Raw genomic sequence first — 60948 nt, forward strand, 5'->3', positions numbered from 1 at the left:
ACTCTCAATTTATAATTGATACAAATTGTTCTTTTCGAATGAAGAACACTTTAGATGATTACAAGATCACTCTAGCTTTTACACAGAATAGAAAGGTTGGTGTAAGATCTCTTTTGTTTTGATGTGCTTTTTGCTTGTATTTTTCTCACTTGTATTTTCTGTAAATCGACAATGATCCAAGAGGTTTACTTGTCTCTTTATAGTTGCAATCTGAAGATCAAATCATTTGAATTTTGATTTGCCCGTTGAATCCAAAATGGCTCTTTTGGGAGACAAGGCTCTGGTCAGCTTCAGGTTTGCAGGCCAGTCCTGTCGTCTGATTTCCTCAAGTGCTAGGCTTGTCCTTTTCTTGCAGTTTTGTCTTCTTGTACAGGTTTCGTCTTTTAGCTAATGGACGTTTGACCCATGCATCTCGAAATCATATTTGTGCGTAATTTCGAGGTTCCTATTATTGGTTCAGACAGTTGTCGGACTTGTCTTTTAGCTAACGGATGTTTGGTGCTGTCCTGAAGATCACTCGGCATGACTTTGTTATTCATTGTCTTTTGATTGTTGTTAATCCAGATACTGAGTTCTCTTTTACTCAGCTTCCATGGTTAGCTTCGTTCTGCAAGACTTAGTTCGAAGACTCTTCTATTCTTGATACTGAGTTTCGCTCCACTCAGCTTTTTGATCTCTAAGCTTCTGTTCCGAAGATGACTTATCTTCTGTTATGCTGAGTTCCACTCTACTCAGCTTGTGTTGTAATCTTATGCTGGCTTTGTCCTGTTTTACTATTTATATTTATATTTATACTCAACATTGAACAAACATATTAGTACAATTAAATCAAAGCACTTAAATTTAATTGTCCCTTAATCATGGATTAACTTAAATGATTTTGTCAAATCAAAATCATGTGGAAAGGTGTTTCAACAGGATCCTTTCAAAGTAAATAGGCAAAGATTGAAACCCTATCTAGAGAATGATCACACAAGGAAGATCGACACAGTCCACTTCTAAGATCCCCCACACCAATAGAAGCACAAACAGGGTGTTCGCTACAAACACCAATTGTAGCACAAGTAACATTGCACTTAAATTAGTTTACATTTTTCAGTTTTGTCAAATAATGTTAAGGGTAGTTAAGATCAATTTTATGTCATGCGATGGTCCGTGAGTTTGTTAAGTTCTGCGTAAGCAAAGATGTAAAACTTATACCCTTCCATATGGGTCAAGTTTTACATTTTTACTTGTTCAAAGTAGGTAGGTGAAATAAACTTCCGTTGAAGAGTTATCCTTGGGAAAAGGGAGGCGAACTGTGAACTGAAAAAGCAAACATCTAATCGTCTGTCACGGGTACTTATTACATTTTACTTATTCTCCTTTCTCGGTAAAACCAAATGGAAAGGAGACTAGTAAATTCAAATTTAGAAAAGTGACCGTTCGCCACCCAGGAGTCTCTTCAACTGAACGCGCCTTTTGCCAACCACTCGTCCAGGTGGCGTTCATTTGAGTGCTCTCATAATGACGGGTTGGCAACAGGCCGTTTCATTCTTCTCCCTACTTAAGGAGACCGACCAAATTACGGACACTTGTTCGACTTGCTTTCTTTTTCACACATTTTTTTCACTGTTCACCACATGTTCTGTGATCTTTATCGTTTGGAAACCCTATTTAGACTTGAGCACAGGATGAGAACTCGAGGATCTGGCAAGCAAGTTAAAATCGAGCACGCCAAAGATTTGGGCTTTTACCAGAAGTATGCCAAGCTCACCAACGAAGACATTCTTACCAAGTTCCATGCCCTGTTCGCTCAAAACCAGGCCAACAGAGAAATGATATTTGCTCTTAAGGAGAAGTATGCTGCCCAGCAGGAAGAGATTGACATGTTGAAAAATCTTTGTATTGAGGAGCATGGAAAGGAAAGCCCTTCTGGTTTTTCGATCAAAAGTCCGGTAAGAACTAAACTTGACACACCTGCCAACGCCGCTGCCTCCTCGAAAGGGGATGGCGCTACTACCGCTGCGGATCGAGAGGTTGAGTCCTCTCGTTCTCCTCTTGTCTAAACCTTCACACTTGTCGCTATCCAAGCATCTAGTAACACTTATAACCCTTCTTTTCATTTATTGTTACACTCCAATGCGATCATCTTATGATTTTTGTTTTTCTCCTGTTTTTAGTGTAACATTGGGGACAATGTTGATTTTTATTTGGGGGTGGGATGCATGCGTTTAAACTGCAAATTTTTGTGCATAACATGATAAAAGATGAAACATGTTGCTGTATTAGACTGATATGTTTAGCAAATTACCCTCTGATAAATCTCGACGTCCGCTTTAAGCAATTTGTCTGTTATTTGTTTTCTTGTAACTATCTCATTCTCTTGTCTTATTCCTAGCTGTTTTTGCTTTTGTGATTGCGATTTGAGGTAATAGCTTTGTGTAATTATTTAAACTCCCAAATCAAGAAGTTCTAAAATTTTTTAAGTTTTAACTCAATCTTCACTTAAAGAATCTCCTGCTCCAATGCAAAAGCCCCAAAATGTGAGAACTTGAGCCTATATTAGCATGAAAATGCATTGTTTCTTCATGAGAGGGCTAGTGCATATTGTCCTTAGGTAGATATTGCTTTGGCTGCCTAGTCAAAATGGTAAAATTGTGGAAGAACATAGGAGGAAAAAGGCATTTAGATCCCAATTTCACTCCACAAAAAGCCTACCCGTGCTTTGCACCCACATTTTTAGGATATCCAACTTGAGCTTTAGCCTATTCTTTCTTAAACACTACGTAATGAAACCAATTCCCTTCACTGAAATCCCAAAATACCTTGAATTTGTCTCATGCCTCAGTACAAGCTGCTCTAGTTAAAGAAAAATACAATTTTAAGAAATTCTGAGTGTATAAAAATAAAATTGGGAAATGGTGACATCTGAGGAATGATGATCGAGTGAAGTCTTGTTTCATGCTCAGAACGTATGTTCATATCTTGAGCTTGAAATGAAATGTTTGAATTGGTTATCTCTTGTGTGTTTGAAGTTTAGTTTGGCCAATGTTGTAAAACAAATTGTGCAGAGTAATAAAGTGAAACAAGTTCACTAAGTGTGTAAAATGTAATTAAGTTGAGTCGCTTGGCATGTGGACATAATTCTTACACTAAATAGCCATTCTTTTCCATACCTTGGCCTTAGCTTAACATTACAACCTATGTGTAAGACCTTTAGACTATGTTTGGAAAACTTTTGATCTATCGAGATAGGGCCGATAAGCAATGTCATAACCTAGCGATGAGTGTACTAAGCTGAGGAGTGATGATCCCTTCCCTTATGGCAACAAAGGCCATTTGAGAGTGAGTGAATCCTCCTGAACTTAGTGAGGCTTGGAGCAATACAGGTGGTTTAAATGATGATTGAGGTTCAATTTGAAGCTTTGAGGGAAATCATAAGAAAGGGATACAAATTTTAACTCTAGCGAAAAAAACCTCATTAGCAATCATGATCTGCTCAAAAAGTCTTCTGTCGTAAATTCGTTCTATTTCTGTTCATCTTTGTGCTGTAAATATTCTTCCATTATTCATACCTAATCCCTTGTTATGTTCTTATCTTTTTGTTTACTTGAGGACCAGTAAGGATTTTATTTAGGGGTATTTGTTAGGCATGAATTGACTACAATTAAATAGCATGTTAATAACAATTTGTGAATGTTTTAGGCGAAATATTCCTAAATAAAGAGAACTTATAAGTGTTTTATGCAGATTTGTATTGATTAAGTCAAAGGGCTACCACATAGCCTGTTTTGCAACGAACCTTGAGGAGAAGAGCAACTTTTGATCCAGCGGATCTCCGCTGCGTACTTGATAACGGATAACGACTGGACAAGTGGCAGGAGCGGCGTGGTAGTGGCAGCAGGCGAAAGAAAGGCAAAAAGCAACATGATGAAAAGATGGATCACCCCTTTGAGTGTTCAAGGGTCAAACTAGAATTAATCATTTCCTAGTATCTTAGCTATAGAAAACAATCTTTTGTAATGTTTTGGTGGTATGGCTCGGATTTCTTCCTCTATATAGACGTAGTAGAGGGAAGGAGAGCGGTACACCTTTTGACTTTGGATAATTGTTTAACTAGAGTTTTTGGCTTCTTTGAGAGAGAGGAAGCTCTCTAAGGAAGATGACTCCATCAATGGAGGTTTGTGGAACTAACTCAGGCTGTTCACTCTATACCATGAGTGAGTAGTCATTTTGAATGGGTTTGGCCAGTTAGGGGCCGGTTATGTAAGTCTTCTATTATCTTATTTATGAATGAATGGTGATATATTATGTTGTGCTTGATAAATCTTTAACTCCATTGCTTAAGGCATGTATGTTAGTGTTAGATGCATGATAGGAAACTGCTTTCATCTTCACGGAACTATTTATCAAGCATTCAACCCCGAAACAGAGATGTCAGGAGGTTGTATCAAGGGTTTTCTTAATAGAAATGATGTTTCGATCGTAATGCAAGAAAGAACCAACTTTAGGGACGCTTAAGGTTGTAGTACGTCTTAGAATCTTAAGAACACACGAGAGTTGACTTAAGTGAGCATTAAAGCAGAGACCTTGACTTCACTTTACGTCATTCATGAATAAATAGGGTGTTTAGAGACTGAAAGTAACCTGTTCCGCTGTGCTTGACCTGTTCTGCCTTTTACCATCATTAAGTACTTCTTTTAATCAACCAAAATCATTGACTCTGTTACTGTTTGAACAACATCTCTCAATTTACAGAATACACACACCACGAACACCCTGTTCTACAAAGTATTTCTCATAAACTTTGGTCCTCAATCCCTGTGGATACAATACTTGACTTATCACTTTATTACTTGTATCTAGTACACTTGCTAGAGTCCATTCAGGAGACAACACTGAGAGTAGGAGGTGATTCTCTTCTCATTTTGCCCATGGATACCCGATTTTGTATGAACTGTGTGATTGGCTTGATACATGACATCTTCAATCAACATGTTAGAAGAATGCATCCTTCATACTTTGTCTCAGTTCTGTTTGTTCTGAGCTTTTGGTTAGCTTTCTCTCCGATTATAATTCAATTTGAAAATCTGATTGCAAATTTTGCCCCCTCATACTGGGATACAATGCCCCCCAATGTGTTCGACAAACTTCAAATTTTTCTTGTGAACAAAGGAATAACTTAAACTGCATTCTTCCATTCACTTTTCACGCATTCTCTAGTTATCTCACTATTTTTCGTACCCCAAAGATTATGTTGCTTTTATGCTTTCAAAGCTTGAGAAAAGCGTCTGGTGAATTCTTCCAGCTTCAACTACAGGTTCAATCCAACTGCAGGAATCATCTTGAAATTATCTCTTTGGGATCTTTTTTTTGAAAATTAGATCAAAAGTTTGCTAGCGCCAAATGATCAAGAGGCTGTAACACATCATTAAGTGGTTCTTTGGGCAAGATGGTCCACTCAGATTCTGGCAAGTTGCACTTGTGAAGGGTGACTAGAGACCCAACATAACTGAGTAAGATCAGTTGTTTCTCTCTGACAACTTCCACAATTTCGGCTTTTCTGCGTTGTCTTTTAACCCTCTTCCTCATGTCTGAGCATTAGCATCATTTCTCATCTATTTCTGATTCGAATCCCTTTCCTCTAAAGGTGTGGGATTGAGCATTTGTTGATTTTATGGGATTTACCACTGAAGTTTTCATAGTCAAGGCTTGGGATGACTCTCTTCCTGTCTGTTCGTCATTCAACAAATCTACCAACTGAGTAGTCTGTTTATTCAAGCCTTCGAGATCCGTTCTTTGAGTTCTATCTGTCATTCTCGATTTCCCATGCCTGATCATATATGGTTTCAGACCTCTCTCGGATTGTCTTTTGAATAAGCCAAATAGATGGACCTTTGTTTGAAAATGCTTTATTATTTTTATCATGTTTTTTATTTTTTTTATTTTTTCAGAAAGACACAAAAATATGTAAATGTATGAGATGTAAGAAAAAAACATCTTTTTTTTTGTTCCTCAAGGTTTTATTTTCATTAAAACAAAGAATGAAATATTTTTTGTGAAATGCATGAGTATGCTATATGTAATGTCATGTGTAACACGATGTAGAAATATGAAAGTGGAATGACAATGCATGGAAAGCATAAGTGACACGTGGATGTTTATGTGCCTATGGTAATACGCAACATAATATGCGATGTTATGAAATATTGCTATAATGATATGAGAGGTGACACAGAAGGTTTCTATCTTGAATATTGTGGAATCGTGAGACCTAATAGTGGAGAGTTGAACACAAAGGTTTCTAATTAAAATAGGAAAATGAAAATTTATGAAAAATATGTCTAAAGGAACCTAAGAAGAGTGCAACTATACGCAATGTGAATGTATGATATGAAAAATCGTATGAACGAAGAGTCATAATGACATGCGATGATATGATATGAAGATGCATTGAGAGAAAACACGACGAATAATGCGAATTGTAACATGATGATTTATAATATGGATGAATACCTAAACGGAGCTAGGTTACTGAAAACATTTTATGAGATGAAATGTTAATTATGTACCTAAACTAATGAAGCACATGTACATGAATTTTTTGTTTTTTTTTAAAGATAGAATTAAATTCTGAGAGATTGTGGAGAATTGTCGTGTTAACAGTGAAAGTATTTGATAAGCACATGATACTCACGTCATATATCAATAATCAGAATAATATGAATGGATGATGCAGCCCTAAAGGTTAAACCTGTACAAAACGGGATGGTAACTATAGGGTAGCTCTTGGTTCTAATTCTATTGAGTGGTTACCAAATCTTTAACCCTTTAGTGTTGACAGGGAAGTCCAATTTCGTTTGAGAACGTTTCAGGACCCGTTCCCGGTTTCCCGAGTGGTATCCGTACTTTGCATCACCTAAACTTAATAAAGGTAAGATCATAACATGACCTTTTGAGTGTAAGAGTGATATTGTGGTTTATACAGTATGTAATATTTAAAAACAATAATTGAGTACAACACTTAATCAAAGCAACAACAAATAGCATATTGAACAATGATTAAACACATTATACCACTTACATAGCTTGGAAATCCCCAGCAGAGTCGCCAGCTGTCACACCCTGGCTTTCGGTTTTTACGCAGGTCGGGGTGCGTGGCCGGCTCAATCCGCCTTTTCGCGTTTTAGGTTTCGAGTCGCCACCAATCATCACTTGGAAATACGTGTGCGGACGTGATTGGTCGCCCTATCTGTTTGGATTGACTCTGTATGATTCGGTTTTGATAAGGGTGGTCGTCGGAGAGATTCAAAGTTCGTTTTTCCGGTTACGTGTAGGGAAGAGATGTGATCTCACCTTACCCCGCCCGACGTATCGATACTATCGTGATATCATGTGTTTGCTATTTGTGTTGCTTTGAATTGTCGATATAAACCAGGCACTCGTGGATTTTGGGTATTGGGTTTAGTATTGAATTCTAATGACGTTTTCACATCGATTAGAATTACTTTGGTTATATATTCGATGACGTTTTCACATCGATTCAAATTGATTTGGGTTTATAAATTCGAACGACGTTTTCACATCTATCCGAATTGATTTAGTTATGAATTTGAATGACGTTTTCACATCGATTCGAATTAATTTAGTTATGAATTCGGATGATCCTTTCACATCAATCCGAATTAGTTTAGTTATGAATTCAAATGACATTTTCACATCGATTCGAATTAATTTGGTTATGAATTCGAATCATGTTTTCACATCAATCCGAACTAATTTAGTTATGAATTCAGATGACATTTTCACATCAATCCGAATTCATTTGGTTTACAATTTTCGAATGACGTTTTCACATCGATCCGAATTAATTTAATTATGAATTTGAATAACGTTTTCACATCGATCCGAATTAATTTGGTTTATGGATTCGAATGACGTTTTCACATCGATCCGAATTAATTAGGTTTACGAATCCGCACGACGTTTTCACATCGATTCGAATTAACTTGGTTTATGGATTCGAATGACGTTTTCACATCGATCCGAATTAATTAGGTTTACGAATCCGCACGACGTTTTCACATCGATTCGAATTAACTTGGTTTATGGATTCGAATGACGTTTTCACATCGATTCGAATTAATTTGGTTTATTTTATTGATTCGAGATAACATCTCGAATTGGTGTAATTTAATTTGAAACTACGCATACAACATACGCGTAATTGCATTCGAGGAATTAGAATTACTTTTACATATATCACATATATGCTAAAAATATTGTGAATATGTGCATGTAATATTTAGTAAAATAAAACACATAACAAAAATTAAATTAAAAGTCATAATAAAATAAGTGATGTAGTTAAACGTGGAATTAAACTAACTATAGTGAAGAAAACTATGTTTTATTAATTTCACGAGATTAAACTAACCACTAAGCTATTGAACCATAGACTAATTAAATAACGGATGTCCCCGTTGGAACGTGCTCGAAACCATAAACTAACCATTAAAACAATTGTGACCAAAATATAAGCTAAGCATTTAACTAGGGATTAATTGAGTTAATTAAGTTAAACTAATAATGATTTAATTGAGCCATTTAACCAATATCAATTATTTATGGGAAATGAGTGAAAAAAAGCAAGTGGAGTGATGGCCCTTCCTAATATTTATTCTGGAACCATCTTTAATCATTCAATCAATTCAATATTCAATCAAACGGCTCAAATTCGATCTATTATCAAGATCTCCATATACATTCATTTTTTTACTTTCTTAACCTTACCATCTTCATCTTTCCCTTTTATTCTCAAGACCAAAATTCCATTTCCAGATGCATGGCCAGACTCTTCGCCAAACAACCCACTTAGTATCGCCGTCTGTCTCTCATACACTGCCGGCAGCCTCCCGTTCAGCGACGGCAACCTCCTACAAAGGACGGGGAACCCACGGCGACCACCTCCGATGCGTTAGACCGGACGGCCAGAGGCGATGTTGACGATCCAAACAGAAGATTAAATCAAAGTGAGTAGATCCGTATCATTTGCTTTTGATTTCTCGAGATCTAACTTTTCTGCTTGTGATTTTTGTAGTGCTTCTTGTGTTTGGGGTATGAAGTTTAAATGATAGTGAAAGTAGAAATTACATGTGAATGGTGTTTGAAATATTAAGAATCTCAATCTTTGCAGGATACGAACAATGATGCAAATGAAGAAATCACAACAATGGAATAAATGACTCAACTGTATAGATGAAGAAAGGAATTTGTATTGATATTTTTGCTGGGTTACATTGGACCTTTCGGTCTGCTCTCTGTATCTACCTCCCGAGCTCTCCCTTACATTGATTTTGCTCTCTATTACAGTGTTATTTTGCTCTTCTTTTTCCCCCTTTTCCAGTGATGAAGCTCTCCTATAAATAGTAAAAATTTGATGTGAATTATTGAGTTTCATCATTTTTCCCATTTCCCTACTGTAACCCTATGTCTATTTGCCTATGCATCTCTTCACTGTCGAGAACCCTCTGGCAAATCGGCTGAATTATTGAGCTTTTTGGCAAAAATTCCATTTGGTCCCCGTAATTGTGATTTTTTCCGGACTCACGCTGCTGGACTGAATTCTGACCCGAATTTAACGTGGACCTGGATTGAATTATTTATGACCCGAACTTTGATGTGTACTCGGATTGAATTTGAACTATTTCTGGTTCGAGCAGACTCCGTTGGACTTGTACGGACAAAATCCCGAGCTTTGGAATTTATTGGACTTGAACTGATAATTATCCGTGCTTTGGAATTGGACTTGAACTGACAATTACCTTTGCTTTGGATTTTGTTGGACTCGTACGAATAATTCTTCGAACTTCCGATTTGTTGAGACTTGCACCGCAATGAGATAACTCAGTCACTTGAATAGAATTTCATCAATTTTTAGAATATTCTTGAATCGATTGTGCATTCTGATCTTGTTTTTCGGGGACATAAAAATTGCCTTCAATTTTGAAGTGAGCATTTTCGGATATCTTTGACATTGACGAGCGACCTTCGGATCTGCCAAAATTATCAGAAAATTGACATAATTAGAAAGATAATAATAATACTGTAACAAAAATTCCATTTTTATGGGTTCAATTACCATTAATTTATTGACTTTTCAATTTTTGAATCCATTTGTCATAATTCGTTATTTAGAAATCAACTATATTCTAAACGTTTAATTATAATATAAATCGTAACCAAAGTCAATATTAATTTTAACTTTAATATACGATATTACATCATAATTCGCAATTCAGACTATAGGCATTTCCAAATATAGTTTACGACAAATAGATAAGCATTGAAATGTTAATTCGATTGATTGACATCTGAACCTTAATCTATATATAATATAAAACAGTAACGATGGAGCTGAGGTGTCACTTCCTCATTTTTTACTGATAAAATATACAGAATTTAAATTAATCCCTAAAATCTCTCTAATTCTCTCTATATCTATATCTAAAAGTTTTACATAATTTAAATTAATCCCTAAAATCTCTCTAATTCTCTGCATATCTATCTTCTATCTATATATATAATATAAAACAGTAACGATAGAGCTGATGTGTCACTTCCTCATTTGTTACTGATAAAAATATAATATATTAACTTTAGTTATATTATTATATTTATTTATAAAAAGATTATATAAAATATAATATATTAACTTTAGTTATATTATTATATTTATTTATAAAAAGATTATTTTATCCGTACTATATTTAAGAGTTCTACAGAATTTAAATTAATCCCTAAAATCTCTCTAATTCTCTCCATATCTATATCTAAAAGTTTTACAGAATTTAAATTAATCCCTAAAATCTCTCTAATTCTCTGCATATCTATCTATATATAATATAAAACAGTAACGATGGAGCTGAGGTGTCACTTCCTCTTTTTTTACTGATAAAAAATATAATATAAAATATAATATATTAACTTTAGTTATATTATTTATAAAAAAGATTATTTTATCCGTACTATATCTAAGACTTCTACAGAATTTAAATTGATCCCTAAAATCTCTCTAATTCTCTGCATATCTATATCTAAAAGTTCTACATAATTGAAATTAATTCCTAAAATCTCTCTAATTCTCTACATATCTATATATAATATAAAACAGTAACGATGGAGCTGAGGTGTCACTTCCTCATTTTTTACTGATAAAATATACAGAATTTAAATTAATCTCTAAAATCTCTCTAATTCTCTCCATATCTATCTTCTATCTATATATAATATAAAACAGTAACGATGGAGCTGATGTGTCACTTCCTCATTTGTTACTGATAAAAATATAATATAAAATATAATATATTAACTTTAGTTATATTATTATATTTATTTATAAAAAGATTATATAAAATATAATATATTAACTTTAGTTATATTATTATATTTATTTATAAAAAGATTATTTTATCCGTACTATATCTAAGAGTTCTACAGAATTTAAATTAATCCCTAAAATCTCTCTAATTCTCTCCATATCTATACTTAAAAGTTTTACAGAATTTAAATTAATCCCTAAAACCTCTCTAATTCTCTGCATATCTATCTATATATAATATAAAACAGTAACGATTGAGCTGATGTGTCACTTCCTCTTTTTTTACTGATAAAAAATATAATATAAAATATAATATATTAACTTTAGTTATATTATTATATTTATTTATAAAAATATTATTTTATTCGTACTATATCTAAGAGTTCTATATAATTTAAATTAATCCCTAAAATCTCTCTAATTCTCCGCATATCTATATCTAAAAGTTCTACATAATTTAAATTAACCCCTAAAATCTCTCTAATTCTCTGCATATCTATATTCTATCTATATATTATATTATATAATGTAAAACAGTAACGATGGAGCTGAGGTGTCACTTCCTCTTTTTTTACTGATAAAAAATATAATATAAAATATAATATATTAACTTTAGTTATATTATTATATTTATTTATAAAAAAGATTATTTTATCCGTACTATATCTAAGACTTCTACATAATTTAAATTGATCCCTAAAATCTCTCTAATTCTCTGGATATCTATATCTAAAAGTTCTACATAATTGAAATTAATTCCTAAAATCTCTCTAATTCTCTACATATCTATATATAATATAAAACAGTAACGATGGAGCTGATGTGTCACTTCCTCATTTTTTACTGATAAAATATATAGAATTTAAATTAATCCCTAAAATCTCTCTAATTCTCTCCATATCTATATCTAAAAGTTCTACATAATTTAAATTAATCCCTAAAATCTCTCTAATTCTCTGCATATCTATCTATATATAACATAAAACAGTAACGATGGAGCTGAGGTGTCACTTACTCCTTTTTTACTGATAAAAAATATAATATATTAACTTTAGTTATATTATTATATTTATTTATAAAAATATTATTTTATCCCTACTATATCCAAGACTTCTACAGAATTTAAATTGATTCCTAAAATCTCTCTAATTCTCTGCATATCTATATCTAAAAGTTCTACATAATTGAAATTAATTTCTAAAATCTCTCTAATTCTCTACATATCTATATATAATATAAAACAGTAACGATAGAGCTGAGGTGTCAATTCCTCATTTTTTACTGATAAAAAATATAATATAAAATATAATATATTAACTTTAGTTATATTATTATATTTATTTATAAAAAGATTATTTTATCCGTACTATATATAAGAGTTCTACAGAATTTAAATTAATCCCTAAAATCTCTCTAATTCTCTGCATATCTATATTTAAAAGTTCTACATAATTTAAATTAATCCCTAAAATCTCTCTAATTCTCTGCATATCTATATCTATATATAATATAAAACAGTAACGATGGAGCTGAGGTGTCACTTCCTCCTTTTTTACTGATAAAAAATATAATATATTAACTTTAGTTATATTATTATATTTATTTGTAAAAGGATTATTTTATTCGTACTATATCTAAGCGTTCTACAAAATTTAAATTAATTCATAAAATCTCTCTAATTCTATGTATATCTATATCTAAAAGTTCTACATAATTTAAATTAATCCCTAAAATCTCTCTAATTCTCTGCATATCTATCTTCTATCTATATATAATATAAAACAGTAACGATGGAGCTGAGGTGTAACTTCCTCCTTTTTTACTGATAAAAATATAATATAAAATATAATATGTTAACTTTAGTTATATTATTATATTTATTTATAAAAAGATTATATAAAATATAATATATTAACTTTAGTTATATTATTATATTTATTTATAAAAGATTATTTTATCCGTACTATATCTAAGAGTTCTACAGAATTTAAATTAATCCCTAAAATCTCTCTAATTCTCTCCATATCTATATCTTAAAGTTTTACAGAATTTAAATTAATCCCTAAAATCTCTCTAATTCTCTGCATATCTATATATAATATAAAATAGTAAGTATGGAGCTAAGGTGTCACTTCCTCCTTTTTTACTGATAAAAAACATAATATAATATATAATATATTAATTTTAATTATAGTATTATATTTATCTATAAAAAGATTATTTAAGGTAAATGTGAAAATAAAATAATAATATTTAATTTATATAGCACCTTTGTATCATTAATTGTAATTATTAGATTATATTTTTGTTAAAATTTATATGTTAAGATGAATCCGTGCATCGCACGGGTCAAAAACTAGTTAATAAATTATAATTCGAATTCAAGCAAATTCGATTTTATTCAAAATACAAGGAATATATCTCGAATAAAATTTATAATAGGTTAAAATTGTACTTTAATTCTATTAAGTCATATTTTGAATATACTTCGGAATTTTTACCTATTTATACCGACATATGACAAATTAGCCTTAATACTACAATTTTCCCTAATAAATTATTTTCAAGATAATACCATATATTCTGGATAATTTATGAATTGTTCAAATTTTGAGTGAAATTTATTAAAAACATAAAAATTGGTCCGGACAAAAATGGGTATCTACAGCTGCCCCCCTTTGTATATCTCCATTAAAAATGGAGTATACAAAATACACATAGATAGCCATTTTTGCATTTTATTGAGCGAAAAAGTAAAAACTTAAAAACAAAGAAAGGTTTAGTAAAACTCCCTGAATGTTTGGATCAATCTGTATTGATCTGACTTGATTTGTGCTGATTTGATTATGATATGCGAGCTTTTACAGCGACTCCCCGCAACTGATATGTGAGTGTTTAGAGCGGCTCCCCGCAACTGATATGTGGGTGTTTAGAGCGGCTCCCCGCAACTGTTATGTGAGTGTTTAGAGCGGCTCCCCGCAACTGTTATGTGAGTGTTTAGAGCGGCTCCCCGCAACTGATATGTGAGTGTTTAGAGCGGCTCCCCACAACTGATATGTGGGTGTTTAGAGCGGCTTGTTAGGCATGAAATTGACTAAGATTAAACAGTTAATTTATAAGGAAATTCGGGTATTTTTATATCATTTTGCAAGGAATAAGGGCTGATTAATGTCCTTGTGCAGATAAGCAAAGAAAAATGCTAAACTCGCTGGAAACAACTTGTTTCGCTAATGCCAATGAGGAGTGGAGCCTTACTTGTGTCCAGCGGTTAAACGCCGGATTATCCAATGACGGACAGCGACAGATCGTTGGTGGCAGTGAAAGGAAAGCGGCAGGAGGAGCAGGTGAAAGTGTGTGACGACGGGATTGCCCAAAGTAGCATGATGATTTGAAGTCTCACCCCCTTGAGTGTTCAAGGGTTAATCTAAAAGTTAATCATTTCGTTAGTTTGTTAATTGTAGTAAGTGGTTGACTTTCTGTGTAAGAAGGGTACGAAGTTGTACCAGATTTTGGACAGTCTCGGTCTTTTCCCCTTTAAATAGGAAAAGCAGAGAAGGTTTAGGAATCGGATTTTATTTTCTTTTCTAGCTTTAGTTCTTTGTATCAAATAGAATAGAAGGAGAAGAGAGCTCTCATGGAGTCTCAAGCGGTAACAACAATATTCCTCTGCTCACTGCTCGATATGAGTGAGTAGACCTTTTGAACGGGCTCGGCATGGCCGACCCGGTGATGTAAGTTTTACAACGCTTATATGAATATCTAGTATTTTGCCAATGTTGTGATCAATGAGGATTTAACTTTCTTGCGTAAGCATGTATGTATGTGTTAGATGAATGTTAGGACACTGCTTTCATCTTCACCGATATCTCTATTGATCTCCCATCTTCGAAGCTGACAAGTTAGAAGGTTGTGTCGAGGGTTTTCTCATCTAGAAATGCAGTTTTATTCTTAATGCTAGAAAGAACGTATCTTTAGGACGCTAAAGATGTTAGTAAATCTTAGGAGTTTGAGAACACACGACAGTTGACTCAAACTCACTTGAAAACTGATACTTTGGCTTCGTTGGCATTATCTTTTATTCATCGAATGTTGTAAGATGTAGCACACCGTGTCCGGTCATGTAAAGCCTGTTCTCTTCCTTTAATCGTTGAAAAGTAACCCTATTTCCCTGATTGAGTAATTTGCTAGTCACTAATCAACCAATATCAAACAAACAACCATAAAGGAAGGCATTTTTATAACACACACTGTTTAGCAACAATTTCTCTTATTTATTTGTATCACAATCCTTGTGGAGACGATACTCACTTATCACTTTATTACTTGTATCTAGTACACTTGCTAGAGTCTGTTTATAGGACAACAAGTTTTTGGCGCCGTTGCCGGGGACTGAGAGCAACAAGTTTATAGCTGAAATTTCTGTAAAATAGGGTGTTTTTAATCTGTGTGTTAAGGCGTGCAGGAACAAAAAGGGTCATTTTTCGTTTATGCGTAGAGCTGCACCTCCTGTTTTTCCTATCGATCTCGAATTAGAGAGAACGTGTACACGAAACAGAGCGAGAGCTCGACGTGCTAGACAAAGAGAAAGGCAAAGAGAGAGAAGAATGGCTGGAAGGGAAGGACCAGAACAACAAGTTCCACCAAACCAAGAAGAGGAGGGAGAAAATAATAACCCTCCTGTGATGAGAATCAGAGACTACTCTAGGCCAACTACCGAGGGACACTCATCGTGTATCGTATTGCCCAACGAGGGAAACAACATGTTCGAAGTAAAAGGGTCCATGATACAAATGATTCAAGCCTCGGTGCAATTTAATGGGTTTCAATCTGAAGATCCTAATGGGCATCTTCAAGAATTCATTACCTTGTGCAACACATTCAGGTCGAACAGAGGTGTCTCTGATGATGTGATCATATTAAAGCTGTTCCCTTTTTCACTAAGGGATAAAGCAAAAACATGGCTGCGGAATTTACAGCCTGTAACGATCACGAGTTGGGAAGAAATGGCACGAGCTTTTCTGATGAAGTATTTTCCGCCTCGACAAGCCATTAAGCTACGAAATAAAGTGTCACGCTTCATACAGGATGAAGATGAGTCGTTGGCAGAAGCATGGGAAAGATACAAGGAGCTGCTCAGAAGGGTGCCAAATCATGGTATCCCCATGTGGATGCAAATGCAAAATTTTTACAATGGAGCGACCAACGTTTACAAAATCCAGATCGAATCTATCGCAAATGGTAACCCGGAAGATGTAGAGCCACAAGCTTTATATGACCTAATAGAGAAAGTGGTCAGCACGAGTTACAACTGGCATTCGTCACGAAGTGAAGGAAAAAGGACAGGAAATGAGGATGTCGTTTCAAAACTAACAAGCCAAGTAGAACAGCTTACCCGACAGCTGGGAAAGATAAATGTCTCATCCATTCACAATGAACCGCCATTTAGTGAACCACCATTCACCGAAAGTTGTGGTTTTTGCGGAGGAGCTCATTTCAATATCAATTGTCCTGGAGTAAAGCAAGGAAAAGGCACACGGGCTGAATGCGACTACGCAGGGTACAATCAGAGGAATCAGCCCAACCGTTACTCCAACACTTACAACTCGGAAACGAGGAACCATCCAAATTTTGGATGGACAGGCCAACCGGACCAGCAAGGACAGTATCAGGAGCAGCCAAGGTATCAACAACAGCAAGGAGGACATTACCAAAGACAACCTCAGCAGCATTATAAGCAACATGTGCCACACAAGGAAGAAGTCGAACCAGATATGAAAACAATGATGATGCAGTTCATGAAACAGACGCAGGCATCGATCAAGAATCTGGAAACACAAGTCCACCAGATTGCCGCGTCAACATCAAAAGGAAAAGGAATAATGCCGAGCAATACTGAGCCAAATCCTAAAGGCGACGTCATGGCAATCACCTTGAGGTCTGGTAAGGAAACTCAACCAGTTGTTTTATCTAACAAAGACGTTGAGCCTGCAGAAACATCCAAAGAGGCTGAAGGGGAACTAGAACAAGCTGTTCCTGGTGATCAAGAGGAGGAAAGGGTTTGTAAACCACCACAGCCGTATGTCCCACCAGTGCCATATCCAACACGGCTGATCAACAAGAAGTTGGAGGAGCAGAATTCTAAAGTGTTGGACACTTTGAGGAAATTGCACATCAATGTACCTTTTGTGGAAGCACTAGCACAGATGCCGACATACGCAAAATTCCTCAAAGATATCTTATCGAACAAAAAGAAACTGGAGAACATTTCCATGATACAACTCAACAGAGACTGTTCGTCCATACTCCAAAACAAGCAGCAGCTTCCAAAGAAGCTAAAAGATCCAGGGAGTTTTTCGATTCCTTGTTCAATTGGGAAGCTGACTATTGAAAATGCACTTTGTAACCTAGGAGCTAGCATAAACCTAATGCCTTATTCTGTGTATGCACAACTCGGGTTAGGAGAACCACAACCCACTCGTATGTCTATTCAATTAGCTGATCGTTCTGTATGCTATCCTAGGGGAATAGTAGAAGACATGTTAGTCCAAGTAGGAAAATTCATTTTGCCTGTTGATTTCATTATAATGGACATTGACGAAGATTTGCATGTCCCTATTATCCTAGGAAGACCATTTCTAGCAACAGGAAAAGCATTGATAGATGTAGGAGAGGGAAAGTTATTCTTAAGGATAAATGGTGAGGAAGTGATATTTAAAATGAATGAAGCAATGAGGCGCGCGAATAATAATGATGACACTTGTTGTTTCTTAGATGATTTTCAGAGTCTTACTACTTTGCAGGAACAGGACACATTAGAAACCTTATTGGGGAGTGAGGTGAACATATGCGAAGGAACAGGGTGTTCCATTGAAAGCACCTTTCCGACACCTCCGTTAGACCCTGCTATTCCAACTCATCAAGAACCACCAGAGGTACCCACTGTGCCTATGTCTAAGCCAGAATTGAAGCCGTTGCCTGAACATCTCGAGTATGCTTTCCTGGAACCACCAAGCGGAAGTCCTGTCATAATATCATCAAAATTAACTCCTGATCAGAAGGCGCAACTGATGGCGGTCTTGCGAAGATACAAGGCGGCAATAGCATGGAAAATTGATGACATAAAAGGAATAAGCCCGGCAGTCTGTGTTCATAGAATCTTGATGGAAAAAGACCACCGACCAACTGTTCAGCCGCAACGTAGGCTAAATCACCACATGAAGGAGGTTGTGAGAAAGGAGGTGATCAAACTTCTCGATGCTGGCATTATCTACCCAATATCTGATAGTGTGTGGACAAGCCCTGTCCACGTTGTGCCTAAGAAAGGCGGAACAACCGTAGTCCTAAATGAAAAGGACGAGCTAGTTCCCACAAGAACAATAACAGGGTGGAGAGTTTGCGTCGACTACAGGAAGCTTAATGAAGCCACAAGGAAGGACCATTTCCCCTTACCCTTCATTGACCAGATGTTAGAACGACTAGCGGGGTATGCATTCTATTGTTTTCTTGATGGGTATTCAGGATACAACCAAATCGCAATTCATTGCGATGACCAAGAGAAAACCACGTTCACATGTCCATATGGGACTTATGCTTACAAAAGGATGCCGTTCGGACTGTGCAACGCTCCTGCCACTTTTCAGAGATGTATGATGTCAATTTTTCATGACATGGTGGAGCGGACTGTGGAAATTTTTATGGATGACTTCTCGGTCTATGGAAGTTCATTCGATAGCTGTCTAAGCAATCTTGAAGCGGTGCTCGCGCGGTGCAAGGAGACTAATTTAGTCTTGAACTGGGAAAAGTGCCACTTCATGGTGAATGGCGGAATTTTCCTAGGACATAAAATTTCTGAAAAAGGGATGGAAGTGGACAAGGCAAAAGTGGAAGTAATCGAGAAGCTGGCTGTGCCTGCAAACGTCAAAGATGTGAGAAGTTTTTTGGGGCACGCAGGGTTTTATCGCCGGTTTATAAAAGATTTTTCAAAGATAGCACTCCCATTGTCCGCCCTACACCATAAGGAGGCCGAGTTCTCTTTCAATGCAGACTGTTTGAAGGCCTTTGAGCTCTTAAAGACTAAGCTGATCAACTCACCTATACTAGCAGGACCAGATTGGGAGCAACCTTTTGAAATACTGTGCGACGCAAGCGATACTTGTGTGGGAGCTGTTCTTGGACAGAGGATTGAGAAGAGGTTTCGACCTATCTACTATGCCAGCAAAACATTGAACGTGGCCCAGCAAAACTATACTACTACCGAGAAGGAACTTCTGGCGGTTGTGTATGCTTTCGATAAGTTCAGGCCCTACTTGGTTTTATCCAGGGTGATTGTTCACACAGATCACGCAGCGTTGCGTTACTTGTTCGCGAAACAAGATGCTAAGCCAAGGTTGATCCGATGGTTGCTATTACTTCAGGAGTTCGATTTGGAAATTAAGGATAAAAAGGGAACGGAGAATGTTGCTGCAGATCATTTGTCAAGGATTGATCACACGGGCAGAGTTGAACAAATAGAAATCGTGGAAAGGTTTCCTGACGAGCATCTGTATGCGGCGCAGTCTGCGCCATGGTTCGCCGATATAGCCAATTACCTTGCAACTTCGCTCAAACCACACAACCTATCCACAAATCAGAAAAGGAAGTTTTTCTCTGAAATCAAGTATTATTTTTGGGATGACCCTTACCTTTTCAGGTTATGCGCGGACCAAATCATTCGAAGATGCATATCGCAAGAAGAGGGACAGGATGTTCTCAGCCACTGTCATAACCGCGAAGCAGGAGGGCACCATAGTGCAAGCCGTACCGCGGCAAAGGTTCTCCAATCAGGTTTTTTCTGGCCCACTCTTTTTAAGGATGCTAATACATTCGTTGGAACTTGCAATGAGTGCCAACGAACGGGAAACATTTCCGCTCGAAATGCTATGCCTCTAAACAACATAGTTGTGTGCAAAATTGTTGACATATGGGGCATAGATTTTATGGGACCATTCCCAACTTCCCAAGGGAATAAATACATCCTAGTGGCTGTAGATTATGTGAGCAAATGGGTCGAAGCACTCGCAAGTCCCACTAATGACGCCCGCGTGGTAGTCAAATTTCTGAAAAGACTGTTCGCCAGATTCGGGGTCCCGCGAGCGATCATTAGTGATCAAGGGACCCACTTCTGTAATGCGAAATTTGAAAAATTAATGGGAAAACTTGGAGTCTCACACAGGGTTGCCACACCTTACCATCCACAAACCAGTGGACAGGTGGAGATCTCCAATAGGGAGATAAAACGAATCTTAGAGAAAACCGTTGGCAACTCTCGAAAGGATTGGGCAAACAAGCTTGATGATGCTCTTTGGGCATATCGTACCGCTTATAAAACACCGATTGGAATGTCTCCTTTTCGGTTGCTATACGGGAAATCTTGTCACTTGCCGGTGGAAATGGAGCACCGCGCATTTTGGGCATTAACATTTTTAAATTTTGAGACACAGGCTGTTGGTGAACAGAGAAGTTTACAGCTGAGCGAAATGGAGGAATTCAGGCTGTCCTCATACGAAAATGCCGTGAATTACAAAGCCAGGACCAAGCAGTGGCACGACAAAAAGCTCATGAACAAGGTGTTCCAAGAAGGACAACACGTCCTTATTTTCAACTCACGATTGAGGCTCTTTCCGGGAAAGCTCAAGTCAAGATGGTCAGGACCATTCATTGTAAACCGTGTATTTACACATGAGCTGTTGAAATTTTCAAAGATGGGGGTGATCCTTTTAAGGTGAACGGACAAAGATTAAAACCATATTTAGAGAACGATCACACGAGGAAGATCGATACTGTTCATTTCCAGGATCCCCGAGGACAGTAAAAGCAAGAGAACAGGGTGTCCGCTACAAACACCAATTGTAGCACAAGTAACTTTGCATTTTATTGATTTTTATCTTTACTTTTTTATTTTAGTTGTTTCCGTTGTGTAAAGTGTGTTTGAAGTGACTTCATCTTGAGTAAATTCTGCCTAGGCACAATTGCAAAACCTAAAAATCCTTCCAAGGGTGAGGTAGTACAATTGTACCTGTGTTGTAGGGAAAGGAAAAATCGAAGAAATTTGGGCAGTAGGATTTTGTTATTAAAGCTAGGGAAAGTGGAACGTCCACTCCTATTGCCAAATAGGCAATCATACCGCCTGTTTTTCTCCTCGATAAGATTGAACGGTTGGGGGGGGTATAAATGCTAAAATTAAATCTTGACCGTTCATCTACCCTCTTTCTGATTCAAAAACACGCGCCTTTCTGCCGATTTGTCCAGGTGGCCAACTTTGATTCGGCCTCAAACTGACAGATTGGCGGAAAGACGCCTCGTTTCCCTACTTAAAGAAGATGTATCTCAGTTCAGACCTTCTATCACCAAATTTCTTTCTTTTCTTTGAGACTTCTTTTCACAAAGGCAGTTCATGATCTGTGCCCTATACCACTGGAAAACCCTACTTAAACTTGACAGCGAAATGAGAACCCGAGGCTCGGGCAAAAACGTGAAAATTGAGGGTTCTTCCAAGAAAGAAAAAGCAAAGGCAAAAATGGCGGAACCGTGCACTGTGGCGTTTGTCCCTGATGAGAAGCTGGTCAAGAAGCTTTCCCAGTTCAAAGACGTCTCTGTTCAGGCGTACTATGATGAGCTCGCGAAACTTCAGTTCGGACCCATCCGAACAGTTTGCTGGGAAACCCTAAAAAGGCTTAAGCTCGAGGATCGTGTACGCACCCTCATGAAGTCTGGCCATTTTGAATGTTTCTTTGAAATGACGGAACCGGCCTATCGGGAACTAACACTCGAGTTCTTGGCAACTTTTAAGCATAATGCGGAGATTACCGATCCTGATGAAGAGGGAAAGTTTTGCTTTAGGCTAATGGGTCACTCCCAAAGGCCTTCGCTTAACTTGTTCAACCAGATGTTAGATGCTACCAATGATGACGACCTAGAATCCGAGAGCTATAAAGAGGCATTCACCACAACGCCTGATGTTTTCGACCCTGTGGCCTTCTGGGAATCACTTTCAGGGCAGAAACATTATGACGGCAGTTCGTCCAAGGCGTCCAATATCGATGATTATGCTGTTCGGTATTTGCACAAGTTGATCTCTGGTACAATCTTCGCCCGGGAAAACCAAGCCACCATGCCACATGCAGATCTCACCGCGTTGTGGAGTATGGCAGTTGGACCAAGAATGAATTTGGGATTCTGGTTTGGGGAATACATCAGCGCTTTTTCCAAGAAAAGCTCGTCGGTTATCTATTGTGGCAGCATTGTCACCAGAATTGCGGAGTCAATCAGGGTGTTTAAACCTGAAGACCACTCTCGTCTCACGATTGTGAATCACCCTGACCTCATTGATCTCAAGAGCCTCCAAAAGATGTTATTTGGAAAGATTGTGAATGGGAAATGGGTCTGGATGTCTGATTTTGTTACATCTCGGCAGACTGAGAGCCGAAAAAGGAAAAGCGAGCCTACCCTATCAGTGTCGTCAGATTTCGAGCAAGTCGAGAAGCCCAAAGACTTGGCCTTTTATAAGAAATGTGCAAAGATGACCTACGAGGATGTGATGGATAAATTCAATGCCCTGTTTGCCCAGAATCTGGCAAACCGCGAAATGATATTCGCCATGGAGCAAAAGTACGCATCACAACAGGGTGAGATCGATATGCTTAAAAGCATGTGCATTGAGGAGCATGCCAAAGAAAGTCCTTCTGGTTTCTCTGTGAAAAGTCCGGTAAGACAAGTGCCTGAAACACCTGCCAGTGCCAATGTTAAGGTTAACACTGCCGCCTCCTCAAAGGAGGAGGGTATTCCTGCCCCTGGGGATAGAGAGGTTAACTCCACTCTTTCCCATCACGCCTGATCTGACCAAATATTCGCTGTCCTAGCATCTGGTAACCTCTAACACCCTTACTCTTTCATGTTTTGTTCCGCCTATCTTGTACAATCTGCTGCCGTGATTATTAACATTGAGGACAATGTTTTGTTTTCTTTTGGGGGTGGGGATTGTGCTGTGTGCATTACAATTTATAATTTATGCGGAAATAACATGATAAATGCTGCAAATCTGTTGGTTTAATTTAGTAATTTGATGTAGAACAAATATCCCTTGAGAATCCTTGTGCATATCCTTGGTAATTATTGTCTGCTTCCATTATTTTCTTTCCGCCTGTTTGTTCCATCTAGAGAATTGCTTGGTGTTATGTAGGAATCATAGAGCAGACTGTGCTTGCTTTGGTGTTAGGTTGTGTTAATTGCTTGTTTGTATTTCATGTTCCCTAATGAAGGAAGTTCCAAAAATTTTGAAATCTTTAATTCCTCTTTCAAAATTAGTAATCATGGCCTTACTGCATTTTTTCCCCCGAAAATAGTGAGAAATTGAGCCTCATAATGCATCCATGGTATGCATTGTTTTTTTCGAGTGGGCCGGCACTCACTATCTTTAGGGAGAATTTGCCTTGGTACCCTGATGAAACGGTGATTAGTTCTGAATTTCATAGGAGGAAAAAGGCATTTAGTTATTCCCTCCGCTACACAAAAGGCACCTGTGCTATGCACCCCAATTATTAGGATAACCAAGTCGAGCCATAACCTGCTCTTTCTGAATAACCACAAATAATAGCCCTCTCCCTCCACTTAACTCTAAAATACCTTGAGTTCTGTCTTATGCCTCGAATTGCCAATTGTTTAAAATAAAAATCATGTGCTTAAGTTATGCAAATATAAGCAATTGAGAAAAAGGAAAAGATTGAATGAACTAGGGAACATAATGTGGGGAGGAAGGAACCTTTATATTCAAAAGAGTACTGGGTTATGTGTGAACAGGTTGTGTAGAAGAAGTGTGTGTAAACTGCAATCATTATAGGCTGCATATGATAAAAAAAAGTGCAAAAAGACAGAATTCATACACTGAAATAGCTTTTCACTGTCAAACCAGAGCCCTAGCCTAACATTTCAACCTTTACAAAGTCCTTTGGACTATGTCAGGAGGAACTTTGACCCTTAGACTCAGGATCAATAGGCAAACTCACGCCCTAAGGGTGTGGTGTCTGAGCTGAGGAGTGAAATCGCATTCGTTTTCCTATGGCAAAAAGATGCCATGTGAGAGTGAGTGAATTATTCCATCCCTTAGTGAGGCATGTCTGGCTGTTGGTAACTCTTTGTGAAAAAGGAAGTCTAAATTTTAAGATTTGAGGAATTTCTTGAGCAAAAAGGACACAACTTTTAAAACAAGCTTTTACTCTTCGATAAAACATTAGCATGCATCTGTTCATCTCCTAGTAATACCAAGCGTTCTATGTTTCTCTACTCGTCGTTCTCAGTCATTAAACTAATTTCATTCCTAACCCTTTTGTTTACTCTCTTCTTACAATTTGTTGCTTGAGGACAAGCAAAGGTTCAATTTGGGGCTATTTGTTAGGCATGAAATTGACTAAGATTAAACAGTTAATTTATAAGGAAATTCGGGTATTTTTATATCATTTTGCAAGGAATAAGGGCTGATTAATGTCCTTGTGCAGATAAGCAAAGAAAAATACTAAACTCGCTGGAAACAGCTTGTTTCGCTAATGCCAATGAGGAGTGGAGCCTTACTTGTGTCCAGCGGTTAAACTCCGGATTATCCAATGACGGACAACGGCAGGAGGAGCAGGTGAAAGTGTGTGGCGACGGGATTGCCAAAAGTAGCATGATGATTTGAAGTCTCACCCCCTTGAGTGTTCAAAGGTTAATCTAAAAGTTAATCATTTCGTTAGTTTGTTAATTGTAGTAAGTGGTTGACTTTCTGTGTAAGAAGGGTACGAAGTTGTACCAGATTTTGGACAGTCTCGGTCTTTTCCCTTTTAAATAGGAAAAGCAGAGAAGGTTTAGGAATCGGATTTTATTTTCTTTTCTAGCTTTAGTTCTTTGTATCAAATAGAATAGAAGGAGAAGAGAGCTCTCATGGAGTCTCAAGCGGTAACAACAATATTCCTCTGCTCACTGCTCGATATGAGTGAGTAGACCTTTTGAACGGGCTCGGCATGGCCGACCTGGTGATGTAAGTTTTACAACGCTTATATGAATATCTAGTATTTTGCCAATGTTGTGATCAATGAGGATTTAACTTTCTTGCGTAAGCATGTATGTATGTGTTAGATGAATGTTAGGACACTGCTTTCATCTTCACCGATATCTCTATTGATCTCCCATCTTCGAAGCTGACAAGTTAGAAGGTTGTGTCGAGGGTTTTCTCATCTAGAAATGCAGTTTTGTTCTTAATGCTAGAAAGAACGTATCTTTAGGATGCTAAAGATGTTAGTAAATCTTAGGAGTTTGAGAACACACGACAGTTGACTCAAACTCACTTGAAAACTGATACTTTGGCTTCGTTGGCATTATCTTTTATTCATCGAATGTTGTAAGATGTAGCACACCGTGTTCGGTCATGTAAAGCCTGTTCTCTTCCTTTAATCGTTGAAAAGTAACCCTATTTCCCTGATTGAGTAATTTGCTAGTCACTAATCAACCAATATCAAACAAACAACCATAAAGGAAGGCATTTTTATAACACACACTGTTTAGCAACAATTTCTCTTATTTATTTGTATCACAATCCTTGTGGAGACGATACTCACTTATCACTTTATTACTTGTATCTAGTACACTTGCTATAGTCTGTTTATAGGACAACACGGCTCCCCGCAACTGTTATGTGAGTGTTTAGAGCGGCTCCCCGCAACTGATATGTGAGTGTTCAGAGCGGCTCCCGCAACTGATATGTGAGTGTTTAGAGCGACTCCCCATAACTGTTATATGAGTGTTTAGAGCGGCTCCCCGCAACTGATATGTGAGTGTTTAGAGCGGCTCCCCGCAACTGATATGTGAGTGTTTAGAGCGGCTCCCCGCAACTGGAATGAGCTTTTATAGCGGCTCCCCGCAACTGATATGAGCTTTTATAGCGGCTCCCCGCAACTAGAATGAGCTTTTATAGCGGCTCCCCGCAACTGATATGAGCTTTTATAGCGGCTCCCTGCAACTGGAATGAGCTTTTATAGCGGCTCCCTGCAACTGGAATGAGCTTTTATAGCGGCTCCCCGCAATTGGAATGAGCTTTTATAGCGGCTCCCTGCAACCGATATGAGCTTTTATAGCGGCTCCCCGCAACTGAGATGAGCTTTTATAACGGCTCCCCGCAACTGGAATGAGCTTTTATAGCGGCTCCCCGCAACTGATATGAGTTTTTATAACGGCTCCCCGCAACTGGAATGAGCTTTTATAGCGGCTCCACGCAACTGATATGAGCTTTTATAGCGGCTCCCCGCAACTGGATATGAGCTTTTATAGCGGCTTCCCGCAACTGGAATGAGCTTTTAAAGCGGCTCCCCGCAACTGGAATGAGATTTTATAGCGGCTCCCCGTAACTGATATGAGCTTTTATAGCGGCTCCCAAGCAGCTGATATGAGCTTTTATAGCGGCTCCCCGCAACTGGAATGAGCTTTTATAGCGGCTCCCCGCAATTGATATGAGCTTTTATAGCGGCTCCCCGCAACTGGAATGAGCTTTTATAGCGACTCCCCGCAACTGATATGAGCTTTTATAGCGGCTCCCCGCAACTGGAATGAGCTTTTATAGTGGCTCCCCGCAACTGATATGAGATTTTATAGCGGCTCCCCGCAACTGGAATGAGTTTTTATAGCGGCTCCCCGCAACTGAGATGAGCTTTTATAGCGGCTCCCCACAACTGGAATGAGCTTTTATAGCGGCTCCCCGCAACTGGAATGAGCTTTTATAGCGGCTCCCCGCAACTGGATATGAGCTTTTATAGCGGCTCCCCGCAACTGGAATGAGCTTTTATAGCGGCTCCTCGCAGCTGATATGAGCTTTTATAGCGGCTCCCCGCAACTGGAATGAGCTTTTATAGCGGCTCCCCGCAACTGATATGAGCTTTTATAGCGGCTCCCCGCAACTGATATGAGCTTTTATAGCGGCTCCCCGCAGCTGGAATGAGCTTTTATAGCGGCTCCCCGCAACTGATATGAGCTTTTATAGCGGCTCCCCGCAGCTGGAATGAGCTTTTATAGCGGCTCCCCGCAACTGGAATTAGCTTTTATAGCGGCTCCCCGCAACTAGAATGAGCTTTTATAGCGGCTCCCCGCAACTGGAATAAGCTTTTATAGCGGCTCCCCGCAACTGATATATTTGTGTTTCGAGCGGCTCCCCGCGACTGATATGAGATTTGACATCCTTCAATTTTGAATGATTTGAGACTGTTCATCCTACAGTTTTGAAAGACTCTGAGACTGGGCCTTCCGCTAGTTTTTTTTTTTGAGTGACAACGGCTCCCCGATTGATTTGATTGAGTGATGACGGCTCCCCATATCCTTTTGAAGATGAGTTGTACTTGTGATTACCTGTCAAGGCTTCTCGTGTTCCTGCAAAAACTCAACAGCTGTGCACGATAAAATCGGTGAATGCATACATAATGTGTTTTTTTGGATAATTTTTTTTTCTTTATTTGAAAAGAAGTTTTTGAGGTTTTCTTCGTTCTTTTTTGGTTTTTTTTTTCTTTTGGAATTTTATGATTTTTTTTTCTTTTCATGCATGATTGACTGCTCATGCGATGCAAATTTGAATATCTGAAATGTTTACGATGAATGAATGAATGAATGAATGAGCTCACTCGACAAGCGGAGCAATTTTCTGAAAATTTCCGACCTTAAAGGTTTGATTTTTTTTTGAAACATTTAAATGGACACTGGAATGATCATTGTAAAGGAATGGGCACGAAAAATGATGCATTTGAAATGACATGCAATATGAATGTTTGTGATGAAAGGGGTAGATCAAAGCATGACATGCTTGCAATCTTGCGATTAATGAGAAAATTTCTTTAAGGAATATTTGAGGAAAAATGCAATTTAGTGTAGAATGATTTTTTTTGTGATTTTCTGTTTGAAAATTGTTTATTTATGAAAATATCAACGAGAGATATGAAATCATCAATGAGAGTTTTTTTTTTGAAATTTTCGTGATATGATTTGATGATTTTTTTTAAATGCTCGTGAAAACATTGAGATGATATGATGTTTTTTTTTAATTATGAGGAAAAAAAATGATGTTGAAAACATTAATGCGATATAATGTTTTTTTTTTTTGAAAACGTGAATGCAGTATGCTGGCAATATGCTGGAGAATTTTGTAAAATCACCATAAAAGATGTTATGAAAAATAATGATAAGAAAATGAACAGTTTTTTTTTAATTTTCATTTTTTGTTCATTTTTTTTATCCATTTGGCTCATTTGTAATGCGTAACCCAAGAGAGATCGGTGCTTCGTCTCGAAAAAATTGGCTTCATTTGATCAGAATTCTGTGGTTTTAGACATGCATCATAGCTTGACAAATGGTCTTGTAGTCAATCATCATGACCTTACTTCGGCTCATTTTCGCAAAGACTGATCAATCTTTCTGAATCTTCGGTATTCTTGGGAATATTTGGCGCATGTGCAATCTAAGAGAGATCCAACTGCTTCTCAGGATCTTGACTTCTTCTGTTTAAGATTTAGTGATCCTGCCTTTGTCTCTCAGCCAACCATCCGATTTTTGGCATTTTCGCAAAGACTAATCAGTTTTTCTGAACTCTGGCTATCTCTAGGGATATTTGAAGCCCGAGGCTTTTGAAGATTGTGGTTCTTTATAATCATTTCACGTGAAGGTACCATGCCCCCAATGTCTTCATTCTCGGTTTCAACATTACCGATGTCTCTGTCTGATGGATTTGGGTGCTGAGGAAGCCAATCTGGTTGCCCCCCTAGCAAAATTCTGAGTGAATATGCTCAAAGATCGGAGCAGTATCTTGGTATCTCATTGTTCAGACATTGGTTGACACCTCTGAGGATGTTTCGCTCTCAAGGCTTGCGAAGATTATGGTTCTTTACAACCATTTTATGTGAAGGTCCCATGCCCCCCAATGTTTTCCATTCTCAGTTTTGGTATTACTGATGTCTCCGGATGATAAATTTAGTGCCGAGAAAGCCAATCTGGTTGCCCCCCTAGCAAAATTCTGAGTGAATATGCTCAAAGATCAGAGCAGTATCTTGGTATCTCATTATTCAGACATTGGTTGACACCTCCGAAGATGTTTCGCTCTTAAGGCTCGCGAAGATTATGGTTCTTTACAACCATTTTATGTGAAGGTCCCATGCCCCCCCAATGTTTTCCATTCTCAGTTTTGGTATTACTGATGTCTCCGGATGATAAATTTAGTGCCGAGGAAGCCAATCTGGTTGCCCCCTAGCAAAATTCTGAGTGAATATGCTCAAAGATCGGAGCAGTATCTTGGTATCTCATTGTTCAGACATTGGTTGACACCTCTGAAGATGTTTCGCTCTTAAGGCTCGCGAAGATTATGGTTCTTTACAACCATTTTATGTGAAGGTCCCATGCCCCCAATGTTTTCCATTCTCAGTTTTGGTATTACTGATGTCTCCAAATGATAAATTTGGTGCCGAGGAAGCCAATTTGGTTGCCCCCCAGAAACTCCGCGTGAACATGCTCAAACAATGGAGCGGTATCTTAGTATCTCATTGTTCAGACATTGATTGACACCTCTAAGGATGTTTGGCTCTTGAGGCTTGCGAAGACTATGGTTCTTTATAACCATCTGACATGAAGGTACCATGCCCCCCAATGTCTTCCATTATCAGTTTCAACGCTGCCGATGTCTCCATCTGATGGATTTGGTGCCGAGGAAGGCAATCTGGTTGCTCCCTAGCAAAATTTTGTATGAACACACTCAAACATTTGAGCGGTATGATGGCACCCCAAGAAGATTTCACTGCTCAACATGTCTTTTCGTGATGTTTTCACTTCTGATTCTCAAATTTTCTTTCGTAACAACACATTGGTTTCCCCCAATTTGTGTTCTACATCTTCGTTTTCTTGGCAATGAGGTCAGTGATCTTCATTCGTGGACCTCATAATTGCCCCCCCGGATTCATCTATCCATGCTTAGACTGATGATATGAGGATTTTCTGTTGGTGGAATTTCCACAATTGCCCCCAAATTCGTCTGTTTGTGCTTAGATTGACAACATGGAAATTTTCTCTTGGCAGTGTTTCCACAATTGCCCCCCAGATTTGTTCATGTTCAGATATGACTGAATGTGTGATGCTAAGGAAATCGATCTTGATGCCCCCTGATTTGCTCATATTCCGATGTGACTGACTTGGTGATGCTAAGGAGATGGATCTGATGCCCCTCAAACTTTTTGATATTTTTGCTGTTGATATATTCCCTTAAATTACAACCATGTTCAAGACCTTAGCCTAAGCCTAACATCACAACCATGTTCAAGACCTTTTGACTATGCTTGGAAAATTGTTGATCCATTGACATGGGGCCAAAAAGCAAACTCACACCCTAAGGGTGTATTTGCTGAGCTGAGGAGTGAAGTTGCATTATTTCCCCTATGGCAAACAAAGGCCATACGAGAGTGAGTGAAAAATTTCATTCCTTGGTGAGGAAAACTAGCAAACAGGTTGTTCTTTGTGAAATTTGAGGTCTAATTTTAAGCTTTAAGGAATTTCTCGAGAAGGGTACACAATCCTGCACTGGTATAACTTCATCAAAAGGTCATAACTTGTACTTATTATTATCTCCTCAGAACAAAGCAATTACTATCACCCTCTCAGTTCCCTGTAACATTCAAACTCCTGTTTCTGTATTCTTTCATTCTTAACTCTTTGTCCTTGAGGACAAGCAAAGATTCAATTTGCGGGTGTTTGTTAGGCATGAAATTGACTACATTTAAAGGTGTTAATTATAATGAATTAAGGGTGTTTGTAGTGTTTTATTACATGAAAGAAGGTCTTATAGGTGTTTTTATGCAAATAAGGAAAGACTTAGCCGAATAGACTGGAAGCAGCCTGTTCGCACAACCAAGAGGAGATTATGCCATTCTTTGATCCAGCGGTCAAACACCGGAACCCCTGGTGATGGATAGCGACTAAACGGGAAGCAGGTACGACAGTAGCTGCTGGCAGAGAGGCGGATAAGTGCAGGCGTAAAGTAACATGATGAAAAGAAAGCTCAACCCTTGAGTGTTCAAGGGTCAAAATGATCTTCACCACTTTTAGCAATTTTTAGATTTCTGAACATTTAACTTTGTTTTGTAATATATTTTGTGCGGATACTCTTCTAGTACCGTTTTAGACCCTGACCTTTCCTTTAAATAGAGGTAGTAAGGAAGGAAAGGGAGAGCACTTTTTGGGAGAACAAAAAGATAGACTTTGTAAAAGGGAGAGAGCTCCATCGATGGAGTTTCAGAGCTTCGAACTATCAGATTGCTCACTCGCCTGTATGAGTGAGTAATCCTTTTGGATGGGCTCGGCCAGTCGGGGCCGGTAATGTAAGTTTTTCCAAGTCTAGCAATGAATGAATGATGTTAATGCATGAAGTGTTTGTTGAGGCTTTACATTTAAATGCTTGAGCATGTATTTTTGTGTTAGATGAATGACAGGAAACTGCTTTCATCTTCACCGAACTCTATATCAAACATCCAACCCCGAAGCAGAAATGTTAGGTGGTTTTATCAAGGGTTTTCTCATAAGAAATGTTGTTTCAATCTTAATGCAAGAAAGAACAAACCTTTAGGACGCTACGAGTTTTAGTAAATTTTAGAATCTTAAGAACACACGAGAGTTGACTTAAGTGAGAGTTAAAACAGAAACCTTGGCTTCAGTTGCATCATTCATGATTTGTTAGGTTGTTTTGAAGCTTACAGTAACCTGTTCCGCTGTGCTTAGCCTGTTCTCCTTATATTATCATTATCAAGCAATCATTTTTCACACATAAAGCAACTTGTTTAGTCATTAGTCTTCACAACCACCAACATCTATCATCATAAAATAATCACACACATCGAACACCATGTTCTGCAAAGTATTCCTTGTAAACTTTGGTCCTCAATCCCTGTGGATACGATACTCGACTTATCACTTTATTACTTGTATCTAGTGAACTTGCTAGAGTCTGTTCGGAAGACAACAATAAACTCTGCACTAATGTTACAAATCTAACTCTATCCTTCAACTCTGAATCAACTCTTTATTTATAGATGTTGAAGAGTCGTGTTTGAAGTGCCGTGTCCGCTGTGAAGGGTCGTATCCGCTGCGAAGAGACGTTTCTATCCACCTGAACGAACGCGTTTCTTGGAATTTAAACATATGAATTTTGTGCTACAAAGGCTGCTGATCTTACCGAGAATGAGGGAGCAGTTTTTGGTCTTCGAAGCGAAGGAGAGAGGCGCTGGACTTTAGCGTGTCACAACCGAGAATTTGGGATTCTCGGTCGTGACCCATAATTCTCTACCGAGAATAGGAATTATTCTCCCGTTTCTGACTTCGTTCTCGTCTTCCTCGTATCGGTGTGCTGATTTCTTCGTCTTTTGGCTCCTAACTTAGGGTATTTCCTTTGTTTTTGACCTCTTTTCGTTCCTATTTGGATTTTACCAAATATTTAGGTACCTTGCATGAAAGAAACATATTCGGAAGTAAAAGTACTCTAAATAGATATAAACAACACGATTTTATAGCAAAACTGATGTAAATATTAATGATATTTTAGGTATATTTTGGGCTTAACATTTATCTATTTCCCTTTTCCACGATCTGTTAATTGTTATTTCATACAAGGAGGGATAGAAAGTAATACCTTTAGTGAAGAACTATCTACGGTTGCAAACGAAGTGCCCACAACTTCTTATAATCAACTCGTGAGCAACGAACGTTTTTGTTCAACACAGGAAAAACAAAACTAATCAGTAATCAACCTTTAAAGTATAGCAATCGCAATGATTGCCTCTAACAGAAATCGATACGAGATCAAAGAGGGAGTAAGAAATAAAGTAAATTAGCCGAGACGAAAGACGAAACGGTTCCTCTTCTCCTTCTAATTGAGTGTATCGAAATTTAGGGGTTAGGGTGTCTATTTATAGACTTCTCAAAACCCTAATCCCAGTTGTGTTAGGTAATTAAATAATTAGAATCTTATTCGGAATAGGATTACTAATTAGATAATTAAATAAACACTTTAATATTATCTAAATAATAACTAATTATATCTAGATAACTATTATTAATCAAATTAATAATTTAATTATTGTTAGGGATAATTAATTAGAGTTTCAATCACATAAAAAAAACTTCCAATTAATATTATCAGATAATCCTTTAGTTTAATTTATAACCATAATCTAATTATAATTATTAAATCAAACTAATATCCATATTTAATATATAAATTTCGGCCCATGCATTATGTCTCACTAATTTACATTTTCGTCCTCCAATTCCAAGTCCCATATGCGACCCATTAGGTTCTTTATTGCCATTAGTCGTATATATAACGGAATACCTTCGCGAGCTGTTACTAGTAGAACCTATGATATTCCCCCGGAGCAATTAAGAAGTCAGGTTGATAACTGACGTTAACCTTTCTACATTAGGCACAGTATAATACGATCCTTCATCAACTATATCATGTCGGTCAATTCCTTATAACCATGGAACGTGTCGAGGTTACATATAACGAAGAGTCCGGTTTTGCTTATACAGGTTGAATTCACTCTGAAAAGATAAGTTAAGTGAAATGTTAATTTCTACTCTTAACTCTATCACCTTGCAAGAATTTCAGTCAATTCACCACAAGCGGCCATTTGGATATATCTCCCACTTATCGGGAGTGACGAATGCTCAATCTTACATTAACTATTCTGCAATTACTTTGTGTGATACCCAACCCTGCTCTCACACACCCCAGGCTCTCACATGTTGGATCATGCTCGCACAGAATCAAAGTATCAGACTCCATAATCCAGAATCACTAATTAACGAATGTTTGAGTCTGAGGATTAGTTATACCTACTAATACCAATGAGATGAACAGTTGACACATTAGATAAATCAATCCATACTGTTATTTCAAGTCGGGTCCCAATTTTAATGAACTCCTTCACCAGATCCATGTAACTGTCTAGATATTTGAATATCTAAAGCTTGTGAGATCAGCTTTCTGTCTCGACAGAAAACACTGTTACATGCAAGTCTCAACAGTAATATGCCAACCCCTATAACATATTACTTGACTTGGGTTTACTTTAAGTCTATTGGTCTATTATAAAGTATAGTCTCACTTCATGCTTGTATGAACACTTTATAACTACTTAAATAAACTTAGGATTACTTTCTTTATGAAAGATTTGTACCTTTATATATAGTTACATTTTAATGTTATATATCTGATTAAACAAATGATCAAATAAACAATTTATTCATTAATATTAATATCCTAAAACAATTGTCTTTAGGAAACTAAACTCCAACACTATATTGCATTGATATTTCTATGGATTTATTAGGCAGTGGGTGGATGATAATGTTTTGAACTATATTAATGGTGAGGCAAATGCACATGAGTTGTGGGAAAAGTTTAAGTAGTTGTATGCTTGAAAAACATGGAATAACAAGTTATTTTTAATAAAGTAGATGATGAATTTGAAGTGCCAAGATGGCGATCCTTTGTCAAATCACTTGAATGCCTTCTAGAAAATCATAAGTCAGCTTACTAGAATGAGGATCAACTTTAAAAAGTAGGTACATGCTTTATGGGTCCTTAGTACATTATCAAACTCTTAGGAGACATTTAAAACATCATTATCTAACTTCACGCCATATGAGGTTATTTACATGGAATTGTCTAAGGGTAGTGTTTTTAATGAAGATATTAGAAGAAAGACACAAGGTTCCTCTTTAGAATTAGAAGTCTTAGTCACAGAAAGACGAGGGAGAAATCATAGCAGAGGTCCGAGTAATATAGGGAAACAATGAATAAGTTCAAGGGATAAGTTTGCCAATGTTGAGTGCTACCACTATGGAAGAAATGGGCATACTAAAAGGTACTGCAGACAGCTGAAGAAAAAGAATAAGAAAGGTGCTGAAAACAATCAGAAAAAATATGATAGTGATTATGAAAATGCTGAGGTAAATACTACTATTGATAATTTTTTGATTTGTGGTTAGTATGATGTTATCAATCTTGCACATGATTATTCGAGTTGGGTGGTTGATAGTGGTGCTTCATGTCATGTTACATCATAGAGAGATTTTTTAAGTATCATACATACTAGATGCGTTTGGTGATGTTCAGATGGGTAATAATGGGCTATCAAAGGTTGTGGGTGTCAAAGAGGTCCGTTAAAGTTTGACACTAGGATAAAGTTGGTTTTGCATAATGTGAAACATGTTCCATATACAAGATCGAACTTGATTTTTACAAGCTTCCTTGATAATGATGGTTACCACAACAACTTTAGTAATGGTCAATGGAAGATCACTCGAGGTTCTTTAGTTGTGGCAAGAGGGAATAATGACTCTAAGTTGTGCATGGCACATCCAAAGATCTGCAAGAGCATTGTTAATGTAGTAGAGAATTATGATATGATTGAATTGTGGCATAAAAGACTTGCCCATATAAGTGAAAAGGACATCTCTATATATGTCTCTTCCAGTGAACCTCCCACATCTTCTAACACCCAACATCTTTCTCCAAATCTTTAACAATGTCCTTTGGTCGATACACTCTATCCTCGAGATCAAACTTATCCGCAAGTAGTACTTCGACAACTCATTTCCCCGCTTTCCTGTGATGTGATAACATTTGATCTTTGGGCACACGTGTGTTTCTTCATTTCATCCGTTCTTCGGAGCCTGAACATATCGGAATTGGGTATCCCAATACCTCTAGTCCGCCATTTACATTTCTCATCATGCTGACATCTAACTTAAAACATGGACTTGTTAGACCTATACACTCTCCATTTGAACCTATTCTTAACTGCGTATTTTCCAAGTGCATATTGCAATTCTCGTTTGTTTGAGAATATATCATGCACCTTTAAATCGACAACCCATTTTGATGCACTAGATTCAATAGGAAGAACATGTGCACCATGGACCTCTGGAAGCCATCGAAATGGACAAGTCCTCTTTCTTCTTCTTTATTCATCATCCGCCTCATAAATACTTAATGATATATGGTCAGCTCGTGCATTGGTTTCGAGAACACCTTCGCAACGAGATTGTTTCTGATGGATAGGTTGTTCATCATATACCGTTTCTTCGGAGTCAAAATGACTACAAATATCTTCTTCATATACGGTTTCTTTGGGGTAAAAAAATGATTCGAGCTAATATCATCTAAACCAGGGTTGGCTGCGAAATTGAAATATGTGATCTTTTCTTTGCTTGGCTTACGGGTGTCAACTTCAATGATGACATCACAACTTGATTGAATAACATTCTCTTTCTTCCTAGCTTGTCGTAGTTGCACCTCCATTGATCGTGGTTCAAAATTAACATATAGTGGAATAATATCGCTTGGATTCATCCGGTACTCTATGAAGCACTCAACATCACTTGAATCAACAATCAAAACTACTACCCTAGAAACTTTGTTTGGACCTATGTAGTTTGCATAGTTACACGTACACCAAATGATGTTGAATCAACACGTGTAGAAGTGTAGATTCTCTCTTGAATCATTTCGAAATTGATTTTTGTTGAAAGCTGAAGCAACTTTGATTCACCCCCTCGTATGTCATGGCTTTTCTCATGGTTGTCCATTGGTTGTTCCACATAATCACACACAAGAGATGGTCGATTGACATACTGCTGTTGTTAAAAAACAAAGAAATTGTCAAACAATATAAATGACAAGAGCTCAAAAGAAATATTCTTCACATGGACCGTGAAGAAAATTACACAACTGCGATGCTGCAGTCCTTCGCTGTGTAGGTGAACCGCGAACCCTATGTTAAGTTTGGCTTCACGGTTTAGGTGATATGCGAAGAATCATTTACTAATAATATCTTCGCAGTTTACGATTCTATGAAGCAAAATCGTAAAACGCGAAGCGATCGAGTAACCAGCCCAAATACAATCGATATAGGTGCGAACTAACTTCAAATACACAAAACTAACCAGCCGAAAGAGATTTATGTATGTAAAATCAACATAATACTTACATGAAAAGTTTGAGTTTTGTATTGATGTATGAAATTGAAGGATTGTTAATAATTAGAAGAAGAAAAAAAGAAAGAAAACCAAGAAAATGACTAAGTTTGTTATATATATATATATATATATATATATATATATATATAGGGTACGTTTTAGAAAGTTTATATTAAAATAGTTTAAATATGTAATACATGATGTAATGAGTATAGATATATAAACGAGCCTCCGAATTGGACCAGTTTTGTAATTTACCCAATTTATTATTGAGACAGAATAAATCCGTACACGGTTATCTCTTTCAGATCATTAATACGATTGAGTAGCAACGGAAACGTTAGTTATGAAAAGACCATTGCTTGTTGATTTTGATTGAAGTGTCGTGTTGGATCTAACCGCCTGAATCTGATCTTTGATGGACATTAATCATAAATCGAATTTAATTTTTAGTAAGTAAGTAATGGAGAAAACAACCTCTTAAAACTGCAATTTCATACGTAATAGATGATCCAATTTTAATGGGTAAATTACACCCATGGCCACTGAGCTTTATCCATTTTTACATTATGGCCACTGAACTTCATTTCTTCCCGGTATGGCTATTGAACTTTACACTTTTTAACACCGGTGGCCACTTAACGTCTCAAAACGACCGTTGATGGCTAAAAATAAAAAATCCAAAGCGTTAATGATATTATAAGGAACTTTAATTCTTGAAAATTTTCGTTTTGAGGTCATTTGGGTGTTGTTTGGTTAGGAGAGAGAAAGTGAATTTTTAGAGAGAGAAAGCTCTAAAAAATGTGATTTTCGAAAATAAAAAATGTGGTTTCATGATAAATTTCATTCTGAACAACTTAATTCTTGAATATTTTCATTTTGAGGTCGTTAACAATCGTTAACGGTCATTTTGAGAAGTCAGTTAAATTTGAGTGGCCACCGGTATTAAAAAGTGTAAAGTTCAGTGGCCATACCGGGAAGAAATGAAGTTCAATGGCCATAATGTAAAATGGGTAAAGTTCAGTGGCCATGGGTGTAATTTACCCCAATTTTAATCCAATTTGATATTTTATGTTGCTGTCTATATATTCTGAAGAAATAAATTAAATCATATAGTATAATTTAAATAAAATGGCAAATCAGCAGCAGCATATAGTTTTAGTACACGGGGCAGGCCACGGAGCCTGGTGCTGGTACAAGGTGAAGCCAATGCTTGAGGCCGCCGGCCACCGGGTCACAGCACTTGACTTGGCGGCTTCCGGCATCCACCCGGCGAAAATCGAAGAAGTTTGCACATTGGGTGAATACACTGAGCCTCTTTTGTATTTCTTGGCCTGTCTGCCACCGGAAGAAAGAGTTGTACTTGTTGGACATAGTCTCGGTGGTATGAATTTGGCACTTGCCATGGAAACTTTCCCTCACAAGATCGCTGTTGCTGTCTTTTTAACAGCATTGATGCCCGACACCGAACATCGCCCATCTTTTGTTATCGAAAAGGTATACATGAATTTTAACTCCGAATAAAATCTTTATAAATGAATATATTTGGAACGTGGAAAATTATTAGCTTATATGAGGTTACTAATTTATCGATAAATGATTATTTTATTAATTTATAGAATAATTTTTATTTTGTATATTACATTTCTCAAATTAAACAATTAGCTTTGTTCGTTAACTAAAAAAGAAAACAAATAAACAATTAATTAATGATGATGTATTATATCTAAGTTTATTAATCTTGGTAAAAACAAGTTCATTAATCTTGAATTAACGTGATTCAAAATAGAATACATGTATAATTACATTAGAATATGAAATGTTGTGAATGGTTTCAAGTATATAATTGACTATAGATATATATTTTAGAAAAAAAAAATTTTAAAAAAAAATTGTTTAAGAGATGGTTCAAAAAAGAGATGGTTGATTTTATAAATTATATTTTCATACATATTTTATGAATTGTTATTTTATACATTTAGCAATGTTATTATTTTATTCTATTAGCCAAGTCGAGACCAGAGAAATTTATTATTTAATAAAAATTATTAATTTATCGAAGTTTTACTGTATCTGTTTTAATGATAAAATAAACATTTTAGGCAGTGTTTTTTATTAACTTGTATATGACATCCTTAAATATTGATATTTTGACAAATTATTTATAATTGTGTAGTAACAAAATAAATATTTTTGACATAATTAATGTTCGAAATAACTGATAATTGAATAACGAGTCAATTATACGCATGTTTGTTTAGATTTTTTGTTAGTTAGGAAAAAATCGAATTTATTTAAAAATATTAAGAGTAAATTATACAATTTCGTATATCATGGGAAATTTTATATTTCCTTAAAAACGATGGAGCAAAGTTAGACCATTTTTCTACTTAAATAAACCCTTTTTAAAAATATTAGTAAAAAATATGAACCGGCTTCATGATAAACTCATTCAACATTTCAAATTAATATAATTAAATGTTTGTTAATTTCAGCTTATTTGATAATTCTACTTTCATACTTTATCATTTTTAAGTCAAAAAGTTAATCAATATTTTATTTATTTATAATTTAATTTGATCACTAATAATTATTATAATATTTTAAATTTTTATAAAAAAAAATATAATGTTTATAGTACTATTTACATATATATCTTATTCGATTCGTGTCATTTCAGATTCATCTTAAAAAGAATAAATCCAAACACAACCCAAAAACTTTCGTATCACAATCGTGTTAACCTGTTCGGGTTAGTATCGATTTCGTATCTGTGTTTTCGAGTTAGATGTAATTATATTATGCATATATATTAATGATAAATTTTAAAAATATAAGAAAATATGATACTATTTTTACATTAGTATGTTAACACTAACTATCGAAAAGTCTGCTAATATAATATCAAATGACCATATAATGTGTTTATAACAATTTAGGAGGTTTAAATTATATTTGCATGTAATAATTATAATTTTAATATTTTTATTAATAAAATAATGTATAAAACATTAGAAAATATAATAATAATTTTAAATATGCGTGTCATTTGGGGTCGTTTTCGGGTTAGCATATCAACTCTAATCCAACCCAAAAATTTATGTGTCAGTTTCATGTCAATTAAAAATAACACATTAGCCAAACACTAAAAATTATATGTCGATTTCGTGTAATGTAATCGAGTCGTGTGTACTTTTTCCACCTCCATATATAACCACTCTTAATTTATATATTAAGAGTATTAACTTGGAATATTTGATTGAAGTTCCTTGAAAGGACACCGACAGAGGCATGGTTGGACACTAAGTTCTTCCCTTACAGCAGTCGCTTAATGCATCAAATTGCTATACTTTTTGGACCCAACTACTTAGCCAACATGTACCAACTAAGCCCTGTTAAGGTATATTTTACTTATTTATTTCTTATTTTCTCCCATATATATATGATTATGATTATGATTTCTTAGTTTTGCAAATTGACTTTTTTTAATAAGTAATGTTTCGGTCTCGACAATTTATAAGCTCTACGCGAAGAAAGAAATGAAGGTTTCTTTAATATATAAAAAAAAAAATTGTAGATAAAAATTAGAAATATATTTCAATAAAGGGCGGCCCGGTCGCACTACGCATCCCCGCTGAGCGAGGGTCCGGGGAGGGGTCCCACCACAAGGGTGTACTGGGGGCAAGTCTTCCTCTGCCAATTTATTTGGCAAGAGGCCGCTCCTAAGACTCGAACCCGTGACCTCTTGGTCACACGACAACAACGTTTACCATTACACCAAGGCTCGCCCTCTTCAAAATATATTTCAATAAATGATAAATAAAATTTATGATTGAAATTTCATATTATTTGGATTTTTTCAGCCGAATCGTATTAATACAGTTATGATATATATATATTTTGAGTCCCTTTCAACCCTGGGCCTTAAGCACATGCACCTCTGACCTATGTCTAGAGTCTGCCCTAATAAGTACTGGAGCTAGAGATGTATTAATTTAAAAGAATTTGACTTATATAATCAAGTAAACATGTCAAATCATTAAGTCAATATGTAACATAATTAAGTTAAACATCATAAATTTAACATGTCACATCATAAAAAAAATCAATATTTTTAGTTAAAAAAAATTCAATATCTAATCTTGGCATGACATCAAAATCAACAAATCAATATATGACTCCATTAAAATTAAAAAAAAAAAAATTGGAAGGATTCTCGATTTCAAACATCTAGTTATCATTGGTTTTGAACAGTGGAATGGACAGAGAGATATGAAAGTGACGCGTCTCAACATTAACCCTACATCTAGTTATAAACCACCCCTATAAATGATAGGTCTGCCCTACATTAACCCTGCAATTTGATCAATTAGAGGTACAATTTTGCACTCTCAACAAATCAAGATAGAAATGTCTAACTCATTATCGATTGGGGTATCTCAACCCCAACGAAAACCACATTGTTTTAACTCGAGTAGAGCAAAAAAAAAATTAATATAAACAACCCAAGTCAAAACATTGGTCTCAAATCATTGTGTCCCTTGTAAATATTAAAATGTAGGTGAAATCTAAGGATGACAACATACACAACACTATCCGATCCTAATGAGAGTACCCACATTCTATAAAAAAAAAAGATATAGATTCAAATAAATTTATCTACAATGGGTATGTGACAAGTATAGAAATAACCTCCAGTATACGTGTATCTGTTAAGGGCAACCTCATTTTTTTCTTAATTTCAGGATATTGAGCTGGGAAAGTTGCTGGTAAGGCCATCCTCATTTTTTCTACATGATCTATGCGAGGCAAGAAATTTCACAAGTGAAAAATATGGATCAGTTAAGAAAGTTTTTATTATATCCGAACAAGATAAGGCTATACCTCCAGATTTTCAGAGGTGGATGATTCAAAATTATCATGTTCATCAAGTTTTCAACATTGAAGAATCAGACCATATGGTTATGCTTTCTAAGCTTAAAGAGTTGACTAATCATCTCTCTCAGATAGCTATTGATTATGCTTAATTAATAACTACTGTTGTAAGTTCATATATTAAGGTAGCAAAGTAGATTCAAGGTTTGCTGGGAGAAGTATTTTAGCTTTTACATACAAAACAGTATAATTTCAATCTTAACGTTTCTCAAATGATGCAATTAAAAGTTTTACTAATAGAATCATATAATGTGTTATACACCTACACACCACAAAAATCCAGACTGTAGGGGATAACGACATATTCATCTGATGTGTCAATTTTTGTTAGTGAAATCTTTAATTAGATCGTTGATAAATATTGAGACTAAAATTATATTGTTTTATATGTTGCTGCTAAATTAGCTCTCATCCTAAAATCTTGAGGCTATTTCAATACTTTATATCACTATGTTTAATTACGTGTGAAGCCATGATAAGATATGTTTGGAATCAAGTACTGCACATACAGTGCAATGTTCAAAGTTGTTTTTATGTGCAATAACAGTTTGCTTTAATTAATTACTCTAAGATCTTGTTTTTATTATGACGTTCACTTGAAAAATTTCAATAAAGCTAAAACATTTCTTAATTGATGAGCGCATTTCTTCAACAAGAATAAGCTCATCTAGGGAAGTTGTAACGCAGCAGACCTAGTTTCGGCTACTTTTGAGTGTTCTTGTTTCGATCTTTTTGGATGTATTAGTTTCGGTCTGATATGACTTCGGTTCCACCTTGTCTTCGGCGTACCCTCCTGGTTACTTGCTCACCAAGGAAATAAGCATTACAAGCTCACCAAGGAGGCAGGGATTACTTGCTTATTAAAGAGACAAGCCTGACACCAGCATGCTCTCTACAATTTAATGTTAGTCATTAGCTCTTATTTACTGAATTACCACTTCCTTCATCCCAATAGTACCCTTGTTAATGTTTGTGAAAACCTTAGTATAGGCTTGTAAGTCTTTTGTTCCTTTTCTTATGGGTATTTAAATACCTGTGTTGTAAGGGAAAAATTAACTTTTATCAAATCAAAATATAATCTTCTTTGAAGTTTGTTAAAGTTTACACCTTTAACAATTGAGATTTCACTATTCCTACGGATTTGAGCATGTTATGATTTTATGATTTTATATCCATCTAGAGTAATCCGGACCGGTGGTTTCGATATTTGAAGACCATGTTTAGTGAGGAACATGACATGTGTACACAGTCTAAAGACCTAATCAGGTATTGGTAGCGAAGTGTTGGGTAAGACCAATACGTGATTATATAAGGTTAAAGAAACGCCTCGACTATATGTATAGCTTATGAATTGTTACGTAAGGAGAAAAACTCTAGAATGGGTATAATGTTTTATGTGTTTGGTTGTGGATTTGTTTGACAAAAAGTTTATTTAATTATGAATTGCTTTGATGAAAATTTTATTTGATTATGAATTAGTTTGACAAAAAGTGTATTTGATTATGGGTCAGTTGGATACAAAGTTTATTTCAATTTCAGAATTCTTTTTGTCAATTTATATATATTTATGTAATTAATTTAAGTAGATTATATTATACGAATTATAAAACTATTTTTGGTATTTGTCTTATTGGTATTTTATACAAAAATAGTGAAAAGTAGACTAAATTTACTGTTGTCTTAATTAGTCAAAAGAAATGTAAATTACTAATATAGTAGAATTACGTGGCTTTATTCTCGATTTAAAAATTTAAAAGAGGTTGCATGGGGGATACGTAGGAAACTTGATTAAATTATCAAGTCCAAGTCAAATAAATAAATAAATTTTAGATAATCTGAATAAATGCTCTTATGGTCCATTAGAAAAATAGTTTAAAAATATAATAAATCATTTTAGATAATCTGATTGAATTGAGGGGTTAAATTGATTTTTACATTTACAATGCTATGGCTCGACTTTATAGAAAATATATTCGCATTTTTGACTTATAGACGTTCGTTATCTTATATTCCCTTCATACCTGATGCCGTTTAGGCTCGGGTGTGACAAATATAATCACCGTGTATATTTGCGAAAGTTACAAGATGGATCATATGTCTATCTTCTCCTTTATGTTGATGATATATTGATTGCATCAAAGAATAAAAGGATAGACTGAGAAATTGAAGGCTCAATTGAAGTAGGAGTTTGAAATGAAAGATTTGGGCGAGGCTAAGAAGATTCTCGGTATGGAGATAAGCAGAGATGGAAAATTGGGGAGACTTTGTTTGACTTAGAAAGAATATCTGAAGAAAGTACTTGGATGCTTTGGCATGGATGAGAAGATAAAATCAGCGAGTACTCCACTTGCTCCTCATTTCAACCTTAGTGCAGCTCTATCTCTAGAAAGTGATGAAGAACAAGAATATCTGTCAAATGTTTTATACGCGAATGCGGTAGTTTGATGTATGTGATGGTATGTACGAGACCCGACATGTCAAGCAGTTGGAGTTGTGAGCAGGTATATGCATAATCCTAGTAAAGGACTGACAAGCTGTGAAATGGATTTTACTATATATCCAACATATCGTGGATGTTGGTTTGATGTTTGAGCGGGATGAGGAAGTCGGCCAATATGTAGTTGGATATTGTGATTCTGACAATAGTAGTGATTTAGATAGTCGACGGTCAACTACTAGTCATTTGTTTACCATGGGAAAGTCACGAGTTAGTTGGAGGTCTATCTTGCATCGCCAGTTGCTTTGTCTACAATGGAGGCAAAGTACATGGCAGTTACAGAGGCAATCTGGCTTCAGGGCTTGCTCAAAGATTTAAGAGTTGGTGAGAAGCATGTCAAAGTGCACTGTGACAGTTAGGGTGCTATTTATTTAGCAAAGAACTAAGTATAGCATTAAAAGGATGAAGCATATCGATGTTCGTAATCATTTGTAAGGGAAATTCTTGAAGTGGGTCAAATACAGTTTCAGAAAATTACAATCACTGAAAATCCTGCGAATATGGCAATGGAGGTGGTAACATCAATCAAGTTTCAACATTATTTGGACTTGATTAATGTTATCTCTACTTGAAGTTACAATTTGGAGACACTACTGAGTATGAGTATGGGAAAGAATAGAAATATAGTTTGGTTGGGATTTTTGGAAGATTGCCAAGGTGGAGATTGTAGAAAAATTAGCTCTCTCCACATTGGAAACCAGGTGGGAAGAAGATGAAAGGAACATTGGAAAAGCTCAACTTAATAAAACTTTTCTAATACTATATTGGGTTTTGGGCTTAATCTCAAATTATCCCACAACTTGCATTCTCTAATTCTAAGACTTAGTTGTTTTCTCTTCTTTTCTCTATTGTGATATTTGCTCATTTGAAATATTTAGTGTCCGAAAACGTAGACAATATTGGTTGAATCTCGTTAAATTCATGTGTTTTTTCTATTTGTTTTATGCTTTAGCTTTCAATTTGTTAATCATTTCCGCAACAATGATGGAAGATAATTTTTCCTTAATATTGGTAACTTAAATAGCAAAGATTGATGGAGATGCCTTGACTTTTGATACCATGTTTAAATAATTGATAATGTAACTGTATTGAAAATAATATAAACAACCCTAACCCTAGATGGTTTGGTCCAACCATATATATATAAGGAGGAGGGACTTAAATATACAAGAAGAAAGAGAGAAGTGTTTTAGGGAGTGTTTGGTTGCTGTTTTTTTATGTTCTGGTTTGTCTTTTAACTTCAAAATTGAGACTTTTAGGTATTTGGTTAGTAACCTGCTGTTTGCTTTTTACACCTGAAAATTAACATTTTACAAAAACATGTAATCCCTGCTTTTTGAAAAATTAACAGCAAACAACAAACCGTAACAGCAAATAGCAACAAAAAATCGTAAGTAAAACAAACGAGCATTTAATAGGTGTAGAGTTTACAAAGAGAGAAATAGTGTTTTCTCTTACGGGGTATTTGTTAAAGGGGATAAAGACACAGAGATATGGATAAAAAAAACTGAGATGAGTTATCTCATGTTTGTTTTAGAGATAGGTTAGAGAGATAAGATATGGATATGAGTTTTATTCCTCAATTTTATACCCAGAAAGAGGATGATATAAGGAGGTGAGATAAGCTCGTGCGATTTTAATAATAAAATAGTTATGTAGTTTGAATTATGTTAAAATAGTAAAATGTATTATTTTATCTCTATCCATATACCACATACCAAATATTAAATAATAATTGTCGATTATCATATTTTTATTATTATCTTAACCATTTATTATTATCTTTATCTCAACTTTTATCTTTATCTCTATCCTAATAGAATACCAAATGCACCGTTAGATACTGATAAATAATACAATAAATAAATTAAAATAATCATATTATTTCAAACAAAAATCACTGAATTTTAACAGCAGCCACAATAAAGTCAGTCTCGTCCTTTCGCGGTCAAAAGGATTACCGATCTTTCTTCTTTCTTTCTTTTTTTTTTTTTGAAACCATCTTTCTTCTTCTTTGAATTGATGAAGTACCAATTTGGCAATTTCTTCTATATGACATGACATGTTTTGTCCATGCATGATTATCACTATTATTTGGATTACTTGAAAATTTCAAAAAACAAATTTTAAAATAATTCTTAATTTCTTTTATCAATATATTAAGCACTTCTATAATTAATATAATATACATATAGTTTCATTTCAAAAAAATAATATATATATAGTTTTATAAAAGTCTTCACGCCCTTAAAATAAATGAATGTTGTGAAAAAAAAATACAAAAATAACTTTGATACGTTAAAGGATACATTTTGTCAATGTGGATAATTAAAAAAAAAAAAAATTCATAGATAAAATATTATTTTATAAAAATATCTAATGAGCCTAAGAAAGACAGACAGTTGACAAAGCAAGAATAACAAAACTCAAAATATCACGATAAAACATGAGAAAAGAGAGACGGTAAGAAGATTAAAGCAAACATATGAACCAACCCGTCAACTTGTCACCAAACAAAATAAACTGAATAAAAATTGTTGTGAAGTATGATATATTTGTAGTGATCAATAATATTACCAAACTCAATAAGATCTAGCAGAAAGAACTGAATTGCATTTTTTTTTAAAGGACCAAATAGTATCAACAACCGGTTTGGTATCAATTTCAAAAATTACACGATCAAGACCCAAGAAAGACACCCAAACAATCGCCTCATGGATAGCAAGAGCTTAATAAAATGCTTTAAAAAAAAATTACGCACAATTTGCTTACATTAAAGAAGAAAGAAAAATCCCCACCAGATCCAGATGTGATTCGAACCCATGACATCTCTTAATAAAATGCTTTTTGCTGTAAAAAAAAAGTGAAATAATTATTTAATCATATATATTATGTGTCACAGTAGAATTTGAATTCTTTCAAATTGATTTTAACCTTATATGACATTATCTATTAATTACATTTTGAAAATTAATTTTAAATGAATGATTAAATTCTAAAATGTTTAAAATATGATCAACTAGATAATATAACTAAGTTTCTGTCAAAAGATTGTAATTTCAAATGCAATTAAAGTAGATTATCTAATTTCAATCAAGTTGATGAAATCAATAAAATAACAATCAATAAAATTTGAAAATATTAGACACACCAAATACAAATATTGTCCACTAACTTTAAAGATTTGCTGACGTAGTAAATTTGGCTATTTAAAAGGCTTAATGCTTCCATCATCCCTTTAACTTGTCCAAATTGATTATTTTACCCGTCAACATCGAATAACCTATTTACCCCCTTAACTCCATAAAAATGGTATTTCTCACCCCCTCAACTTGTCCATTTAGCCCCCCCCCCCCCTCCCCCACCCACCCACACATACACACACAAAACTCATAGAATGTCCTATTTACCCTCTTAACTCCATAAAAGTTGTATTTCTCACCCCTTACAATCTGTTATCGATGCCTAAATTGGTATCCTTTTTTAAACATTAAACCTATATTGATGTTATTTAGTACGTGGAACCTAAATTGATATTTTTCCAAAAACCACATGTCTATTTTGGTACCTTATCCCTACATATAATGTCTTTAACTTGTTTAACAAAATAAAAAGTTGATATTAAAAAAATATATTTTCAAACGCATTTGAATAAGTCCTATTAATTTTGCACTATAAAGAGGTAAGAAATACTAATTTTATGGAGTTAATGACGTAAATAGGATCATAAGGGGTGAGAAATACTACTTTTATGGAGTTAAGAGTGTAAATAGGACATTCAATGAGTTGTGAATGGGTAAAATGACAAATTTGAACAAGTTAAGAGGGTGAGAAATATCATTTTTATGGAGTTTGAGGGGTAAATAGGATATTCGATGAGTTAGAGGGGTAAAATGACCAATTTGGACAAGTTAAGGGGGTTGTGGAAGCATTAGGCCATTCTAAAATTTGTCCATTTAAAGAAGCTTACCCCCTTAAACTTTATTCCAAATATTTGCAAATACATTATTGATTAGTTGGAGGGTTGTTAAAAAAAAAAATTAGCCAGTCTGGTCGTTTCGGAATGTTGGCTAAAACTAGCTCGACGAGCTGGTAGCTCGAACCTTCAGCTTTTGACTCCGTCTTCTGAATTCGAATTTGGCAATCTCCATGAGATATTATAGCTATTGTATATATTTGAATTTGATAGAGTAGGATTTGATTTTTGCCTATTTAAAGGCCTAAGATATTCATTCAAAGTCATCTAGAGTTATTTTGTAAATTTCCTATCCCCTAGAGATACATCTCAAATTCATCCATTCTGCCATTGTTCATCTGCAAAAGCTACGTCTGCCACCCAACCACAAGTTCTCAAGGTACCACTTTCAGTTTGGAACGACGATTGCTTGAGTCAACAAGTGTAAAAAAGGCGATCTTTTCCCCCTTTTGCTCTTGTTAACTTTAGAATATCTCTCTAGATTTCAAATTGGTTGCAAGATTGTGACATTTTCCACTATCTTTAATTATCCCTCCATTTTCAAATAAGTGTCGTTTTAGAGTTTTTCACATAAATTAAGAAACACTATTAATATGCACTTAAATTAATAAATTTACATGGACTAACTAAATGAAAATTCTCTCTCCTATAATGATTGGTGAAAAAACTTTGAAAGTTTAAAAAACACATAAATCAAAACAAAATTTAAATGCTTAAACCAAAAAACTATACTAAATTTTATTGAAAAACGAAAATGACACTTAAAAAAGAACAAAAACAATTATCTAAAACGACACTTATTTGAGAACGGAGGGAGTATAATTTCAATTCAGTTTCATTTCTCTGTTTATGAGTTCTTTAATTATTATATTTGCAATTTTTTATTAAATGATTCATAAATCTGAAAATAGTTAGTTGATTCATATTGTGAGGCTAATCTGGTTGAGATGAAACTGAATTGAAATTATATTAAAGATGGTGATGTAGAGACTTGAAATACTCAAGTGGTTGAGATAGAATCTAAAGATCAACCGAATGTTAGTCATGTACAGGTGGAGAATCGTGATGTTATTCCAAATGAGGATGATGAGTTTGATCATGAGGGGATTCAATAGGAAAATTCACATGTATTACAACAACATCAGGATAAATCTTTAACAACCACTAGGCCAAAGAGGAATTACAAACCAGTTCATAAGTTTGGGCCAGACAAACCTCTGAGGCATTACAAACAGGTAAACTTGGTGGAATATGCACTCTCGGTGGAGGATGATAAGCCAATCACCCTCAAACAAGCTATCAAAGATAAAGATAGAAAGAATTGGTTAGTAATATAGAGGAAGAGATAGAATCTCTCTATAAGAACCAAACATGGGAAATGGTCCCATTGCCCGTGGGAAAGACTGCCACTGGTTATAAATGAGTGTACAAAAGAAAAAAGGATCCTACCAAGTTCAAAAGTATAAGGTATAAGGCTAGGCTAGTGGCCAAGGGGTTTGCACAAAAAGAAGGTGTTGATTACAATGAGTTATTTTTTTCCAGTGGTAAAACATACTTCTATTCGAGTGCTATTAAGTCTTGTTGCTCATGGTGATCTTGAGCTAGAACAACTTGGCGTGAAGACATCCTTTCTGCATGGAGAATTGGGTGAGGAAATCTATATGTACCTGCCTGAGGGATACAATGTTGAGGGTAAGGAGAGTCAGGTATGTCGCTTGAGGAAATCACTTTATAGATTAAAGCAATCTCCTCACCAGTGGTACAAACGATTCGACTCCTCTATGTTAAAACAAGGATTCTCTAAAAGTAATTATGATTGTTGTGTATATGTTTATAAACTTTATGGGGGTGATTATATTTATCTTTGTTGTATACGGGTGACTTGCTTATTGCTTCAAAGAATAAGGTGGAGATTCAAAAGCTAAAATCCCAACTTGGTGAAGAGTTTGAGACGAAAAACTTAGCTGTTGCAAAGAAGATATTGGGTACGGAAATTCAAAGAGAGCGATCCAACCAAAAATTATTTTTGAGTCAGAAAGGCTACATTGAGCAGGTTATTGAAAGTTTTGGGATGACAAAGGCTAAGTCAATGGTGACTCCATTGGCTCCATATTTTAGGCTCTCTAGTAAACAATCTCCCACTACAACGGAAGAGAATGCATATATGGAACGTGTACTTATGCTAGTGAAGTTGGCAGTTTGATGTACGCCATGGTGTGCACACGTCTAAATATTTCACAAGCATTTTGTGTTGTTACTAAATACATGGAAAATCCGGGAAAGGAACGGTGAGAAGCAGTGAAGTGGATTTTGAGGTACTTGAAAGGTACTGTTAACATTGGTATGTGTTTGGGTGGAGATACATGTCAAATGAGTGGTTCCATTGATTTGGATTATGCTGGCGATCTAGATAGACAACGAACTACTACTAGTTATGTGTTTAAAATACATGGTGCTCCAATTAGTTGGAGATCGATGTTACAGTCTACAATGGCACTATCTACCATAAAGGTCGAGTATATGGATGTGGTAGAAGGAGTGAAGGAAGCATTATGGCTAAGGGTTCTTCTAGATGATCTGGGTTTTAAGCAAGAATTTGTAAATCTAAGGTGTGATAGTCAACGTGCGACTCACTTGGCTAAGAATCAGTTTCATCATGCTCATACAAAGCATATAGACATAAGGTATTATTTTGTACATGATGTCATGGAGGAATGTCATATTTCTCTTACGAAGGTACACACTGATGAGAACCCATCTGACATGTTAACCAAGATTATGATGAGTGGTAAGTTCCAACATTGTTTGGACTTGCTCAATATTCAGAGATGTTGTCATGTGGAGGAATAACAAAACTATGAGTGGCTTGATCCCGGTTACAAGGTACGTGACAGTCATGGTCATTATGGTGTAACTGATTCAAATAATGCAATTTGTTCGTCCAAATTTTGAATTCTTTTAAATTATGAACGAGGTGGAGAATTGTGAGAATTGAGACATTTTCTATTTGTGTGGGTAAAATAGGAAAGGTAATAATAATGAAAGAGAATAAGAGCAAAAGAAGAAAATTCTATTTTCTGTTCTGTGAACAGAAAGTGTAGGAAATAAAAAAAATAGAAGTTAGAATAATTCCCACATATTATTTAGCATGTAAGACATTATAAATTATTATTTTTTTAATATAGAAAATCTAATACATAAAGATTATAACATAATTTAAGAAATCTTATTTTTTCTTAAGCTATATATATTTCTTCATACATTTATTTTGTTTAGGTATATTTGTTCAATCTTTTGTACGGGTCCAATTTCATATTATATATTAGAAGCCATATTTCTATTGCGGCTCCAACAAGTTTGGTACTTGCGGTATAAATCTTACGGATTCGATATCTAGAGTTCTCCAGATTTATTACTTGATAACAACATGATGCACTTATGTCCTAAATCGATGTGCATCACAAATCTATCAATTTCCTATTGGGGCGATGCTTTGCTCATAACAACTTATGTCCTAAATCGAGTATCCTCGAAATCTGTAGCTGCTACTCCATATGAATTATGGACATGTCATAAACCCGATTTAAGTGAACTTAGACTATGGATTGCACCATTTTCACCCACGACACGTCGAGCAAGTTCTGGAAACTTGTTTTGAGAGGTAGAAAGAGTGTCTTTGTAACATATCTTAGACTATCTAAGGGATATGTTCTAATGGGAGAAACTGGAAATGATAGAATTATAGAGTTCGAATCACGTGATGTTGTCTTCTTTGAAACCAAATTTCTAAAGTTAGGAGACATAGACCAAAATCTCACTTTATTTGAGGAACTAGAATCAAATGGATCTCTCCATTCGAGTTGGAGAAATTTAGAGGAAGAATAAGAGAATGTTCAAAATCCTCTGAATGTTTTGAATGATCTAGATCCGGTCTTAGGTAGCAATATTTCTGAATCTTTTAAAGATACGGAACTTGGTCCTAGGAGATGCTCTGAAGCCTTGTATAATTCATGTCACACCCGGCCCTAAACGACCTCAACAGGCATCGGGCGTGAAATAGAAAGAATATAATCAAACCAACTTGTAATCAAATAAATGTTTTATCAAACCAACTAGTAATCAATCAAACGTAAAACCTTATATCAAAATCGATCATAACCGAAAACATAATCCAAATGAACTTAAAACATTGTATCCATCCTCGAGTTTCACCCCTTAAGTATCAATCCATAACCACATATATAGTCGAGACGTCTCTTAACATTGCCTATCCCATATGGTCTTACCCAACACTTCGCTGCCATACCCAATAGGTCTTCAGACTGTGTACACAGGTCATGTCCCTCACTGAACATGGTCTTGAAATAGAAAGATTATAATCAATACTTACGAGTCTCCAAATTATCCAAATATCATAACTATCATACTTTTCAAGAATTCCTCTCAAATACATTTCGACTATATACATATTTCTATTACATTTAAGTGTGAAATACTACCCAACATAACTAAATCTCCAAATTACTATAAAGGAAAATGTCCTAACTAAAGACAAACCCGAAGACTTGAACCTTGTTTATCAACTAGTGACTTCTCCTATCCTTGCTCTTTCTCACCTAAAACATTAAAACATTTAAAAACGTGAGACAAAAATCTCAGTAAGAAATTATCAGCTATAAAAATCAACTTTACTTAACATAGCTACATATATACGTTTATAAAGGGATTTAATCAAAATTTTCTCAAATATACTCAAAACTTAACGATTCATCAAACCATTTCATAATCAAATAAATCTTTTATCAAACCAACTTGTAATCAAATAAATGTTTTATCAAACCAACTCGTAATCAATCAAACGTAAAACCTTATATCAAAATCAATCATAACCGAAAAGATAATCCAAATGAACTTAAAACATTGTATCCATCCCCGAGTTTCTCCCCTTAAGTATCAATCCATAACCACATATATAGTCAAGACGTCTCTTAACATTGTCTATCCCATATGGTCTTACCCAACACTTCGCTGTCATACCCAATAGGTCTTCAGACTGTGTACACAGGTCATGTCCCTCACTGAATATGGTCTTCAAATATAAAACCACCGATCCGGATAACTCTCGATGGATATAAAATATCTTCATTTCCTACCTCAAACTGTGCTTAAGATCAGAAAAATTTGTCCTCAAAATTCATATCTTAATTATTTCCTCAAACACTATTTAAGCTTACCAAATTTTCATATGTAATCATCAAATCATGAACTCTAATATATTCTCCCATTTTACTTCTCATTGATCACTAACATCGGTATCTCTCTAAACATCATTTATATAACTCTCAATAATTCAAAACCTCAACCCGATAAAGTTCAATAATAGATCTACACTTGAATTCAGATATCATTTATTCAAATTAAGATTCCATAACTTGTTAAACTCCTATCATAATCTCCAATTTATAATCAACCTCCAAAACAATTAATTAAAATCTCCACATTTTTTGTTTCTTAATCACATATATATTAACTTCAAAATTCATCATATCATTTCAAAGTCTCCTAATCTTACTTCACATCTGAGATACGTATATTTTATAAACCAGTAGCAGTGTCTCTCAAATAAGGAGAAAAATTTTCATAGCACCAAATTAACTTCACACACCTAATAATTAGAATATATACTAATATCAAAATATAAATTTTAGAAATTTAGATACGAACGTGACAATTCAAGTATAGACTTGGTATCATTATTGTAAACAAAGGGCAATTGATACAAAAACCCTTATTATGTTTTTACCGCTTTTCATTTTTTTTTTCAATTTTCACGTTTATACAGTTTTTCGGTTTTTATAATTTTTTATGTTTTTAATATTTTTCACACTTTTCATATTTTCTATTTTTACTTTTTTTTCCATGTTTCTTCATGTTCCCTTGTTTTCTCGTTTTTGTTTTTGTTTTTTCATTTTTCATTATTTTTCTCATTTGTTTTTTTCACTTTTTGCTTGATTTTCTCATTTTTCTACTTTTATTGCAAATTATTAAATGGGTTAACAGGTCAATTCAATTAACTTACGATCCAACCCGTTTATTATATGAGTTAGATGGATTAACCTGTCCTAATTCATAAATGGAGCAATTCTATAACTCGTTTAAGCGCGGATATTAAATGGGTCAATTTTGACAACTATGATATTGATATATTCAACCTTTAAATAGCATGTTTTTTTAACTTAACATCAACAAACAGAATTGGAAATGGGTTTGGTACAAAAATCCTTATATAAGAAGACTTTGCTTCACAATAACAAATAAAATCACAATCACATAAAAAATGGAAAAGAAGCAGCATATAGTTTTAGTACACGGAGCATGCCATGGAGCCTGGTGTTGGTACAAGGTGAAGCCAATGCTTGAAGCCGCCGGCCACCAGGTCACCGCCCTTGACATGGCGGCTTCCGGTATCCATCCGGGGAAAATCCAAGAAGTTAACACAGTAACTGAATATACTCAGCCTCTGTTGGATTTCTTAGCATCTCTGCCACCGGAAGAAAGAGTTGTAGTTGTTGGCCATAGCCTCGGTGGCCTGAATTTGAGTCTTGCCATGGAATATTTCCCTCAAAAGATCGCCGTTGCCGTCTTCTTAACAGCTTTCTTGCCGGACATCACACACGAGCCATCTTATGTTTTGGATCAGGTACATACATGAATTCGTGTTCTTGATTTCTTAGAAAAGTTGATTGTAACTTCAAAACGTTACAAATAATCCTACTGGCATGTGCTGCTAATCACGCGCTACCATATTATATTTAAGGGTTATTTATTCTAAATAAAATAATCCTACTGGCATGTGCTGCTATAATCACGCGCTACCATATTATATTTAAGGGTTATTAATTCTAAATAATCAAGTTCTCAGATGCATTAGGGCTTTAAAATATTAATTATAATATTGTTAACAATTATTTTTTAAAATTATATGAAAAATAATGGCAAAAAGCATTATTAGGTCCGTAATTTTTTATTTTTTTATTCATTAAGCCATTGATCTTTTATGTGAATATATTAAGCTCCTCATCATTTATTTTTTGTCTCATTAAATTCTTGATGACCAAAAAACGTAATTTTGAACATAAAATTCGATTAACAGACTGTTATTTATTGTACCTGCATTGGAAAATTGTATTTTTACACTGTTTAAAAACAGTTTTGGAGGTGTAATCTACATATAAGAAAAACTGTAAAAATCTTAATTTAAACTGTAAAAAATATTTCTTTAATAATTTCAAATACATATGAAGTTAATAATGTATTTTTAACAGAATTACATATTCACAACTTAGTAATTTGTTCCTTAAGGGCTTAATGAGACTTAAAATAAAAGATCGGACGTTTAATATATCCAAATAAAAGATCAATGGCTTAATAAACCAAAAAATGAAAAATCAGATGCTTTTTGCCAAAAATAATTCATACAGTACTATATTACTAATAATTTAGAGCACATGTATTTTTTTTATCAAGAATAAATTTATGTTTTTTGGTCTTAGAACAGCTGTATTTTTATTAAAATATACATATAGATGACTCTAATGATGCTAAACATATTTCAACTTTAGTGTAACCAATTATCTATTTATTATTACTTAAAATCTGCAATTTGTTGTATTAATAAAAAAATTAATTAATTTTATTTTTTGTTTCATGTAATTAAGTTTTGTTGTTTCTAATAGAAGGGTTTGAGAATACTAATTAAGTTGGAATATTTGATTGAAGTATAATGAAAGGACGCCGGGAGAGGCATGGTTGGACAGCGAGTTTTCCCCTTATAGTAGCTCTTTAGAACATCAAATCAGTATGTTTTTTGGACCCAAATTCTTAACTTCCATGCTTTACCAACTAAGTCCTATTCAGGTATGTTAATTTCACTAATTATCTTTCCATTATTTTTCCAATTCCATATATATATATATATATATATATATATATATATATATATATATATAGGCACAAAAGGCACGGATGTCTTTAGATCGCCGGATGTACAATGGTTGGTAATTTTGGCATGTCTTCCCTTTCATTTGTTAGAAGTACATTGTACTTCTAGCAAATCAAGCAAGAAATGCACAAACCTTATACACTGTATTTCTTTTCTCAGTCCATGTTAAAATGATATCGTTTTAACCGCGAGTAATAACATAAAGAAAAAAGATAAATAATAAGACATTCATGTCAAAATCAAGATCGGACCTACATAAGGTCATGAGGATCCGTGGACCTCAATAACCTCATAAGACTATTGTCATGGCTAGGAGTAATTTTATTAATAAGCGATTCTTAAAAAGCAAAACAAAATAATATTCTACCGTGTTTTTGATTGAAATTGCATTAAACTTTTGACGTTTTCCATGAAAAAAAAATGCTTGTTTTGGAGATTTACAAAACATCCTCTTTTTCGGAAGGAAAATAGATAAAAACTAATTTACTATGGAAGTTTCTGTCGCTAAACAATTTTTTTTGTTGGCAAGTAATTTTGTTACTTTAAAAACATTACGGATGGCATTTGGGACAGAATTTTCTGTCAGTGATTCTTTTTTTTTTATTTGAGAAAAATATTTGTTACATTAGATGAAAAAAGAAGTTAAACTGTAAGGAATAAAACCTCATATGATTACATGCTAAAACAAATATAATATCTATGAAGGGATTAAAATTACTACAAAGCGCAAAAAAGAACCCATAAAAGGTATAAAAAACACAAAACAACAATATATTTCTAATTTCAAATCTGTAGAAAATACATCTGCAATCCAAACTTCATCCTTTAGACCATTCCGAACATTCGAATCTGAGTCCTTTTTTTATTGCAACCAAGTAAATTTATTGATCTACAGACAAAATAAACCATTTCCACTCTTACTAAATCTGAAAAAAACATAAATGACATAATAATAATTCTACTATATTCGATGTGAACTTCTTTTTACATCCGCGGCTAGTTCTGCGACTCTATATAACTCTATATATTGATTAATTTCAGGATTTAGAGCTGGCAAAGTTATTGATAAGGCCATCCTCATTATTTAAGCATGATCTATCTAAGGCAACAAAGTTCACAAATGAAGGATTTGGAATGGTTAAACGAGTGTTTATTACATGCGAGCAGGACAAGGCTATAACTCTGGAATTTCAGAAGTGGATGATTCAAAATTGTGGTGTTGATGAAGTTGTCAACATTAAAGATTCAGACCATATGGCTATGTTTCCTAAGCCTAAAGAGCTCACTCATTGTCTCTCAAAAATAGCCATTGAGTATGCTTAATTAATAAGTTGCTGTACTGATTTCAGAAGAAACAAAAGTTAGTGTACTTTTTATCTCATTTCATTGATATAAAAGGTACAACATACAGCACGAAAATAAACCCATACAGGCTATAGCCAGTATAAGCTCCACAAAGGGAAGAGAAATGACTACAAAGAGCAATAATAACCATAAAAGGTAAAAATACAACAAACATAGAAATCATATTCTTCTCGTAAGTCAAGTCCCGTTGAAAAACCTCTGTAATCCATGCTTCATCATTTAGGCTCCTCCGGATGTTCGGATCTGAGTCCTTTCTGTTTTTGCAACCACGCAGATCTATAGATCTAAGGACAAGATGAAGCTTTTCCGCTCTTGCTAAGACCGAAAAAAGACTAAAAGAAAGAAGTATAGCGAACAGTTGTAGATCTGACGGAAATAGAAGTTCAAGAAGGAATATAGATTTCAAACGAACAAGAAAAAGTAATTTAAAACGAAAACGAAGACTAAAACATAAATTGGAGGAGGAAGAAGGAAGACAAGCTTCCTTCTTCCTTCTCTAACTAGATCTGTTTAGAGAGCTACAATGGAGAAAGTGACGGTGGATAGCGGTAAGGACGGGATCTGAGAAGAAAAAAGAAAAAATGAGAAGAAAGTTAGAGAGAAGGAGCTCTCTCTAAGAACTTTAGATTCATTTTTTGTACGTTTTTAGTCGATAAAAGTTAGTGTACTTGAGGTGGCTTTTATGGTATATATTGGATGTATCTGACATTTATTACTTACCACTTGCAAAGTTGCTTTTTTGTGCTATAATAATGGAAGTTTGCTTTATTACTCTCACATTTTGTTTTTATTAGGACTTATCTGACATGTTTTCAGTGTTTTGTACATTATTATTATTATTTTATTATATTTAAAATTATTTTTTATATTAATTAATTTAAACAATAGAGATTTTTTTACGAAGAACATTGAAAAAACTTCAAATATATCACGATATAATAATTATATTATGTGTATAGTTCAATAAAGATAATCTCTTGCAAAGAAGTAACTATTAATGTTACTTATACTAGTCAAAAATTGTAGGAGTTCGCAAACTATTCGAGTTCGGTTCGATGAAAGTTCGATCAAAGTTCAGTTTGATAGGGCTCGATTTGAGTTTGGAATCGGTGGTTCGGTTCGAAAGCTCGCGAGCAAGCTCGATTATTTTTAATTACTATATATATTTCATTATATATATATATATATATATATTTCATTGGTTATTATTAGTTTTCATCACAATTCACAACTCAAATAATATTTAACTCATACAAAAAAAATGACAAAAAAAGGGTAAATTCAAAAAAAAAACCCATGTGGTTTGATGTTCTTCCAAAAAAACCCTTATGGTTTGGTTTTACAAAAAAAAGGACCGTGGTTTCGCCGTTACCCCGAAAAATGGAAATTGGCTTAACAGTGTTAAAGTTGCTGACGTGGCAAGGGGTAGAGTTGGAAAAATAATTTTTTCTTCTTCTTCTTCTTCTTCTTCTTCTTCTTCTTCTTCTTCTTCTTCTTCTTCTTCTTCTTCTTCTTCTTCTTCTTCTTCTTCTTCTTCTTCTTCTTCTTCTTCTTCCTCCTCCTCTCCTCTTCTTCTTCTATTTTTTTTTTAATTTCTGAAATCGAGACGTTACGTCTGAAAATAATGGTTTGTGCCTTTCCCTTGGGTTTCTCTCCGCCATACTTTTACTGTTCCGTCGGCGGATCCGGTGAATACTAATCCGTCGAATCCGGCGACGATTGAGTTCACAGCGTCGTCGTGAGCAGTGACGGATTCTAAACATTTGGAGTCAGAAATTCTCCAGATTTTGAATGTTTTATCCCAGGAGGCTGAGTAAAGAAGAGATGAATCTTCGCTTAAGCTTAGACATGAGATTGCATCAAAATGTTTTAGCCAAACAATGTTCCGATTTCTTCTGATTTCAACATAATTGCTTGGCCTCATTGAACTTTTAACGAAAATTCTTCTGATTCCAATGTTTCGAATTCGATGTTTACTTGAGAAGACCAGGGCGAATTCGCGAAGGGAGAAGGGGGATAATTCTCATTAGTAGATAAAGTATCGAGGTTGAAGAAAGGATAATCTTCGCTACTACTTCCGGTCGTCATATAGGAGGAATCGCCGTCTGAGTCTTTGTGACTATGGCCTTGTCCGTGGCCGTGAGGGTGAGCGTGAGCGTGACCGTGGCCGTGGTTCTCTTTTGAGAAAAAATGGCCTTTCATGAAAAAGTGTGTGAAATTCCGGTGAAGTTTGAAGAGAGATATGGAGGAGGAGAAGAATTAATGGTGGAGGGAAATTATTGGATATGGAATTAATAACTGAAAATTATTGGATATTGGATTCCAGAATTCTGGAAATTTTCCAGAATTCTGGAAATTAAAAAAAAAGAAAAAAAAAGATAGAAAAAAAGAAGAAGAAGAGAAGAGAGAGAGGAAGAAGAAGAAAAAAGAAGAAGAAGAAGAAGAAGAAAAAGAAAAAGAAAAAGAAGAAGAGAAGAGAGAGAGGAAGAAGAAGAAAAAAGAAAAAGAAGAAGAAGAAGAAGAAAAAGAAAAAGAAAAAAATTCCAACTCTACCCCTTGCCACGTCAGCATTTTTAACGGTGTTAAGTCATTTTCCGTTTTTCGGGTAACGGCGAAACCACGGTCCTTTTTTTTTTGTAAAACCAAACCACAAGGATTTTTTTGGAACAACATCAAACCACAGGGGTTTTTTTTTGAATTTACCCAAAAAAAACTTAGACATTTAATTTGAGTTTTTAGCGAGACAATTA

The 60948-nt window shown here is 35.2% G+C and overlaps 2 protein-coding genes across 3 annotated transcripts; both read left to right on the forward strand.

The window, feature by feature from the left end:
* Nucleotides 1-38549: 38549 nt before the first annotated feature.
* LOC136228912 (methylesterase 1-like) lies at nucleotides 38550-42919 on the forward strand. The gene is made up of 3 exons (XM_066017411.1): nucleotides 38550-38920; nucleotides 40689-40823; nucleotides 42169-42919. Exons 1-3 carry the CDS (start codon nucleotides 38555-38557, stop codon nucleotides 42448-42450), a joined length of 783 nt encoding a protein of 260 aa, XP_065873483.1. The 5' UTR covers nucleotides 38550-38554; the 3' UTR covers nucleotides 42451-42919.
* Nucleotides 42920-55102: 12183 nt separating this feature from the next.
* LOC136231256 (salicylic acid-binding protein 2-like) lies at nucleotides 55103-58969 on the forward strand. Of its 2 annotated transcripts, XR_010689737.1 has the most exons (4): nucleotides 55103-55531; nucleotides 56611-56748; nucleotides 57875-58333; nucleotides 58473-58969. XR_010689737.1 is itself a non-coding variant. In XM_066020583.1 (3 exons), the coding sequence occupies exons 1-3, from the start codon at nucleotides 55169-55171 to the stop codon at nucleotides 58154-58156; spliced, it is 783 nt and encodes a 260-aa protein (XP_065876655.1). In that variant the 5' UTR covers nucleotides 55103-55168; the 3' UTR covers nucleotides 58157-58969. The 2 variants fall into 2 exon arrangements, 1 of the variants encoding a protein (XP_065876655.1); XM_066020583.1 differs by having other exon boundaries at nucleotides 57875-58969.
* The last annotated feature ends 1979 nt before the right edge of the window (nucleotides 58970-60948 follow it).

Source organism: Euphorbia lathyris, chromosome 5, assembly GCF_963576675.1.
Source record: "Euphorbia lathyris chromosome 5, ddEupLath1.1, whole genome shotgun sequence".
Classification (NCBI taxonomy): domain Eukaryota; kingdom Viridiplantae; phylum Streptophyta; class Magnoliopsida; order Malpighiales; family Euphorbiaceae; genus Euphorbia; species Euphorbia lathyris.

What these genes read in the sequence shown, in the direction of transcription:
- LOC136228912 (XM_066017411.1), top strand. Translation starts at nt 38,555, where the DNA reads ATGGCAAATCAGCAGCAGCATATAGTTTTAGTACACGGGGCAGGCCAC. An exon ending in CATCTTTTGTTATCGAAAAG is followed by an intron (nt 38,921 to 40,688) that starts GTATACATGAAT and finishes ATTTGATTGAAG; the next exon opens with TTCCTTGAAAGGACACCGAC. An exon ending in ACCAACTAAGCCCTGTTAAG is followed by an intron (nt 40,824 to 42,168) that starts GTATATTTTACT and finishes TCTTAATTTCAG; the next exon opens with GATATTGAGCTGGGAAAGTT.
- LOC136231256 (XM_066020583.1), top strand. Translation starts at nt 55,169, where the DNA reads ATGGAAAAGAAGCAGCATATAGTTTTAGTACACGGAGCATGCCATGGA. An exon ending in CATCTTATGTTTTGGATCAG is followed by an intron (nt 55,532 to 56,610) that starts GTACATACATGA and finishes ATTTGATTGAAG; the next exon opens with TATAATGAAAGGACGCCGGG. An exon ending in ACCAACTAAGTCCTATTCAG is followed by an intron (nt 56,749 to 57,874) that starts GTATGTTAATTT and finishes GATTAATTTCAG; the next exon opens with GATTTAGAGCTGGCAAAGTT.